General features: G+C 37.0%; 1 protein-coding gene across 7 annotated transcripts; it reads left to right on the top strand.

Moving 5' to 3' along the window:
* The first annotated feature begins 8,143 nt into the window (after window positions 1-8,143).
* On the top strand, window positions 8,144-47,701 carry opa1 (OPA1 mitochondrial dynamin like GTPase). Of its 7 annotated transcripts, none has more exons than XM_051896993.1 (31): window positions 8,144-8,359; window positions 9,158-9,476; window positions 10,033-10,129; window positions 11,410-11,517; window positions 12,570-12,617; window positions 13,907-13,995; window positions 16,327-16,479; window positions 18,586-18,639; window positions 18,752-18,856; window positions 18,948-19,034; window positions 19,286-19,399; window positions 19,754-19,834; window positions 19,927-20,001; window positions 20,103-20,174; window positions 20,314-20,413; window positions 20,502-20,632; window positions 20,849-20,921; window positions 21,006-21,078; window positions 21,166-21,281; window positions 23,765-23,829; window positions 24,112-24,188; window positions 26,224-26,389; window positions 27,058-27,210; window positions 27,344-27,452; window positions 27,528-27,607; window positions 27,753-27,893; window positions 28,011-28,127; window positions 28,693-28,786; window positions 28,971-29,081; window positions 43,233-43,301; window positions 46,146-47,701. In XM_051896993.1, the coding sequence occupies exons 1-30, from the start codon at window positions 8,331-8,333 to the stop codon at window positions 43,295-43,297; spliced, it is 3,102 nt and encodes a 1,033-aa protein (XP_051752953.1). In that variant the 5' UTR covers window positions 8,144-8,330; the 3' UTR covers window positions 43,298-43,301; window positions 46,146-47,701. The 7 variants fall into 7 exon arrangements, with proteins under 7 accessions (XP_051752953.1, XP_051752952.1, XP_051752955.1 ...); XM_051896992.1 differs by having other exon boundaries at window positions 16,324-16,479; XM_051896995.1 differs by lacking the exon at window positions 12,570-12,617.
* The last annotated feature ends 18,467 nt before the right edge of the window (window positions 47,702-66,168 follow it).

Below are 66,168 nucleotides of genomic sequence, written 5' to 3'. Positions count from 1 at the left end.
ATGCATTATAAGGAGCATTACATGACATAATACATTAAAAATACTTTTGTAATGCTTTATATAAAAAGACTTCAAGTAGGCTATAAAAATATCTTCAATGTTACCGAAGAGTTTTTGTTTTAGTTTTTGTCTGTGAAATGTCAAAATGAACTATTTTAATACATAGAATACAACTGAATCCTAAATATGCACTATAAAAAAAATAATTGTTGGTTTAACTTAAAAAAGTAAGTTACCTGGTTGCCTTAAAATTTTGAGTTCATTGAAATTAAAAATTTGAGTTAATACAATGAAGGCGATTGATTTAATCAACAGAAACTCAAAATATATTAAGTTATCTGAACTACATTAATTATCTAAGTTGATTTGATAAAAGAAAAATTGTCCTGATAACAAATCATGAAAATATTTTTTTACAGTGTGTTATGAATCATAACCGATTATGTCTGCCTATAGCAAGCTCCACTATATATTTGCAAAAGCACAACATTTAGCCAAATTATTCTCACATTCTAAATGTTGCAGCTGCACGTTCAGTAGCACATGTATTTTCAGCTGACCCCATTTTAGAATATGATAAACCCCCTCCCTTTCAGGAAGGAGCAATCTGGGGCACACAGCAACCAGCCCCAAGCCTCGTCTACTGTCCTGCTCCAGTTGTTCCCACCGCTGGACTCTGGAGCAGCAGAGCGTATACAGTATGAGTGGCCAAAGACCCTGATAACACACAACACCTGTGGCCACGTCTGTTTGATCCTTGCTCTTAATTGCAAGGGTGGTGTTGTGTGAATTCTGGGTCACAATACGCCTATTTATTTATTTTATTCCTTGTGTTCGGCAAAGAAATATTACCTGCATTAGTCATGACAGAAACAGATTTGCACAATACGCATATGGGTGTTATTTCAACTACAGGCGCTTTTCTCACAATGTTCAACTAAATAGGAAAATTATGACTTTTTTTTTTTTTTTTTTTCACAGAAAAAAGGAAATTTCTGTCACAATGAATTTTCTACCAGATTTTCTAATAATGTTGTGTTTAATAGCATTCTGTTGTAGAAACTCTTTTGTCTTATATATATATATCTCATGTGTGTGTGTTTGAAGTCTCATGCTCAAAGCTGCATATTTGATCAAAAATACAGTAAAATACAGTAAAATATTTTGCGATTCACTTCTTGCAAGAGAAGCAGCACGATTCATTTCTCTCTTCTGCAGTATACTGTGAAATTGAAAAATTTCACAATATATATAGCAATGGAGTTTTAGCAAATTCTCTGACAACATACATGTAACAGTTTTGTCAGCAGGCATGGTGTAGGAACACTCACAACAAGGAGATATGCAGGAATGCTGACTTTAATGACGAAACACACAGGAAGCAGGGAATACACAAGAACACACATCCACTATAAACGTAATACAATGACAAGAACCAACAGAGACTGAGGGAGAACACAGGGAATATATACAAGTCAAACGAAGGGGCAAACAAGGCTAATTAATAGGACACACCTGGGACTAATGAACTCAAATCAGGGTAACTAAGTGAACAAACTAGGGGCGGGAAAACTGAACAAAAGAACATGTGACACTGGAAACAAACACAGAGCAAAAGAGCACATTCAGGGCTTTGCAGAGACATTTTTGGAGGTGTAACTCCCTCTCCTTGATCTTTAAAAATGACTGAATGATCAAATTTAGCACTCTTATGGAAAATTATAATATTTTGACTCATTTTCAAATTGTTTGTCAGAAATCAACATCTCAGGAAAATGTTTTAAGGGTTTCAATCAGAATATGACTTTCTGTTATGAAACAGGTCATTGATTTCATACATGATCTCTGTAGAGGACACCAGGAATTACATCATGGCATATCAGGCATTTTGGAGACACAAGTTAATAGGGAAAGAAATTATATATCAATATTCTTATGAAGTATGAGATATTCTAATGAAAATATTCCCAATTACTCTCATTATGTATTTTTTCATTACATGTTGCCCCAAGAATACATTAATATGCAAATTAGATACAGTGTATAGATGTATTGCATAGAATGGGAATCTTTTATACAAAGTTTGGATAAAAAAGACTTGAAACCTAAAAATTGATTGGTGAACGAAAAAAAAAAAAACCCATTGTTTTGCTTATTCATGTCTTTTTTAATGTCTTTTAATTTTCTTAATAAATGGGTCCTGCATGGAGTCATAATAAAGAATAAAATATCTTTTTTCAAAAATGTATATATATATATATATATGTATATATGTATCTTCATATATATATATATATATATATATATATATATATATACACCATATAGGTATTCACATAATTTAGAGTATAACAATAAGGAGTTTAAAGTTGATGAATCATGTTGTTGTGGATAACAAGTAGGGTTGGGTTGAGTGTGACCAAATTCAACTACTTCCTGATAGAAGGAAAATTGAACAAGAATAAAGGTTGACTATATAAAATAAATCAGTACTTTTCTTCCCAGTTTCAGAGCAAACTTTTGTGCCTGCGACAACTGATTTATTTATAGAAAGGCTGCTCTGTTTGTGGTTCTATTTCAGGTGTTTTCTTACACTAAAATAGTCTAGTCCTATATTCTCCCATCTAAAAACAGCAGGGACGAAAATATTTGTTCTTGGTTTCTAAACAGACCTCTGAATACTGAACTTATGGTACAAAAAGGACAGAGTGTTTCTACAATTGGAGCCAATCCTGGTTGTGGACTGCCACATGGAGTATAGGTAATCATCTCAAGAGGTGGTCACATGCACACACCAAGGTCTTGATGAAGACAGCCTTTAAATGTGGCAATAAACTACTATTCACTGTTTGTAGAATACAGGAGCCAACCTGAAACTGCAGTTTACAATACTAGTTTATACTAGTAGTTTAAACTCTGTCTGTACAGAACAGGATTAAGCACATTTAGCTGCAGTGTGTGACCAAAAAATTGTTTATCAGGCCTCAAAAGATCTCACAACACAGTTTACAACACTGAGGAGAAAGTGAGAGTGTCTTTTGAGGAAAACCACTGTCCTTAAGGCATCTAAGATAAAATCAGTGTGGTATGTAATATTAATATATTTTCAGTGTGTTCATCATATTCTGAGTTTTGAATGGCCTTTAACCTAAATTCACTGACAGAATGATGAGTGAAAAGACCCAGGCTGAACGTAGGCTATACAGGGAGACAGCAGCCTTGGTCCTGTCTCATAACTGCGATACTAGCACAAACACAAATTGATCATGTCTCGTGTTCTAGCTAAGAGCTATGATTGATCTAAACTTGCTATGGCAGTGTGCATTCAATTGACATTTTACATCATGTGTCAACCAGAGAACCTAGATACAGTATATAGCAGCCTTTTTAAACCACTGAACATGCACATTGGTTTTGAAATCTGATTTTTGGAAATTTGAAATAAAAATGTTCTTTACAGTAAATCAACGTATCTATAAGGATACGTTGATAATATAATATAATATAATATAATATAATATAATATAATATAATATAATATAATATAATATAACATAATATTTAATAAAGTTTAAATATGTTTTACTGGCCATGAAATTATTTTTGCAAAACAGGCAGTAATACCAGATACCAGTGAAAATTCACAATTCTTCTTATCAATTTCAATACCACAGCTAAAACTACTAGACCAACTAACATAAATCTAAAACATTAAATACAAGTAAACAGTCAGTAATAAAATAAAAACAAATAATCAAATTACAAGCAGCAGCAAAAATAAATACAATAGAACAAAAATACAAATGAAATTAAAGCTGCAAGCAGCGATGAAAGGGCCCTCGCACCCGGGGCCACCACCACCCGGTGGCCTTAGGAAAACAGTGAATAGTGGGTGACATGCATGTAAATGAGTAAATACACTTGAAATATGGCAAAGTCATTTTGACGTGCCAAACTTCCTGCTGCCAACAGGTGGCACTTTGACTATTACTGAATATTGCCATGTAGATGTCTTCAGGCTAAGACTATTATCAATCATGTGAAGTTTGGAGCAGATCGGACATTGTTTGCCTGAGAAACTGTTGTATCACAAACATTAGCACTTAACCAAGTGTTGCATGATTTAACGTGTTTCTAGTATGTTTGGTACTTCATGACATATTTAAATGTGTTTCTGGGAGTGAATTATTGTGCAAAGCATGCCATTTCCTGTTGTCAGCAGGTGGCGTTATGACTAACTGAATATTGGCATAGAGATGTCTTCAGGCCAGGACTCTTATCAAACATGTGAAGTTTGGGGCAGATCGGACATTGTATGACCAAGTTACAACAACTTCCTGTTTCATGGCGAAACATTGAAATTTGTCCGGCCGCCACAGACACGCCCTTCAACGAAAACTCAAGATCTTCACAATTTAATGTCACAAAGGCCTTTAGATTAAACTGAGCAAATATGACCTTGATCTGATTAAAGCTCTAGGAGGAGTTTGTTAAAGGACAACATCTGGAAATGGCAAAAACTGCAAACTTTTGCAGAGAAAATTAAAAATATCCCAATTTCCGTTATATTAACTTTAGAATAACAAACCAAAAACTAAATTTTGGGAACGTTAGATTAACGTTAGGATAATGTTCTGGAAACCAAAAACGAACGTTCTGGGAACGTTAGATTAACGTTAGAATAACATTATGAGAGCATTAGATTAACTTTAGAATAACGTTCTAAGAACATTAGATTATTGTTAGAAAAACGTTATACAAACCAAAAACTAACATTCTGGGAACGTTAGATTAACATAAGAATAATGTTCTGGGAATGTTAGATTAACGTTAGATTAATGTTAGAATAACATTATGAGAACATTAGATTAACGTTAGAATAACGTTCTAAGAACGTTAGATTATTGTTAGAAAAACGTTATACAAACCAAAAACTAACGTTCTGGGAACGTTAGATTAACATAAGAATAATGTTCTGGGAATGTTAGATTAATGTTAGAATAACATTATGAGAACATTAGATTAACTTTAGAATAATGTTATACAAACCAAAAACTAACGTTTTGGGAACGTTAGATTAACGTTAGAATAATGTTCTGGGAACCAAAAACTAACGTTCTGGGAACGTTAGATTAACGTTAGAATAACGTTCTGGAACGTTAGATTAATGTTAGAATAACGTTAGAAAAATGTTATACAAACCAAAAACTAACGTTCTGGGAACGTTAGATTAATGTTAGAATAACGTTTTGAGAACGTTGGATTAATGTTAGAATAACATTATAAAAATCAAAAATGAACGTTCTGGGAACGTTAGATTAACGTTAGAATAACGTTCTGGGAATGTTAGATTAATGTTAGAATAACATTATACAAATCAAAAACTAACGTTTTGGGAACGTTAGATTAACGTTAGAATAACGTTCTGGGAATATTAGATTAATGTTAGAATAACGTTATACAAATCAAAAGACTAACATTCTGGGAACATTAAATTTAACGTTAGAATAACGTTCTAAGAATGTTAGATTATTGTTAGAAAAACGTTATACAAACCAAAAACTAACGTTCTAGGAACGTTAGATTAACATTAGAATAATGTTCTGGGAACGTTAGATTAACGTTAGAATAATGTTCTGGGAACCAAAAACTAACATTCTGGGAACGTTAGATTAAAGTTAGAATAACGTTCTAAGAACGTTAGATTATTGTTAGAAAAACGTTATACAAACCAAAAATTAACGTTAGATTAACGTTAGATTAACGTTCTAAGAACGTTAGATTATTGTTAAAAAAACGTTATACAAACCAAAAACTAATGTTCTGGGAATGTTAGATTAACATTAGAATAATGTTCTGGGAACGTTAGATTAATGTTAGATTACTGTTAGAATAACGTTATGAGAACATTAGATTAATGTTAGAATAACATTATACAAACCAGAAACTAACGTTTTGGGAACGTTAGATTAACGTTAGAATAATGTTCTGGGAACCAAAATCTAACATTCTGGGAACGTTAGATTAATGTTAGAATAACGTTCTAAGAACGTTAGATTATTTGTTAGAAAAACGTTATACAAACCAAAAACTAACGTTTTGGGAATGTTAGATTAACGTTAGAATAATGTTCTGGGAACCAAAAACTAACGTTCTGGGAACGTTAGATTAACATTAAAATAACGTTCTGGAACGTTAGATTAATGTTAGAATAACGTTATACAAATCAAAAACTAACGTTCTGGGAAAAACACGCCCTTCAGTGAAAACTCAAGATCTTCGCAATTTAACATCGCCAAGGCCTTTAGATTAGACTGACCAAATATGACAGTTTTCTGATTAAAGCTCTAGGAGGAGTTTGTTAAAGTACAACGTATGGAAATGGCAAAAACTGCAAAAACTTTTAGCCTAGTTTTCAGATAGGCCAACAGAAATTCAATCAAATGTAAAATAACAATGCATAGTCTTCACATATAGCCTAATTTAAATATTGATTCATCCTTAAAGTTACAAAAGTTATTTAGACAAGAGCAGAGACTGATTTTCCCTTTGTCTTTTGTTGTTGGATTAACATTAATGACACAGACAGCAGCAGGAATATTAGGCTGCTGTCACTTTAAGACCTGCACGGATCCAATATACTGATACACATGCGTTTTCTTTCTCAACTGTTCATATTCAGTTAAGACATAACCAATTATGTTTACTAGGATACTCACAGAGACAGGCATTTTTTGACATAACTTTGTGTGAATTTGTCCATTCAAGCACAAGAAGAGAAAAAGAGCTCAATTCAGTATTAGCGGGCTGTGTGAGCAAGCGCTTTGTGTGTTTGCACACAGAAAACTTCCCACAAAACGTGCGAGTAACAAATTGAGTTTCCTTTCGTGTCTTCTTGCGCTTGAATATTTACGAACTAAACTTTCGTGACAATGCAGCACTGGCCAGTCAAATGTCCCGAGTGTCATTCTTATTTGTTCACGTTCATATTCTCACAACAATGCAATGTTAATGGCCACTGGCGATTGACACTGGCGATTGACACCAGTGATTGACACTGCTTCATATACTTGCCAACACAGATTTTTACTCGCATTTGGCACTTGGCGAGTGTTAATTTTAGGCCCTATTAAAACAGACAAACAAAAAACAAAAACACTTTCACTATAGTCTCATATTTTTTGACCCCACTGTAGCACAAAAGCAAGACACACTAATCTAGTTCTCTTTCAGACATTGTATAAAGAGAAATACTTCACACCCAGTAGGCGGTCTATATCAATATCATGCCATCATCCCAAGCGGCCACACGTCAAACACATGCATTCAGCCCGAACAAATTGTCTATACACTATTCAGAAGCCAGAACAAAGAGCACCACCAGTTTAATAAAATTTGACCTTGCCTACTGAAGACACTCAAAGAGGAAGATTACACACTCAGTACAGTCTTTGTTCACGGGGACAGTCTAACAGGAGACATTCATAAAAATAAATAATACATTCTTTCTTAAGCTTAACTTCATCTGTGAGGATGAAGTTATAGTTCTACAGTCATTTCGGGAAATGTTAAGTTAAAAATGTAAAGGTTAAAAACTAGTCGTTCAATAGCATCTATGCTGAACACTGTCACATATACCCATCTAGTGGAAATTATTTGTATTGCAATCACACGTAGAACCTAAATCTCTGAGGGATTACCTAGAAGTTGGACTTGATTGAGTCTTATAATATCCTACTTTATTTTTGACCTTTATAGTTTTTTTTACAATGAGTTTTTTATAATGAGCAAAGAGATTAATAAATAAAGAATGCTTAATTTAAAAGGCTGCTATGCACAAAATTAAGAAATGTCATGTCTATACACTGTGATGAAATCATATTATAGTCAAAAATCTGACTGTTTTCTACTTCCAGCCACTTTATTTGTGAGAATATAATGTTCTTTAGAAATCTTTGATTTTTGATGGTCTTACCTTAGTGTTTTAAAAAAAGTCGTTAAAGTGGTTTCTTCTCCAGTTATACTGCTCATAAAAGCTCACATCTGTACATCATGTCATTACAAATAAATAAAAAATGGTACCATTACATGTGACCTAGGCCGCGACTTTTATTTTTGCTGACTTTTGTTTTGAAATCATGACGTCACGTAGTGGACCAGGAAGTACTTTCCACTCCTCTAGCAGCAATTGACACTGGTGATCGCCTGCTTGCTATGCCCTTGTTAGCCATGCAGCTAACCTAAGTGCCACATTTGGAAAAATGAATTGAAACTTATAAAGTAAAGAGATCTGATAGACACTTATATATTCCATTACAGCCAATAGCAGGATGTTACGAGCCGGAGGTGTAGTTACCTGGTAAGTGGAGTAGCTCGTTTGCAGCTATAGAATTTAGCGCAAATACAGGTGACTGGAAACCAGGTGATTGGATATATAAATAAAAATGTCTAATCATCTCTGAAATAAATGCACTAATCAATAATTATAACTGTTAACTGTGAGGATTCGCTCTAAGTGTCTACTGTTACTTGGTTTCATTTCCTAAATGACACTGACAGGCTACACTACTGCACTAAATGGACACCACCCGAACACTGACTCACTTTTCACGTTTTTAGATAAATTACATCAATTATCAACAAAATTTCTATGTTGATATCATAATAATATTTGTAACAATATAATAGTACAAATTTGTGTCTAATTTGACATATGTCTTCCCATTTTAAAGCACTAGCCATTGGACAACGGTTACAGGAACCACCAAAGAACTATTTTTGTTTTGCGTTCTAGCTTGAAAATGTGTCTATAATCACTTAAAAGGTAACGTTTTCAGGCTTTTGCTGGTCTGTTAACACAGTTGTCAAATTTGGGACTTTATATCTTATACAGTAATGTGGTTTTGCATGCTGCTTGTGTCTGACAGAAAGCTGGAGACCTGCTAATATTTAGATTAATAGACTTATATTTTCATTAAATGTTTATTTCTACATTTTATTTACAAAAAAAACCCCAATGGTTTTCCATTACAGTAACGTTAGGGGCTATATTCTTCAAATATTCCTGCATATATTGTTATAATCTGAAAAATAAGAGATTCAGAAGAGTATAGGCTAAATGTGTCAGAATGATCACAGTGTCTCTCTGTCTCCACAGCATTGCCTGCAAGAATCTACTTCCCTCCAGAATGGGGGTGAAGTTCAGAGTTCCATTGCAGAAACTGCACCCACTCTCTCGTTCCATCCATCACCGCTACTTTGCTAACAACAATCCACAAAGACCACCTCACTGCTCAGCTGCCCGCCATTACACGTCTCTCTCAAGGCTCCCCATGCGTCCTCCCAAATCCCGGTCAGGAGGACATGGCTATCAACAACACCGGACCTTCTGGGTGGCCCGACTTGCTGCCAGACTGTTGAAACTGAGGTACATCTTGCTGGGCTCAGCAGTTGGAGGTGGATATACAGCAAAAAAGGTATGCATAACTTTGTTTTGTTGAGCCAATTGACATGACTGACCTCAAGGTCATTTTACTTGCACACGCAGTCTGAATTTGAATCAGAATTTGAATGAACACTGGGTGTGCTGTTTGTCCTATTTCAAACAGGATGCAGATATTTGGGTTTCATTGTCATCATGTGTTCTTTTAACAGATTAAGCATGTGATTTATAGATTTACCTCCAGTTTCACAGACAAGGCTTAAGCTTTGTCCCAGACTAAAATGCATGATTGAGCTGTTTTAACTGAAAGCAGCTTGCACTGGCATATCTTAAATATGTCACTGCCATTGTTTTGTCTCAAGATGCACACCAGTAATGTTTTTTTCTAAGGCATGTTTATTAAAGCTACTAAATGTCCTAAATGAACTAATGTCTAATCCTGGCTTAATCTAAGCCCTGTCTGTGAAACCAGGCCTTATAGTATCAGCCATCATATCAGTTATCAACAAAAATACTATTGGTTGTTGGAATCAGACAAAATGTTTATTAGCACACCATTATTCAAATCCTGTCTGTTCTGTTTTTTACAGACTTATGATGAATGGAAAGAAATGCTTCCTGATATGAGCCAATACACATGGATTGTGCCAGACTTCATTTGGGAGCTGAGTGAAAATATCGATTTAGGTAAGTAATTCAGAGAGACATATTTTGATCAAACAATATGCATATGCTAGGGATGTACCGATTTTGACCGATACAGATAACTGATAATTCTTTATATTTGAAAGCCGATAAACCTAAATCCATATTTTTATATAATTTTTTTTTTAGAACCTTACCATTACAAAACATGTCCCAAGCTCTTCAACATAAATCATACATACAGTACAGTAGCATAGTTTGAGATTCCTTAAATTTAAGTGTAAGATTCCATAACTTTTAAAATTAATTTTTACTTCAAAAAATATGTATTGCCTTACAATGAAATAATAATAATAAAAAAGCTTAAATAATGCAAACAAGTCATTGGACAACACGTACAAAGAATAAAAATGCATTTGCCATGGATAAAGAACATGGAATAGCCTCGGCATGGACAATAATGAAATGATTTTAATTAAACCATATTGTTGATGAAAATAATATGAGAAAGAAAAAAAGTTCTAGTTATTATTAATAATACATCATGTTTTTGAAAAAGAAACATCTAAAATTAATATTACTGTTTCAAATAACAGCATTGTTGTTTGAGCTGCATGTGCTGAAGCTGAAGAGCTGAATGAACATCGGTTAACTGATTTGTTAGTGGGGTAACTACAACAAAACAATCCTTTATGAGATTAATCAGATATGTATGCAACATAAACATAATATTGCAACTTATATCTGCACAAAATGACGCAAATGCACAAGTTAACGTGAAGTAAGTTATGTAGTCAGAATCTGCATAACTCCTGTTTTGAATGTGATCTTCCCATAACAACGCACTGAAACACGGCAGCTAACCCCAAAGAATTCACAACGTTTTATTACAATAGTGTTCTCTTTATAATGTTATGTATATGACAGTCCCAATCATAGTTCTTAATGTTGTGCATTGCTGTTTGAGTTACATGCACTGAAGCTAAAGATGGTCACCAGTAAACTGGAGCGCTTTACTACCGCGTTAATCAACTTAACCAAATGCATCTTATATGAGATAAATAAAACAATGCGCATCTGAAGTGTCACAGCTGAAGGAAATAATCTATTATTTATCTGCTTTAATATATCTGCCTAATTTTCTTATCGGGTCAATAATGATAACATTAAAAATGAACATATATCGGCCGAAACTGATATGGTGGCCGATATATTGTGCATCCCTAGCATATGCTTTAGTTGTGAATTATTTTGTGTTTTTAGTGCCCTGGATATGTTTGTCTGGGTTGCTAATGATGTAATCTCTTTGCCCCCGAATAAAGACAAGCTTGCCAGGGCTTTGCCTGAACTAGACGAGATAGCCAAACTACTACCTGATATGGAAAAGGTTGGAGAGAACTTCACTTTCCTGAAGAGCCTCCTCTCCAGTGGTAAGCTGTCTTTCACACACACCTCATGATGGACACAAACTGAATACTGTTTTTCAAATAATCCTGAAAAAAAGTATTATGAGCAGAAGCACAACTGTTTTCAAGACTGATAATCTCCCATATATGCTGTTAATATGAATCAAACAACAAAAGAAAAACAGATAATCACTCACTGCTTTTGATTGAATTAACTTTAGTAGCTTTAATAAGAATACATTTCTTATTTGAATGCTGCTGTTAAATGCTCTGGTGAGGAGATAAGCATGGCGGACTGTGTACAGCTCACTTAGGGCGGGGTCTATGCTAATAGGGCAGAGCCCGTCAGCAGTCATGTGATGTCATAAAAGCTAGAATCTGAAAACGGCTGGTTCTGAGACACTGCTTATGATTTATGGGGATTAAAAAAAAGAGGATAAGGCTCTTTCAAAAACATTTACAAAATTTTACCAACCCCAAACGTTTGATTGGTTGTGCAAATCTTACAGTATTCTGTGAAAATTTTAGTAAGCATATAACACAACTTTCTATTTAAAAAAATTATTAAGTTTAACATAGTGAAGGTTGAGGCATATATTCTATGCTTTTGATCTTCTGAAAAAATTCTAAAAAAATCATAGTTTACTGCAATTTTTGTGAATGTCATTTTATGTGAATGTGTGTGTGTGAATGTTAAGATTTTTAAAGCTTCAAGGTACTAAATCTAACCATGGGCTCCATGTAGTTTGCCACTGTGATTTCTGCCAACTAAACATATCATTATATTCTTAGGCACTTCATTGCTTACAATCATTTTCATATATACATAGTCAGCATTTTCCTAATGGTAATGTGACATTAAGGCATTTTAAGAATTTTCACATAAGTCTGGTTATTTGTGTGCATTAACATATTTTCTAGTATACAGTGCTGACACTGCTTGTCCGCTAGAATCCCAATCCAATGTTCAATGAAATGAGCGCTCCACGCTTTTTCTACAGCCTTTATTTTATTTTCATTTCATTTGTTCCTCTTGTTCCTCCCTTCTCCTCTCCCTCCCTCCACGTTCTTCACAGGTTTGGGTAGTGAAGTCAATGGAGCTTCTGGTCTGCGTCTGTTATTAGGTGTGTAAATGCCTCACTTAGCGTTCCTCGATTTCTCCTGCGCTGCTGCACTGACGTAAAATGGATTTAAGTTGATGGGATGTGGGCCTCTAAGGATGGACCAGCAAAACCCATCATTATCAAAGGAAATAATCTTTAAAATATTATAATAATGTTGTTAGGCAGAAATCACTTTATTGTCTGTACGGAGCTACAGCTTCTTTATGTGACAGAAGCTTAATTTGAAACATAGAGTAAGCTTCCTGCTGCAGTTGCGTTGGTATTTACACTACATTTCAAAAGTCTGGGGTTGGTAATATTTTTCAAAATGTTTTTGAAATAACTGTTTTCTATTTTAATATACTTTAAAATGTAATTTATTCCTGTGATGCAAAGCTGATAAAATTCAAATAAACAGTCACTTTTTCCTCAATTTATTGCATCTTTGATGAACAAATGTATTAAGTTCTTACATAAAAAAACATACGGACCCCAAACTTTTTAACGCTAGTGTATATTTAGTCTAAACCGGATCACAAACACTCGAGTGTTATTTTGTTTGACTTTTTATAATAGACACTAAGCTGAGCTCTTTTAACTGGATGCTACAGCATTCAGTTCAGATGCATTTGCAGTTACAGTACAGATGCAGTTAATGACACTAACAGTATCTGTGAATGTGTGATTTCTCCAATATTAATTGTCTTGCCACTTGGTCCCTTGACTTCACCTTCTCCTCTCTAAAGATTTTGTGGGCTCTTCCCTGTGTTTGTCTCTTTCTCGCTTTCCATCAATATTAATAATTTATTCTATATGTGTAGAGTTCTTACAGCTCAAGTGTTTTGAAAAGTACACTGATTGAATTTCTAATCTGAATTCTTTCTAATTATCTTAGAAAGAGAACTATTGTTTAGAACTGCATTTTATGATGTTAATTTTTTTTTTTTTTTTTTTTTTTAATATATATAGCAGATTGCACATATTTTCTTATACAGTATATATTCTCATCACTACACTCACTACAATCCTAAAATTATATGCTCTATTATATGCTCCTAAAATGTGCCTTGTTAAAAACTATTTCTCAAGCACTTTTGCAGCATTTACTTTTCAAACCTTGGAGTTTCTTTGGGATATGGTGACTTAATGTAATTGCTTAAAAAAACAAGCAAATATATGCTTTCGCATGCTTATTTTTATTGTCACCTGACACAAAGTTCTTTTTTCTAAATGTGTAATGTCTAAATGCTAAATGTGTGTATTAAAAAAGGGAAAAATAATTTGTATATGTTGTATTTATTTTTTTCTAGAAACCACAGGTGATTCATCCCTGAGAGCACCAGATATCCCACCAACGTCTGCAGCCATGTCTGACAGCAGTGATAAACAGTTCAAGAAGGTAAATGTCACTCTTTTCACTGCATTAATGATGTTTCAGATGGCTTTTCTGAATGCTAAAGCTTGACCGTGGTATTATGATGGCTCGGTCTTTTCATCATTTACTATATCCAGCAATTATAATAATTAAAGCAGCTTAAGTTTCTTTTTTTAAGTTTCATTTTTCTGCCTAGCTGTGTTGCTTCTTGGGCTTTTTTCAGTATTAACTGAGTTGCCAGTTGCTGTGCATTTGTTTTGACTATTTACTGTTAGGGGCAACCACCATTGGTTGATGGCTATCTTGCACTTTTGCAGTCCTGCTAAATATGGACACTGTTTCAGTAGCTTGTGGCAATTTGCTAATGCTGAAGTTAAGCTTCTTCGTTTTTTTTTTTTTTTTTTTTTTTAAATAAAAAAGCTGCCTCCTTACTCAACAAATTTAAATACATTACATGGTTAAAAAGTATATGGACTGTCATGCTGGAACAGAAAAGGCCCCATTCTGCTATGCATGGCTTTGTGCTTGTTTTTATGCTCCTGCTAGTAATGGGTGTAACTGAATTAGCTAAAACCAGCTGATTAGAGGAGTAAAAAGTAGAAAAGTAGTTTTTTTGGGGGGAATTGTTTGTCAGCAGTCTGGACTTTGCTGTTGACATTTTTCCTCTTTTGGACATCTTCACATTATTTGAATGAAACTTCTCTCTCAGTTCTCAGTGTGTGCAGATGACATGCTGAAACGTTTACAGATGATCATCAAGGATCATCTTTTTGAGATATTTTTGTAACAATTTTAGCTTCATGCAAGTCAACAATACTTAATTTTAGATGTTCTAAAATCCTTTTCCAAGGTGTAAAGGTCAGATCCAGTTTTATAACCTATATATGCAAATCCAAAGGGTTCACATATCATTTGTCTTGAAACTGTATGTAATCTCTTATTGCAGGAGATTGGTGATTCATTTCTGCCTTTTTCAGCTCATTGTCTGTGTAAAAGCTTCCCCCTCCATAACTCCTACATGTTTGTCTGCCATGGTCATTTTATGCTCTCTGAGAAAGCTTACTTCTCTGAGAGCAAAATATTCACTACTTGATATGCTAATGTTTAATGTTCTGTTTGTTTCATCACTCATGAATCACTCTTTGTCTGCAGTGGAAAACTTTATACTTTTTAGTTTAGCTTAGATTAACACTGAAATTTTTCATATTAGCATACCTAAAAGAGGATATAGCCCATAAAATGTCTTAACAGACAAGGTTGTGACAGTTATTTTGGAAGTCTAAGCATATACACTATCATTCAGTTTGGGGTCAGTACATTTTTTTTATTTTTTTATAATACTTTATAAATTTTACTTTTATTCATCAAGGATGCATTAAATTGATCAAAAGTGAGTTATAATGTTACAAAAGTTTCCATTTCAAATAAATGTTGTTCTTTTCAAATTTCTCTTCATCAAAGTAAAAATGTTTCATGGTTTCCACAAAAATATTTAACCGCGCAACTGTTTTCAACATTGATAATAATAAGAAATTATTCTTTAGAACTAAATCATCATATTAGAATGATTTCCTAAGGATCGTGTGACACTGAAGACTAAAGTAATGGCTGCTGAAAATTCAGCCTTGCCTTCACGAGAATGAATTATATTTTAAAATGTTCAAGTATAAAACAGTTATTTGGAATTGTAATAATATTTCACAATATTACTGTTTAATTGTATTTTTGAACAAATAAACAGAGCCTTGGTGAACAAAGAAGACTTCTTTCAAAAACATTTAAAAAATCGTACCTACCCCAAAATTTTGAATGGTAGTATGTGTGTGTGTAAGACAAAATCATAAAATTGGATTAATACCTGTGTTCGGAAGCATCAGTTTTTGAAAGATGTAGTAATATTTGCTCTCTCCAGCTTCAGGCTTTGCACTGCTCTCCAACTCAATCACTTATTGTGCCTCAAATGCTTGCTTTGCCTTGTAGCACTAGTTTTATATGATATTAGTTCATCTGTTAAAACTATTAGATGTGGCCTTACTGCATTATAGCAGCTTAACAATATTGACTGTGAGTGCAGGTCTTGAATGTGACTCAACATTATTAGTGCGAATAAATGTTCTCTTTTTAATTTCCTCTGGTGTTCGCAGTTCAGCTCTTCCCCTCCCGTTTGCTGAGAGACCTTTATGGTTGCTTCTAGTGCTCTTTTAGATTTTAGGTTCGCCATAACCGAGTTTATTATCAAGAGCAGTACATTAAAATGAGGCGGACCATTTCCCAAAAGCTCTGCCATGTCCTCCTATTGGTTGGTAAGCAGGTTGATTGACTGCCCCTCTCTGTCACTGTGCCGTCCCTCAGCAGGGGCTGCTCAGCGAGCTCATTCTCATTCAGCAGCAGATCCAGCAGCACGAGGAGGAGATGCGGCGGGCGGCAGCCAATAATGCTCCGCCTCCGCCGCTTGAACCCAGTCCCAGCCCGGCCCCGAACCCCAGCCCCTCGCAGTCCAAACGCAAGGTGAAGGTCCACTCCCCCACCACCCCTATGATGCTGTGGCTCTCATGCCAGTCTTTGACTGCCCCACGCCATTTTTTTTTTAGTTACTTAGTGATTAGCTTTTGAAGGATATATTGAATTTCTGACACTCAGAAATATATATTTCCCAAATTCTTCGTAGATGACTATAATGAAGATGTTTATATTTATAATATAGCTAGCAGAATGGTGGAGGTATTAACGACTGGTGTGAGAGAACTACAGCTTTAATATTCTCTAGTTATAAGCCAAATAAGTAGCTCCACCCATCCAGGCGCCTGTAGGAAATGACATGTCCTAAATGAGAACTGGACTTAATCCGTATTTTAATTTGAAATCTGAGCATCTGTATGGCTACATGCTCTTCCCTCCAAAATGCTGATTTCTCTGTGATCTTATTCCATCTCATAGCTGATATAGTGGGGTCCAAAGTCTAAGACCACCAGATAAAACCATTTTTTTATTTAATAATTTTATTCCAAAATATAGGGGATACTGAAGCTAGTTGGGTGAAGTTGTCACAAAGGCTGTCTGTATTTAAACATAAAATTAAAAACTGCCTTTAATTTGAGTAACTTTTTTTGAATTCTGTCCTCTAAAAATAAAATTACAAAATCATACTTTTGTTCTCAGTCAGGGATATTTTTCAGAAATGTCAGGTCAGGGCAAGCTAAAGTGTGTTTTAGATGTTATAAATGTTTTAATTACAACATTTGTTGGACAAAAAAACAATGTACAAAACAAGGTACAAAACATTTTTGTACCTTTTCTTACTTTGTATTTTCACTGTTTCATGAATTGTTATGAATGAATTTTCTTCATTATTTTACTATTTAGATTAAGCTGAAAAGCCTATCATTTTTTTAAAATGGATTTTTATATTGTGACAACTTACCCCGTACAGTGTGGTAAAATGCCCCTCTATTTGAGAACGCTCCAAAGAGCATTTTGTGAGCTTCAATGGAAAAAATCTGACCTTTTGTATAAATGTTTTGTACATGATCAAAGTCACAAATTTGCTAATTTTATTAGTGACCTAGAAATAGAACAGAATCTTTATGTACAAAATATTTATTATTCAATTTATGCTGCAGTGTTTCTTGGTTTATAATTTTAGCTACAACTTAAAAAAAAAAAAAAAAAGGTTATTTACAAGATTAAATAATCTTTAGATTTGGAATCTCAGATTTTCAGTGTGGTCCCAGACTTTTGAACCCCACGGTTTGCGACATAGACATTGATTTCTAAGTCAATCTCTGAGTGAATTCGAAAACATAACAAACGACCCCTAAACAAATTGTTATTGGGAAAGTAAAAAAAAACAAAACAAATATGACATTTGCCATCCATCTATCACTAGCAGTATAAAGTCAGTCTGGTATATTTGCATAATTAGTGCGATAAACCCAAACTTGATCCATTCTGCCTCGCTCATGCAAACCCATTTATTTACACAGTCCCTCGTGTACAGTTAATATTCACTGCATGGAGTGGTGTGCCATCCTGCCACATTGAGTGCAATTTGCTCCAGCTGTTGGCCAGCAAAACTAACCTGCCTAACACCAGAACCAGTTACATAGGCAAAAGACATGTTATTTAGCAGCAAACAAAAAACATTTTATATTACACACCCTTGTTTTTTACGTAGACATGTGTTTGTGTATGTTTGATGTTTTCCTTTGTGTCCTTTCCTTTGTGTCCAATCATTCACTGCTTTTCTGTGATTTGCCCGGTAGTTTGAGGTGTGTGTGCTCAACAGTTGCATTGCAGGTGTGGGCCAATAAATGATTCAAGAAGCACTTTTGATGCATTGATTTATAATCCAAGCATCCTTTACCAAATCGTTTTTTGTGTGGTGATTTGTGTAAAGAATAAATGATTAATTAAATGCTTGAAAAATCTGGAGGTGTAATTTCTTCTCTTTGCATTAACTTGCCTTTCCTCTGCTGGGATGCCCGCTGGAGTTGAATGCATGAGATGTGGATGTCTGTGCAATGACTCTTACAGGGGAATTTAAGGAAGATGATCAGCTGTCATGAAAAGAAATAGCATGGTCATAGTCTGCTACATTGTTTCTTGTGCTTACAGTCATCTGATAAAGAAAGAATTGACCAGCTTCAGGAAGAACTTCTTCGAACTCAGGTATTAACTATTAAGTGTCATTGATTTCAAGCCTGGATTTTTATTTTTTTTCCATACTAATGCTTGTAGCTTTTTAAGTTGTTCATACTCCATTTCTCTTATGCTTGTGTAGATGAAGTACCAACGGATGCTGGAGCGTCTGGAAAAGGAGAATAAGGAACTGAGGAAAGTCGTTTTACAGAAAGACGACAAGGGGATTCACCAAAGAAAAGTCAAGGTCAGATTTCAACAGTCTTTTTATCGGTGAACACAAAGAACAAATCACTGAGTTTTGTTAATGCATTTGTCCTGTTCTTGATCCTGTGCAGAAGTCTTTGATTGATATGTACTCTGAGGTCCTGGACATTCTCTCAGATTATGACTCCAACTACAATACTCAAGATCACCTGCCAAGGGTAAGTGTTATTCTGATTTATTCTTTTTGAGTGAAAAATGGTTTAAAATTTAAAGATAATAATATAAAGTGAAAAGTTAACAAACCACAAACTACTTTTTACAGGTAAAATTTAGAATGCTCTGTAGGAAAACTCACATTCCCTCTTTTGAACATAACATTACTGCAATCTGATTATTTCCCTGTAATGTGGTGGCATAAAATAACTCTTAATGGGTCAGACATAACCGGGTTCTGTCTTCTCTTCTCTAGGTGGTGGTGGTTGGAGACCAGAGTGCAGGAAAGACTAGTGTGTTGGAGATGATAGCTCAAGCTAGAATCTTCCCCAGAGGCTCTGGAGAAATGATGACCAGGTCTCCTGTCAAGGTGAATTAAACTGATTTGTGGATTTGTGAAGGTGATTTGTGTCCTCATAAACCATGTATACAAGAACACACACACACACACACACACACACACACACACACACACACACACACACACACTACTGTTCAAAAGTTTTGATTAATATTTTTAAAATATTTTTGAAAAAAGACTCACCAAGGCTGTTTAATTGATTAAAATACAGTAAAACAGTAACATTGTGAAATATTATTACAATTTCAAATAACTGTTTTCAATTTGAATATATTTAATATATTATAAAATGTAATCAATATTGAAAACAATTGTGCTGTTTCATATTTGTGATGCGTTTACCTGACTTGTTTTATTATGAAGGTGACACTGAGTGAAGGCCCTCACCATGTAGCGATGTTCAAAGACAGCACTCGTGAGTTTGACCTTGGGAAAGAGGAGGATGTAAGTATCTTAAATCAAATTATGTAGTACAAGTTTGTAAATCTCTATATTTGACTGTCAGGTCACTGAGGTGAGGTTGATTTCTTTTCTAGCTTGCAGCATTGAGGCATGAGATTGAACTCCGGATGAGGAAGAGTGTGAAGGAAGGTCAGACAGTCAGCCCTGAGGTGAGACCCTTGTTCCTTCAGTGCTTTGTGAAAACATTTACACTTGAATCTGCCTGAATGATTAGATATTCATCATTCATATGTTTTATATTTTGTGTTAGACCATTTCTTTAAGTGTAAAGGGCCCAGGAATCCAGAGAATGGTGCTCGTTGACTTGCCGGGGGTTATCAGTGTAAGTTTTGTGTACATTTTCATACAGTTTTTTTCATTGCACATAATATAAGCTTATACATATATGCAGAACATGTTACAATGATTCTTGACTTGACAAAAAGTAGTTTGATGTCACTGACTGTTTCATTTGTGTACAGACTGTGACGGCCGGCATGGCTGCTGACACAAAGGAAACCATTTTCAGCATTAGTAAAGCCTACATGCAGAATCCAAATGCCATCATCCTCTGCATTCAGGGTGAGTTTTCACTCTTTCGTTAAAATATTTGTCTTTAAGCCAACACTATTAATATTTCTCTGCATCTTGTATTATTTCTGTCTTTCAGATGGCTCAGTAGATGCAGAGCGTAGTATAGTCACTGATCTTGTCAGTCAGATGGACCCTCAGGGCAAAAGGACCATCTTTGTTCTTACTAAGGTTGACATGGCAGAAAAGAACCTAGCTAGTCCAAGCAGAGTAAGACCTTTAGATATTTCACTACATGAACTTACAATGCTAATTGTTAACTACTGTATTAGCCACTAGAGGGAGCACCTTTGTATCCTCTGACACTAAGAAGGAAATATTACATGCTATTATGTGCAGGTGATTCTTGGGAATGTTTTACACTTAATATACAGTATTAAAATATTTTGTTATTTGCCTCAAATTATTTATTTTCTCTATTTGTAGATCCAGCAAATAGTTGAAGGCAAATTATTCCCAATGAAGGCTTTGGGCTACTTTGCAGTAGTAACTGGCAAAGGTAAACAATGAGATCTTTCGTTTGCATTTGCAATTTGCATTTTGCTGGACTTAGATGTCATTCAAAACCATGATTGTTTTGTAGGCAGTACTAATGAGAGCATAGACTCCATCAAAGACTACGAAGAGGACTTCTTCCAAACCTCAAGACTGCTGAGGTAGGACTCAAATGCATAGTTCTACCTTACCTTTTTTATAATCTGTTACATATTTTGATTGGACAGTATTTTCCCAAACTGTTATAGGGATGGCATGTTGAAAGCTCATCAGGTGACCACAAAGAACCTGAGTCTTGCTGTGTCAGACTGCTTCTGGAAGATGGTGAGAGAGTCAGTAGAACAACAAGCAGATGCCTTCAAAGGTGAGATAGAAAAGAGATACAAGATGTGCAGATTGGTGGGTCCCCAGGACCAGGATTGAAAACCACTGTTCTAAAGCCATATTATATCATTCTTATGCAAAGAACAGACTTAATAATGTTTGCTTTTAGTCTAGAAACATTTTCTATTCACCCTCTCTCTCAGATATGTAATTTTTGTCTACAGTATCCTTTTAGGACAGTGGTTCGCAACCAGGGAGCTAAGGCCCATTAGTTGGTCCTTATCGAACTTAAGCCCGGGACACACCAAGCCGACGATCGGCCGTCGGCCAACGTCGGACCTTTTTTAAGCGTCGGCCGATTAAGTTTTCCCAGTGTGTTCTGCACTGTTGGCTCTAGTCGGACGCTGTCTGTTTGTTTTTTTTGGGCTGATTCAGCATATAGAATCGGCAAAGGAAGGTTGGGTGAGAGAGAGAACTCTGGTTGGCTGTTCGGTTTAGTGAACGAGTCGAAGCGTGAGAATAATAGCAAAACAGGTGAGCAAACAAGTCAAGGCGGTACAGGCAGAAGGCAGTTCTAATTTTACGTCATGTACCTGAGTGTTCCTGGGCAAATGTTTAATATTAACGTGAGCAGAGTGGAATATAGAAAGTGAACGTATGTGACGCGAGGCGACAACAGAGTCGGCTTTTATCAGTGCTAGTTCTTTTGCGTCGGTTTGGTGTGTCTCTACCCTTAACATGAGGCCTCAAGATGACTTGAAATTATTTAAAATAAGACTAAACAAACATTAAAATAATCTGAAATTATAAATAATAACAATAAATATGTGATTTCTAGACTTGAAAAAGTCAATTAAATTAATAAAATCTTTTAAACTCTATGTACATTTTTATAATTAATAAACATTTTCTTGTTATGCAATCAGGTAGAAATTGTGAGTAATAAATAAATTAATATAATTTAATTAATAAATAAAATATATAATGAAAATATAAAATAGAATTGCTAGATTTACAATATTAATATTTGGAAACTTGTCACAGTCTATGAAAAAGACCCATCCTTTTTCTGTAAATCACAAATAACTAAAAAAGTCGTGGGTCCTTTGATTATTCTTATGGACAGTGGGGAGCTTCGAAGTCAGAAAGGTTGTAAACCACAGCTTTAGGACATGTCTGGAAACCATGAAAATTAAAAAAAAAGCACATGGACTGTGCTTTTCAGTCTTTAGTTTGATTATTGCTATTTTTATTCTATAATAAGATGCTGATTTTCAAGGGCATTTTGAGAAGAGTACACATCAGCTCTCAGGAGACCCAGTAAATAAACCTTAATAGAATCCAAACCAACACCTTGACAGCCACTTAACTCTGAAGCCCACCTCAGCAGAGCTGTTTCCCAGTCCTGTGCGTGCTGATTCCCGTCACACCTCACCTCAGCTCAGACGTTCTGCACAGGGCACGCTGTAGACCTCCACGCTGCCAATTAACAGGCCACTTCTGCTAACGCTCTGCCTCTAGATTTATTACCTGACCCGGGACGCTCCTCAAACCTTTGTGTGGGCTATCGATCTCCACAGCTGCACCAGGGCCGGCCCGATAACCAGAGCAATTAGCGTCATCTCCATTGTGTGAGCGAGACGGCCGGCCCGTGTGTATGCTAGGGACGCGGGGCCCCAGGGGGACGTGAGGTTGCTGATACAGTGCACGCCTGGCTCCAGGTGCATTGATCAGGGCCACAGCGCAGGCTATCTGGTGTCCCTGTTCGGGGAACGAGACAGAGGGAGATGGGAAGTGTCTAAGGAATAGGGCTGTCGTCATTGAAAAGTTTTAGTCAAAGTTCACTCTATTATTTTAGGTGGCTAAGTGAACTTTGAACGCATTGTTTTATAGAAAATCTATTTTTTTTTAGTATGACATCAATAGCCAAGTTGCTAATGATCATGTTTTAACCTACTGTTAATCTGACCTACTTGCTACAGTCATATGAACTGAAATTGATATGTTATGAATTTTCTAACACTTTTTACTATGTGTTAGAGGTGCTGAGATTTCACCGTTGTGACCTTGTGTAAGACTCACTGTGCATAAAATTATATAAAGGGATAGTCCACCCAAAATTGAAAATTGTCTTTATTTACTCACCTTCAAAATGTTCCAAACCTGTTTGAATTCCTTTCTTCTATGTAACACAGAAGAAGATGTTTTGAAGAGTGTTGGTAACAAAACAGTTTTGGTTTACATTGACTTCCATTGTATGGACAACAAAAATACAATGGAAGCCAATGGGAACCAATGGGAATCTTCTTTCGTGTTTCGCAGAAGGAAGTCAGATTTGGAACGTCATAAGAGTGAATAAATAATGAAAGAATTTTAATTTTAGAGTGGACTATCCCTAGTTTAAAAAACATTCTAAATGGCATTATACTTATAACCCCCCAGATAAAAAAAAAAGTTTCCTTTAAAAATCTATGGATATTAATGAAAATAACCTAAATTGAACTTTCCTTCCTTGTTGACCAGCATCTCGATTTAACCTGGAGACTGAGTGGAAGAACAACTATCCTCGCTTACGAGAGCTGGACAGGGTAAGAATCAGCTCCTCTTTGATCTATACTATACCTTTATGTCTAGGACACCTTGTTAAGTGTCAAAACAATATTCTAATTTACATATGCCAAATCATTAAATTAACACAACATTAGTGAATATTAGTAACATAAAAATGTTACTGTAAATGCAAAAAGAAAGTGGGAAAAAAAGAAAAGAACTACTTAAAATTCTGTAATGTACTATAAAAGCTTTGACATCCTTAATAATTATATGTGATATGTGATTAATATGTTTTATACTGTGTATGTCATTCATAGAATGAGCTCTATGAGAAGGCCAAAAATGAGATCTTGGATGAGGTGATCAGCTTGAGTCAAGTTACACCAAAACACTGGTGAGCACTTCTCTTTTCATTAACTACAAAATTAATTGCAGGACTGTCAATCGATTTAAAATTTTACAGCAAGTTAATTATCTGTTCTGTGTGGATGGCTTCTTACTAATTTTGTTCTGCCTACTCCGTAATTGACTTCAGATTTACAATAACATGAAGTTAGTAATTTCAACTGAAATTTCTTCTCTAGTAGTGTGTTTGTTTGTTCTTTCCTTCATTAGGTGTGTTCGACTTGAAGTGGCGCTGAGCAGATTGATAGGTGTATGACATCGAAGTACCTCGAGCGAATCGAAAGCATGCAGAGCCGTCTTCTCTCACTGTACTTTGATGTCATACACCGATCAGACTGTGCAGTGCCACTTCAAGTCGAACACACCTATTCATTCATTGATTCATTAGTTCATTCATTTGGTCATTTATTCGTTCATTTATTCATTTATTTATTCATTCGTTCATTTATTTATTCATTCATTTCTTTAGGGGTTCAAGCATGTAGCGCTGAACCCCTATTGTAATTGTTAAAATTTCCAAGGATCAGCATCAGGATCAGTGGGCGGAGCCACTTTGACTAAAATGGCTGTAACTCGTGACCGGAATGAGATATTTTCACCAAACTCAGCACACCTATGTAAGAGTTCGTTCTGTGGTTGCGTGAAAAATGAGGCAGCGACTGGCCACTTGGTGGTGCTATAACAGGAAAAAAACATGGAAATGGCTATAACTACTTCACCGTTAATGCGATTGATTTGAAAAATGGCATGCAATGTCTTTGTCCAAGGTGCCATGATTGTCTCTGAGGACATCGATGTATCTCAAAAAACAGTCCGCCATCGGCCAATTAATTTTGAGCAGCTATCAGACAAGCTTAATGGAGGCCGATTGGAATGAAACTAGCTGGGCCAGTTTGACTCATGGCCCTAGAGGCCTGTGAGAAATTCGAAAGAAATCAGCCAGCGGGGGGCGCCATCGTTTGAATATGGATATTTTTCTTATAAAAACCTATCGCTTCACTTCAGAAGGCCTTTATTAACCCCCTGGAGCCTTAAGGATTATATTTATGAAGAATGGGTGCACGCCCAAAACACGCGCCCGTTCACTACCATTATAAAGCTTGGTAGAGCCAGGATATTTTTAAATATATCTCCAGTTGTGTTCGTCTGGGAAAAAAAAAGTCATATACACCTAGGATGGCTTGAGGGTGAGTAAGTCATGGGATAATTTTCATTTTTGGGTGAACTATCCCTTTAAAGTGCTTGAACCCCGATAATTGCTGCTCGCAGCTGTATTTTTATTCATTATTATTTTATTTAATGATATTCATACTTTGCTAAATATACCTTTTGATATCACACATCCAAAGTAAAAAACCATGGATAATATTGAACATATTGTATTATGTTAGTAGCATATTTATGTATATCCTGTCCATCAGCAAAACCACAACAAATGAGGAATTCTCACTCATCGACTCATTGTTGGCTGGCTGACATTAAACTCTGCATTTCCATCTCATGGCTTCAGGGCTGACTCTACCATCAGAATGCAAGGCTGCAAGCTGCACCTGGAGTTATGAACCCAAAACCCAGAGGAGCAAGCTAAATTAAATAGATCAGATGTTTGTAGGCAGCCCAGTGTGCTCCATCAGCCTCTCAAATCAATGGCATGATGAATAGCTGGAGGGTGGCTTCTCTGGGCAGCGCTAGTTTGGTGTTATTGGAGATGTGTGTATATTGATGTGCCACAAAAGAACAAAGCAAACAGGAAGCTATGAAATATGGTGCCTTTTATGATAAATGAGCTTGACCGTCACACTCAGAATATTCTCATCTTTGTCTTAATGTCAAGTCCTATACTTCCACACGACTGTTTAGAATTATGAAGTAAATTTTTGATGTTATTTGTATTTGTTATTTGATGGTTGAAGGGACTGAAAACAACAAAATTAACATTGTTTATTTTGCTCTTGGTCTCCATTTGATAGTAGTTTGGTCATGTGTATTTTCAGAATGAACAAACATAAATTTTGTCATTGTAGGGAGTCCATCTTACAGAAGAAGCTTTGGGAAAGGGTCTCGACACACGTTATTGAGAACATCTACCTGCCTGCCGCCCAAACCATGAACTCGGGCACTTTCAACACCACTGTAGACATCAAACTCAAGCAGTGGACTGATAAACAACTTCCTCATAAAGCGCTAGAGGTAATCATCGCTGGTCAAACACTGGTATTTCTTTTGTGCTGAATGCTGATATTTAGTAGTTAAATTTCCCAAATCGTCAGGTAAAAAAGACTGTTCATGTGAAATGTGAAAATTTTGTTTTAGTTACAAAAATGGTTTTTGACATCCCCTTTGTATTTGGGATCTGTAAGATCTTTTTAAATGTTTTTGAAAGAAGTCTCTTATGCTTAAAAAGTCTGCATTTATTTGATCAAAATTACAGTAAAACAGTAATATTGTCAAATATTATTAGTTAAAAAGAACTGTTTTCTATTTTATGTTAAAATGTTATTTATTTCTTCGGTGGCAAAGCTGAATTTTCAGTATCCATTACTCTAGTCTTCAGAAATAATTCTAATATACTGATTTGGTGCTCAAGAAACTGTATTATTATTATTATTATTATTATTATTATCAATGTTGAAAACAGTTAAGAACTGCATTTGCTTAAAATAGTATTTTTTGCAGAAATGTAAAAATATTTACTGTCACTTTTGATCAGTTTAATGCTGAATAAAAGTATTAATTTAAAAAAAAAAAAAAACAGCAAAAAAATTACTGACCCTAAACTATACAGTGATGTATAACACCATGTGAAATAACATTTCTCTCATCCTGTTTTTAAATATATCCTCTTCTTTCCTACTCAGGTTGCTTGGGAGACGTTGCAGGAGGAGTTTGCCCGTTTCATGGCAGAATACAAAGGGAAAGACCAGGATGACATCTTTGATAAGCTTAAGGAAGCTGTCAAAGATGAGAGCATCAAACGACACAAGTGGAATGAAACAGCCATGGACAGCTTGGTAAATATTATGTACAATACCAGAAATTCAATATAGAATTTATTACCAAAGATAATATGTTATTTTGCTAATGCAGCACACAAGGGTTTCTTGAGTGCTGTTGGTAAATGTTACTCATGTATGTTCGGTACAGAGAGTGATTCAACACAATGCTTTGGAGGATCGTTCTATCACAGACAAGCCCCAGTGGGACGCTGCTATTCAGTTCATGGAGGAAACGCTACAGTCTCGCCTTAAAGACAGTACGTCTACCCCTCATAAACCCCTTTCATGTCTCTCTGTGTATGGAGTGTGTGACTCATCTTCCTGTGTTGCAGCTGACTCAGTAATAGCAGATATGGTGGGGCCAGACTGGAAGCAGAGGTGGTTGAGCTGGAAAAATCGAACACCAGAGCAGGTTGGACAGACAACACTACATATTTGTCCACACATTTTTTTTTGGATTGTTTTTACAATCATGGAGCCATAATTAAGTGTCACTGTTTGTGGTATTAGTATGTACTAGTGAAAAGAGTCAACATAATTTTGTTTCCTAATTGTAGCACATCCGTAATGAAACTAAAAACGAGCTAGAGCGTCTGTTGAAGCTGCATGAAGATCACACAGCTTACCTAGCCAATGATGAGGTCACTACAGTACGCAAAAACCTGGAGGGCCGAGGAGTGGAGGTGGACCCTGTACTGGTCAGTGAGACCCTGAGAGAAAATATCTAGCATTGTTGTCTGCACATCTGATTTTATGCCTTTTTTTTTATTTTTTTTTTTATAACTAATGTATGTATAAATGATTTCTCTCTGTAGATCAAGGACACGTGGCACCAGCTCTATCGACGCCACTTCCTGCAAAAGGCATTATCACATTGTAACCTCTGCCGGCGAGGTTTCTACTATTACCAGAGACACTTTGTAGACTCTGAGGTAGAGAAGATGTCTGTTTTTTAGTACAATTTCGTTAAAAAAATAGGTCTGGAAAGTGTTAATTAAAGAGAATTAAAAGGTTTATTAGATTAAATGTATGTAACTATGCTTATTTTTGTTTTGTGAGAGAAAATAAATGGATAAAACATAATTAAGCTTTTTTAAAGTGCGAAAGTTAAACAAGTAAAAATTAGTAAAAATAAATATGTAAAAAAAAAAAGTAATGCCATTTAACATTTAATTAATCTCAGTTGTATAATAATCATCCTTGTTGTCTGTATTCAGTACTAAAAAAATATGAAAGTTATTAACAGGAATTTATTTAAAAAGGAAAACCAGATTATTAATTTTCCATAACAAAACTGAAGTCATTTCAACTCTTTGTATAACTGAGCTGAATTATCATCATTGCATTTTTTTTTTTTCTCTCTCTTTCAACCAAAGATTGAAAATTTTTGGTGTATCCCTACTTTATACACACAGTTTCTGTAAAATTAGCTTTGTGTTGGTTCATGTTAAAAGGTTATATTTAGCTAATAGTTTCTTATATTTCTCTGTGTTCCAGCTTGAGTGCAATGATGTGGTTTTGTTCTGGAGGATCCAGAGAATGTTGGCCATCACAGGCAATACTCTTCGACAACAGCTCACTAACACCGAAGGTAAGCTTTCCTGCAAAGTCGTCAGTTTTGGTTGCTAATCGGTACAAAACGTCTCTCATTACTAACTAAAAAGGCTTCAGTGGGAGGGAACAGTGACAGACTATTTATTTATTTATTTTTTTTCATTTTACGTTCCATGTTCAAACAACACAAATAAGCATTTTTTTTTTTTTTTTTTGTGCAGTGCGGCGCTTGGAGAAGAATGTTAAAGAAGTATTAGAGGACTTTGGAGAGGACAATGAGAAGAAAGTCCAACTGATCACAGGCAGGAGGGTTCAGTTGGCAGAAGACCTCAGTAAGTTCATTCTCAAACTTTCTCGTCATTTAGCCTGTAAAACATCAGCAAGATAGGTCGACCACCAGAGGGCAGTATTGTTTTGCACTTAAGAGTTCATTTATTTGGTCTATATGGGTAATTTTATCCATTTATCAAATTTCACTGCAGCGTTAAATTTCCATTTTTCTTGTTGCATTTACAAAATTCATGAATATTTGATTTTTTTTCATGAATACTTGTTTATCATGTTTATCAATCCTCTTTTTTTCAATGCAACAACAGTTCAATAGATTTTTTTTATTTTTTATTTTTTTATTTTATTGTAGTGCAATGAGTCAGAAAGGTTAATCAAATCTGCTTTTTTTTTTCATAAAATGCCCCCCCATCATTTTCTAAGCATTTCCTCTCACAGTTTTATTTAAAGGGCCAAAACCATTTGTACTTCAGTGTCAAGTCTCTATGGTTGGAATTTCACTGTTTTCAGTCCTTTTTCCACTGTACCTTCTAACTCATTTTAAGTGATATTGGTTCAGAATAGGGTACGGATAGCTTCCCACACACTCTTCTCTCTCACACTCCCTCTCATTTTTTTCCTGTTCCTTCCTCTGTTGAGGCTTGAACCCTTAATTGCCCTTCACAGTGTGGGAGACAGTGTGAGAGAGCTCCTGGCTGCACACTGCCTGCTGTCTGTCATATCTTCAGCCCTGGTTACTGTTAAACACTCTGTTGATTAAAGCAGCAATTTGTGGAGGCACGACTGACATGCTCAGACTTGATCTCGCACAGACACACGACTCGCACACACGTAAATCCCAGTGCTGTCATTACCGTGATAACAGAGAGTGAGGTAATGGCACTGCTGCCCGGGTTAGTGTGTGCTTAGACACAATGGTCAAACTGCCCATACAGTGTCTTGAGTCATAAAGAGCCTCTCTGCCTTTTCTATGAAGAATTTCTTTGTGTATCTAAGAGGCCTCTCTAAATGTTTAGTGGGCACTGTCTCTTTTGATCAGGTTGACTAGCTTAAGTATCTTTGCAGTGGACAGGAAAAAACATGATGGCAGTGATTTTATCCCATAACTCAACAAATCTCAAAAAATAATGTTTTTATCAGTCAAAAAATCTTTGCAAAGGTGCATATGTTTTGATATGCAGTTTTATATATTCTGCCTTTTTTTTTAAGAGACTAAGCCTTTAGGACACTGTCTTTCAGGACAGAGATGGACCATTTTAACCAGTAAGAGTGCTCAATCTATTTTATACCATGCCTGAATATAAAGACCAGGATGTTGGGGTTTTTTGGTTCCGTGAGCATGTCCACTTGTCCTAGTAGATGTCCGACCCTCCACTGTTTAAGCCCGATGCTTGGCGTTGGGTAACCCTTAGAGTGGATTCCTGTGCTGTAAAGCATGACGTTGCCTGGTGGATAACCAGCACTTAGGGAAAACACAAGCATGACCTCCCAAGAAGTGGCTGTTATGCTAATAAAAGCAAGTCTGGGCATGCATGCATGCATCAGTGCCCTAGCTGTTGCCACTGCACAAAACACATGGTCACTCTATTAAGGTGCAGTCAGTCTTTATGAGGGAGAGAGAGATAGCTGTAGTGACAGGTCTTGGATTGTTAATAATGGTTGCCATGATATGAAAAACAATGGCTGAGTTTAGGCTGCTAAAGTGATCACTTTTGAGATTAATGAACTTTTTAATGGTGTAAATGCCATTAGCACATTAACATAGCTTTTTCGCTTTAAAAATGCTTCATTTTGTTTTGAGACGTAGGAGCCGATAGCCTCGTGGGCAGCGCTCTGACATGTAGCGTAATTGCGCCTCGGGTTCAAATCCCGTCTTGTGGTCCTTTCCTGATCTCCCCTCCACTTCGCTTCCTGCCCTCTCTCCAACTGTACTATCTTAATGAAGGCAAAAATGCCAAAAATAAATCTTGGGAAAAAAAAATTGAGGCAAAAAATGAATAAAACGAAATTAATCATTTTAAAGTTAAAAAACAAATTCAGCATTTTTATAGTCAAAACATGTAATAAAATAAATGTAATGCCATTTAACATTTAATTACCATTGTTTAGTAGTCATTAATTTCAAAAGACCTTATTAACAGGGAGTTCATTTACAGTCAAACCAACATTTATTCAGACACCTTTAACATTCTTTCATTAATACAGTTTATTCACTATAGTTTAAAAAAAAAAGAGTTAAACTGTGTCAAAAAAAAAAAAAATCTTAATTATGTCAGATAACACTTAAGCAAAACATGGTCAGGTCAAAGTGTCTGAATAATTTTTGGTTCCAAATTTTTATCAATTTTACTGGTAGTCCACTGTATGAAGACTTTTTGGGTATAATATGTCAGTTTACTTTATTTTGCTATCCTCACTTAACTAAATGAACTATAGTGTCCTGCACCCACTAGTAAAAATATATCAAAAGTATCAAAAATGTCTGAATAATTTTTGGTTTGACTGTATAAAGGCAATCCAGATATTATTACCCATTATAAAGTTCATTAGAATTGAATTATCGTCATAGCGTTCAAAGTTTGGTGTCAGTAAGAACATTTTTTTTAAAAATAAATTAATACCTTTTAGCAAGTACACATTAAACTGATCTAAAGTTACAGTAAAGAATTTTACATAGTTACATAACATTTCAATATCAAATAAATGCTGTTCTTTTGAACTTTCTATTTAGTAACAAATTCTGGAAAAATTTGTATCATGGTTTCTACAAAAAATATAAGGCAGCACAACTGTTATTGTGAAATTGTGAAAAATATTTCACGATATTCAATAAATGTAGCCTTGGGTGAGCATAAGAGACTTTAAAAATAAACGTATATGTTAAACAGCATTAAATGGATTACATCTACACATTTTAAAACAGAATAATTGGCAAATTATTGGCGAATTATGATAAAAAAAAAAACTCATGATTTATATTTTAATCTATTGACAGACCTAGTAACAATACATTGAATATTGCTGATTAATAGACACTTTAAGCATTGATCTGACTTCATTAATAAACAACATGTTTTGAATTGAAGCAGAAACTGTTTCTCATTATAAATTAAGTAATTTCAGACCCAGCTGTTTTCATCCTGTCGTCATTGTGGTGCGCATTGTTTTAAGTTTGAAGTGGAAAAAGGCTTTTCTATTTGGCATTAGTTTACAGGAATCATAATGGCTTGATCATGTGCAGTATCATATTATATTCAATTTTTCCATTTTCTTTCACAGTATATTGTCATTTTTTGTGTACATGGGTTAAATCAAAAGCATATTTGTATAGTTTTCAGACCAGAGGTTTGCCAGTGTGTTTAGTGTAAGCATACTACATTGTCTGTTCTGTATACACAATTTACGCAGCATGGTGTTGTACAAGAGGTGGTGTTTTTGTAAGTGCATTAGTTTTGCCAGCCTTTTTCAGCCACTTTTGTGGTTTCTGCCACATCCTGAAGGGATATGCAAAGAACATGAGTTTGGACAGAATCCTGGCTATTTCCAATTTCTTTTCAAATAGCAGGGAGGAATTTGTGGGCCTGTCTGGCCTTGCCGCCTTTCCTGCGTGAGGTGGCATCATGTTCCCAGGGTTCCTGGAGCTTTTGATGTATTTTGATGTGCTGTCTCTGCTTCCTCTCTGAGAGAACAAATGATCTTATTTTGACCGCACTCACCTCCTAAATTCTTAAAACATTTAAACAACAGCAAGCTTTTCAAACTGGCCTGGTTTCAAGCACCAGTTTGCTACTCTCAGATGATCCCAAATTAATATGAAAACAGCTGATAAAATTTTTAAAGTGATTTTTTTTTTTTCTTGCAATCTGAATCAAACTCTCTATAAAAAAGGTTTTTCAGTGCCATCTATGGTTGCACGAAGAACCCTTAACAATAACCCTTAACCTTTCCATTGCACAAAAGGTTCTTTATCAGTGGAAAATAGTTCTTTAGATATTAGAATCTTCCTCACACTAAGAAAAAAACATTTATTTTAAAGAACTGTTCACTGAAAGGTTCTTTGGGTATTCCCAAAAAATGGATCTTCTATGACTTTGCTGTGAAAACCACCTTTTGGAAACTTGGGCAGTTTTAGCTGATCTAAAGCCTAAAGTGAGCTTTTATTTCTTACCTTCCCAGATTTGTTGACATTGTTGGATTAAAAAAAAAAAAATCCAAAAATTTCCATAAGTTTAATAACCCTAGCATACTTTCACAGTTGGCTCTTGCTAAAGTTCCATCCACTTTGAAGTATCACTTTCTGACCAGCAGTTTTGACAAGAGTCTCTTAGATGTTTGACTTCTGGAGAGCTTTTTGAGATTTTACAAATCAGTGAAGCCCATTACTCATTACGAAGCACTCTGAGCGTTGTGCTTCAGTTAACTTTGATGACGCTTTGGTAGATCCAATCTTAGACTGCATTGAATTCATAAAATTGGACTTTTGATGTCATTGATATATTTCTGGATGGTGATTTTTTGAAGGTGGAAAGTGGGCGATTTATTTTGGGAATATGTCTTCAAGCCACATCTATTCCACGTCGCCCACCTTACAAGACCCAACAGGAAAAGATTCCAGAATCCAGTAGCGGACGGGAGGGGTTAGGAAGCAGGGGGATTTCAAGCTCCATGCTCTTTAAATCACCTATGAGCTGTTGTTACATGCTCCCCGTCTTGCTCCCTGTTTGCCTTCTTTTTTTCTTTTTTTTCTTTTTTAGACAGATTGGAAAAACTGACAGCCCCCTTCATAAAGCGAGAGATGTATTGATGGGCTCATGGAACCTGGGGCTGGGCCAGGGGTTGAGTCCGGCTCACACGAGGCCATGAGGGGCTATTACTCCCACAGGTGCAGGGAGCTGAGCCGCTGACCCTGGTCTCACCTGTCTGCCTGTTTGAAGATGAGGAGCTGGGGGAGGACAGGGGCACTTCCCTTAACAAAGAGAAAAAAATTTAGCCCCTGGGGCAAAGTCTGGTGTTAAGAGCGATTTGCCCTTACTTGCAGGCAGGCAGGCAGTGAGCTGCTCTGGTTTCACACTTGGGGATTGTGCATGTGTGAGTGAGAGAGTGGGAATGCGTGGGATTAGATGTGCAAGATGGCTGCATTCAGGCTTGTTACTGTGGCTGCTGCCTGTGGGTGATGTGTCGTGTGTGCGCGCAGTGCCAGGGCAGCTGTATGGCACTGTGCCTTCGCTGGAGTTCTGCCCATATCGCTAATATGCAACTGCAGGCACGTCAGGAGACGGCTTTATGAGTCTTTGATTTACCTAATAGACTCAATTCAATTACAGCAATCCAGGACGTGCTGGGCTCCCTGTCTTGTCAGCCCGTATGACAGTCATAGACTTGGCTCTTAGTTTCCGTTTCATTTTTTTGAATGATGGAAAATTGATGTATAAACAGCGAGAGTAATTATTTTTTTTTTAGGTACTTCTTTTTTAGGCTTTTTAAGGGCCCTCTAGCACTTAAAAATTAGTCTTTGAGACATGGCAGCTGAAGTGTGAATGTTTTTTTCCACATTTTGAGCATTACTCTCACTTTTTATGGGGTGACAGGACGTTATTGTAGAGAGGAGGGGGGATCAAGACAAAAATAGTCTGGGCTCAAACATGCAACCCTGCAGCAGCACTACAAGTCTATAGTCGTGTATAAGTAAAAGCGGTTGAAATAATTGTTACGTTTTAGAAAATTTTATATGAGCTAGAATTTTTATTTTATTGTGTTATTTTTGGAATCCATTACTTTATTTTATTTTTATTTTTGGTATCCTTTTTTTTTTACATAATGTACATAAGATGATTATATTATGTATATTATGTATTTTAACAGTGTAGTTCAATAAAACCATATGATTACTTGCTTTTGATACTGTCTTTGAACCAAATATTATTGCCTTATTGTTATTATAGTTTGATTGGGATACTTTTTATCACTGAGTTGTCTGGAAAAAAATATCCCAATCAACCTGAATTCACCCTATATGTATTTTAAGTCATTTTAAAGGCTTACGTCTTTGCTTAGGTCTATTTTTATTACCACAAAAATATCAGATTACTCGATTAAATAATCAGCTGATTACTCGATTACCAAAATAATCGTTAGTGACAGCCCTACAATATTGTCAGTCCAGCCCAAATTGGAGGTTACAGCTTCTCCACAGTTTCATGTCCTGCAAGGATTATACAGAAGTTAAACCAGCTCAGTGTTGTGCAGGTCCTTGAGAAATGCTGTTATGTTCGGTCTCACACTCCCCCTCATCACCTTTACATCATTTTGTCTCTGAAAGGATGACATGGAAACCAGTTTTAGTGCTCAATGAAAACCGCTCCTCCATTTCCTCCTTGTGTAGTGATGTACTGTTGCTGCCCCTGAGCTCTGTATACACAGGGTTTTAACTGTGTTTGCATGAGGCGTTAGGTCACCACAGAAGCTGGTGTACCACTTCTTTACAGTGTCTTTCTCTCTCACTCTCTTTGTCCTCTATCCTTGACGTTCTTGCCTTTTATTGGTTTATCTAGAGCCGGGAATATGAAACTTATGCCGCATATGGTACAACTCAGGTGTGAACTGTTGATCCTGAGTGTTATCATCTGTTCGTGATGTTGCCCTGGTAGCTAGATTATAGAGCTTTTCTTCAAAGAGATGAACTAAAGAAATAATCTTCTATGATTGTTGAGAATTATAAGAACCAGTGTTATTTTAGTCTCATTGAAGAGAGCATGTAGAGAACGCTGCTTTTGTTATTGCTCTGGCCTAAGCCATTCACTGTAATCCTGAATAAAAGTTTCAGTGAGCGACATCTTTAGTTTTGTCATCAGTCAGACATTACAACACATTTCTTTTTATTTAAAACATGACACTGCAAATGACAATGTATAGGTTTATCACTTTATTGAAAAGGATGAACTATAAATAGCCTATAAGAACAACAGTGTGACAAACAATGGTACATTCATTCATAACTCTGTTTACCGTAAGTCATCCTTTGTCAGTTATAACTGTGGTAACTCCAAGTGCTTAAACTTTATTTGCCACAACCTAGACTTATAAAACATATTTAATATGCATAAATGTTCCACATTGTTGGCAAATGTTTCAACTATGTAATGAAATGTTTTTAACATCGGAAGTAGGGCTGTATGATATTGGAAAAAACTGACATTACGTGTATGTTCAAACTCAAAAAGAAGAGAAAGAGACCTGAATTCAGTGTTCACATGCTGTCTAGGTGGCTCTGTGTGCTTGCACGGAAAACAGTGCATGAGTTACAGTCTTCTTGCGCTTGATGTTTGAACTGACAGGGCACATGCAAATGATCAACTTTCACTCTATGGTGGTTAAACTTTGCATTTAATCTGCCAATCACATGCGTTCCGCTGGGCAGCTGTCCCGTACATATCATGGTTCAACTACGATCCCTACTTGACATCGCGCATCCTGCGATGTGACTATCGCGGATGCGCACATCGTGATATCGATGCTAAAATGATATATCGTGCAGCCCTAATCGGAAGTTTTCAGAACAATTCCACATGTAATGTTGGGGACGTTGAAAATTATTTTAATATGCAAAACTGTTACCCAGTCATAGCAGTGGCCGTTTACTTCCAAGTTCTTCCAAATTCCAAGGCACGCCTATCAAAATGGACTGTTCGAAAGAGAGGGTCAAAAACAGGATAGAAATTTTCTTATTTCATCTAAATGAGCATATCTTGATAACATTATAAGTGGACCTCAGTGATCATTTTAAAATAAAAAAAATGCAGTTCATGACCCTTTTAATTATTTTTTAAATATGTAATTTATTATATTTATTTAATTTCATGATACTTTACATTTTACATATTGTATTTTAATATAATGTTTAATAAATAATTTTAAAGTTTTTTAAAGTAAAATAATTAAGTCATACAGCTATAAGTAACTCCATACAGGACACTTGATGTTCTTTTCCAAGCCGGATTGGGCATGTGGTGGTCTCTTCAACTGGCAACTACTGAGTCATTCTTACTGTTGAGCCCTGTATTGACCTGAGAACTTGTTTTTATTGATTTATGCAAATGATTGTTCAGTTCACTATAGAAACTGATTCAACCAATGAAAACAAAACCGCACGCTTTAGGATGTCACCCATCAATTTATGGAGAACTACATGCACTTGTCTTTCATCTGTGGCCAGCTTCTATGTTTTTCCTCCTCTCACTCTCGCCTCTTCTTTCTCACACGCTCCCACCATATTCCCTGCACCCCGCCGCTCTGATTTGAAAAGCATATTTTTGGCCTGCCCCTCTAGTGACAGAAAGACGATTATGCCTTTCTTTCAGGCTGAGAGGAAACCGCTCCCATCTCTAAAACAGCTGGAGCGAGCCCCCCTTCCCCCTGAAGCTGGCTTGTGGCCCCAGTCTTCCCATGCAACCTGATAATGGGTCGCCCACTCCCACTAACGTATCCCCGCCACCCCACCCAAGTGCTCTCAGAGGTCCTGCTCTCCACATATAAATCTCTCAACACTTGTCGTCCCAGTGAAGGAAGTATTTTCCCTCTTCTCTCTTTTACCGTCACCCTGCCTCCGAACCTGGGGAAGCGGAAGTTAAATGAGTGGGAAATGGACCGACGATCTTGCATTTCCATTTCACCATTCGTCCCTTCACAAAAAGTGCCTCTGGGGTTGGCAGGACCAAGTCCTGTTGTCAGTAGGTCTCCTGCAAGGCTGTTCTCAAAGCCTCTGCACACCACACTATACATCTATCTGTCAGATAGTATGTTATGAGGTAATAGGAAAACCATACACTTCCTTCCTCGCTCAGTAAAAATAGAGCACTTGTTGCAATGCCTTACCTTCTGGACCATTCGAGATGACACTACATGACATAGTGCTGCTCCTTTATCATGTCTTTGTTCAATTCATAGTTAAAAAAACGGATTTACTGAAGCTATAATTTTAGTCCCCGGCATCACTTTAATAAATTCTACAAACCGTGGCAAAAAAGTGTGTTTTTCTCTTTTAAAAACAGAGTCCTAATGTTGAACCCTTAACCCAGTGCACAGCATCCATCAGTAAATACGTTGTCCCACCTAATGATCCATTAAATCCAGACCTAATGAAAGGCCTCAGTGGATTTCTGCACACACATTAGCCAGTTAAAATGGAACAGATCGGGTTCCACACAAGAGGGGTTAAAGGGATAGTTCACCAAAAATTAAAATCATTTACTCACCTTCTTTGGAACACAAAATAAGATATTTTGATTATTTTTGGCTTTATAATGAAAGTCACTGGGGTCCAAAATCACATTGAACTAAACTGCATGGACAAAAAAAACACAGAGAAGTTTTGTAGAATGTCTTCTTTTGTGTTCCAAAGAAGAAAAGTGAACTATCCCTTTTAGATGCCCATCATTGGTGCAAGGAATTAGAGGTTGGATGGAAACCCACCGTGACCACCTGCAGTTGTGAGTGCAGGGTCAAAGTTGGAACTTTATGCTGACTGACATGCAGCTATGAGATTGTTCTTTCCAGCGAGGGTAACTTTTGGTCTCAAATACTCATAGAGGGATGGCCGTCTATTGTCCGGTTGACTGTTTTCTGGCTGTTCCACGTCTTGACTTGCCCCTGTCTTACCTGTGCCAAAGCCCTGTAATTAAATGCTTATTGGAGGCCAGGCTGGAGAGAGGCTGTGAAGGGGAGGTGAGGAGTTCAGCGTACACCTGGGTTGACACAAGGCTGTCTGCACAGCCCTCATAAGCAGGAGTCTCTCACGCAGCCTAGGGGGAAAGTGAAGTGAAAATTCCCATTAGATGCACCATCAGATGTTGTTCAAAATTTCTGACTTTTGGGTGTATTGAAATTAATGCTACAAAAGTTATTTGTGGTCTGTAGTAGTCCATTTCCTTTAAAGTCATCATGAAACAACATACGTAATACATTTTACTTCAATATAGGGATTGGAAATGTTATTTAATGTTATGGCCAAAAACTAATAAAATTGCCATTGTTTGGAATGATGTGGGTGTGGAAATGATTACAGAATTTTCATTTTTGGGTGAACTATCCCTTTAATATATCCAATATCACCCAATTCTGATGAATTGATATTTTATTTGATATTTATCTTGCATGTAATGTGATGTATTTTCCATTGTAGTCACGGTATCACATTGTGATAATTAACATAGCTCTATGGTATATGGCCTAAAATGTGATTCTAATAAGTTGATCTAGAGGTAGAAAGTCCGGAAAGATGACATTGTCATATTTGGACAAAAGGAATATATGTGAGATTTGTTTGTCAAGAATGTAATTTTTGGCTAGTCATATCAATGAAAGTTATTTCTGGGAAATCAGCCTACTAGTGAGTTTATAGTTGTCTCTGCACTTTATACTGTTATGGGGAAAGTGTTTTAACTTCAAGAAATTACGTACTTTATCTAACTGGCTGTGCATAAGATTTCGCGCACTCAAGTAAGCCAGTTATCTGAGGTAAGCTGGAAGCTACCCTCAAGTTGAACCCTGAGGTTCTCCACAGCAGAGCTCCGGCAGCGGTTTCTCTCCTCCTTGCAGCCATATCATATGTTTTAGAGATAACTTGGATAGCTGATTTGTGGGACTGCCATTTTCCATGGAGTTGTGACACCATCATGTTCTTCAAAATATATTATTTTGTGTTCTGCAAAGGAAAGTCATGCAGGTTTGGAACATTTTTGGGTGATCTATCATTTTAAGGACCTCTCTGGTTTTCTGTTTGCTGCTTGAGAAGCTTTATCTTAGATGTTAACATTTCAAACGTTTTTTCTTGTCACACGGGTTCACACCTGACAATAATTTCCCATAGAGCGTCTTCAGCAGTTTTGTTTCCGGGAAGGCATGGTGGGAAACGTGAGCTGCTGAAAAGGCTGTTGCCACATTTTAATTTCTTTGCCATTTTCCCCATTAATGGTCGTGCTACTTGATGGCAAATACCGAAGGCCACCATTTATATCAAAAGGGATTGAGTTTCTCTTCAGCTCCATCTCCTTGGCGGTATCCCGTGCCCTGACTCTCGCTTTTTTCCTCGTCCTTCTGTTCTCCACGGCCACACTGTTTCACAGTCTAATTACAGGTCAATTAAGGGCTTTCTCCAGCCTTCTGCCGCTCCGGCCCAGGAGGCTTAGAGGCCCGCAAGAGTGGGAGTGAAAGAGATATCATTTCATGTGGAGATCAGGCGAGAGCCCCTTTCAAAGAAGGGATTGAGGAGGAATCCTGAAAGAGAGAAAGCCACCACACACCTCCCCAAAAAGGAGGCTGCTGGGACAGGGGCCAAAGGATTATGGGAATATTCATGACCAGATAAAGAGAGAAGACCTATGAATGGATGTGTCCAAAAGCTCATCTCTTAGGTAAACAGGGGTCTAAATGGAGTTTGGACCCTGTTCTCGGACTCACAGAAGCAGGGGAAGGAGCAGTTCTCTCTCCTGCGTCACATTTCCGAGGCACTGAAAAGAACGGTCTTGTTTTGGCCTTTTCTTAGCCGTCATTCTGCGTTCCTCCATGTGGAACAAACAGATGGTGACCAGAAATAAATATCTGTTTCTCACAGTCTTTTCAGACACTTTAAGCTCATATACACACAAATTCACATCATCTTTAGCTGTCCATTCTTCTTTAAAACTTCACTGGCTGTAAACATACTCATTTTCAATTTGACAGTTTCCATGGACTTGCTGTTGCCCCGTGCATCACGTCTTCTTGATTCATACCATGCCCAGTCTTTTAGAGTTTCTATTTGTGTGTTACAAAGTAGTCTTGGTGTATTATAAACAATAAAGCCACAAATTCCATTAACAAATAAACAAAAACTTTTAATATTCAACATTATATAAATCCTTAATCGTATTTAATTGTTAACTTATTATAAGATTTAGATTATTTTTTCCTTTAAAGGGTTAGTTCACCCAAAAACGAAAATTCTGTCATTAATTACTCACCTTCATTGTCATTCCAAACCCGTAAGACCTTCGTTCATCTTCGGAACACAAATTAAGATATCTTGATGAAATCCGTGAGCTTTCTGGCATCAGATAGACTTCAATGTTATTACCACTTTCAAGGCCCAGAAAGGTAGTAAAGACATCATTAAAATAGTCCATGTGACTACAGTGGTTCAACCTTATTGTTGAATAAAGTTATTTTTGTTTGTTTTTTGCGCACAAAAAGTATTCTTGTCGCTTCATAACATTTAAGGTTGAACCGCTGTAGTCACATGGACTATTTTAATGATGTCTTTACTACCTTTCTGGGCCTTGAAAGTGGTAATAACCTTGCAGTCTATCGGAGGTCAGAAAGCTCTCGGATTTCATCAAAAATATTTTAATTTGTTCCGAAGTTGATTAAAGGTCTTACGGGTTTGGAATGAAATGAGGGTGAGTAATTAATGACAGAATTTACATTTTTGGGTGAACTAACACTTTAAGCCCTGTAAGAGTAAATCTTTGCTGTAATCTCTTGAGGAGCACTGTCCCTTTAAGAGCACATGTTGCTGGGAGATGCTCTACACGATTACAGAGCTATGCACATTTGTGCATATATTTTTTAAATAATTTTCTGTACTTTTTTTTTTATAATGTGAAGTTCATTTGTAGTATGCAAACTATTTATTTTAGTTTTTGTTTTTCATTTATATTCATTTTTTATTTACTTGTACAAGTACAAATTTATAATATTTTTTTTAATTTATAATTAATCCATAACATGAAAATAATTATCAGCTTATCAGTAAATATCAGTGCATCTATAATAAATGCACAGATCTCTATTATCCAGTGACATGCAATTAGATCTGGTATCCTCAAAATTGTTCACATACATTTTATGCTGCTGTCCTGCATTCTTCAGAAAAGACCACAGGGTGGCTTGAGTTTCATCACCACACCTGCTGTGTCACAAGGCCCTTTCCAAAACTTAATGCCTGTTAAAGTCGCTAACCTTCACCATTACTCTTTATGTCCCTAGGCACAAAAAAGATACTCAAAGTCTAAGCCATGAGATTGCGTATGTGTGTTCAGAAGGTGCTGAAGGGTCATGTTTCCAGGCTTCAGGATATTTGTGAAAGTTTGTGTGTTTGTACGTGTGAGCACGTGTGCGGTTGTGTGTGGGTCTTAGTATTGTATTTCAGACCTTAGAGATGTCAGATGTCCACAAAGCCTGTCTTATTTCTTTCATCCTACACCTCTGAGGAGAATGGGGAATCCCCACACCGCAAATACACCTAAAACGGCTGCACGAGCCTCAGATGACCGTATTTAGTTACGGCCACAAACTTGTAGGCCAGTGTCCACTTGAAAAGCCCAGTTAACCTGTTGTCATATGAGACCTTAGATTGTTTGTTCTCACACTATTAGGCCACGAATGGTCTTTCATGAATACAGAACATACATAATAGCTCTGCTCCAAAACCTAGTGAGCTGCCTCGCTGCCAACTGGTCATTGAGCCTCATAAATGACTGATTTTAAAGTTAGACTGTAAAAAAAATTCCGCTTAATTTACAGTAAAAAAACGGCAGGTGTGGTTGCCAGAATTTTACCTTAAAAAATATGATAATATGATAGATATCAATTTACCATTTGGGGTAAATTGTAAGTCCTTGACACCTTGATCCAAATTCTAAATGAGAATGAAATTGAATTTCATATTTTAAAGGACATCATCTTGCAACATTTTCATTACCTTTGCCCCTCTCTTTCACATAGTTAAAAGTTGTCACCTATTACCACTCCTCCTCCATGACTCCCTGAAGGGGACAGGCTTTGAAGTAGCATGTGGAGGTGAGGAGGTGCAATAGAACACCACCTCTTCATCATCTGCTCCTCAACCGCACGCACCTTTGAGTGCTGAACTGTCATTGGCCACCATCTGCTGTTTGGGTGACAGAGAATATACCCACAGTGGCACTTGACACGACTTGATACTTTATCTGCAAGAAAACCTACAAATATTTTTATGCATACGAGTCCACTTGAAAGTGCGTCTCTGCAGTGATGTGGCCAGGTTAGGGTTTTTCCCAGTAGAAGCTTGAACTTGAGAAGACAAGTGATTATCATCCAGTTCAACGAATGGTAATTCTGTGCCATTGAAATGGCAGCATTATTAGTGTGTGGTTTGCTCACATTTGCATTTCTCTTTACAGAAAAAGTACGTGAAATTCAGGAGAAACTTGAAGCCTTCATAGAAGCTCTTCACAAAGAGAAATAGAGCAGTAGGTGGTTTTTATTTCTACTGCATGGATAAAGAAAACAGTATAGAAATAGTTTATGTTGACGTTTATAATTAATTTAATTTATGCTTTAATAATTAGTGTAAATATTAATATAATTTGAATGATTTTTGTATGGTATTTTATCATTTTAATATAAAAATATAACACAAGAAATGCAATAAAAAAACTAAGAAATGAACTATGCCTTCTGACTTGTATGTAAAAAGACTTTAAGTCACTTTTCATCTCTTCAGTACCTATTCATCTTTTTGTATAAAGTAATGAGGTATTTTCATTTGGGGATTTTGATATACTGCATGAGATGAAATTATGCAACATATGTAAGTAATAGAGGGTGTGCGCGTAACGTCACCGTTGGCCGTTATGACAGCGGTTACGCCCACTGAGTGGAAGCATTGGTTTTCAGTGTGAATGCCGCGAAAAACACACAAAACACATCCAAAACGGGAAAGAGCTTTGCGATTGACTGTACAAATAGCTTTGACACAAAATCTGAGGTATATTTTTACAGACTGCCGAACACTACAGAAAAAAGAAGCAAATGGATTGCTGAAATTCACAGAATCAATTGGACTCCAGGCAGAGAAATGTGAATTTGCAGTTCATTTTGTATCAAAATGTTGGATTTTGGGGCAAAATCATACCCTATTTATTGTATTGTTATATATTGTGTGGACAACTCATCAATTAAGTATTTACCATCTTATATTCTGCATAATTGGGTGTTTTTAAATAAACGCTGACAAAAACTATACAAGTTTTAGGGCTAGACGATATGACGAGATATATATACAGGTGCTGGTCATATAATTAGAATATCATCAAAAAGTTCATTTTTTTATTATAAATTATTTTTAAAAATGAAACTTTCATATATTCTAGATTCCCTATATGTAAAGTAAAACATTTCAAAAGTTTTTTTTTTTAAATTTTGATGATTAGAGCGTACAGCTCATGAAAGTCCAAAATCCAGTATTTCAAAATATTAGAATATTTCCTAAGATCAATCAAAAAATGGATTTGCAAAACAGAAAAGTTCAAGTTCTTTAAAGTATGTTCTTTTGTGCACTCAATACTTGATCGGCAGGACATATTACAGCAAATGACTTGCTCCTAGCACAAATTACTGCATCAGTGAAGTGTGGCATGGAAGTGATCAGCCTGTGGCACTGCTGAGGCACTATTGAGCCTTCAGATCATCTGTATATTGTTGGATCAACTGTTTCTCATCTTTCTCTTGAAAATATCCCATAGATTCAGGTCAGGCATATTGGCTGGCCAATAAAGCACAGTAATATCATGGTCAGCAAACCACTTGGAAGTGGTTTTTGCACTGTGGGCAGGTGCTAAAGTCCTGCTGGAAAAGGAAATCAGCATCTCCATAAAGCTTGTCAGCAGATGGAAGCATAAAGTGCTCCAAAATCTCCTGGAAGATGGCTGCATTGACTTTGCACTTGATAAAACACAATGGACCAACACCAGCAGACGTCACGGCCCCCCCAAATCATTATTGACTTAAGAAACTTCACACTAGACTTCAAGCAGCTTGGATTCTGTGCCTCTCCAGTCTTCCTTCAGACTCTGGGACCATGATTTCAACATGAAATGCAAAATTTTCTTTTATCTGAAAAGAGGACTTTCGGCCACTGTTCACTGTCCAGTTCTTTTTCTCCTTAGCCCAGGTAAGATGCTTCTGATGTTGTCTCTGGTTCAGAAGTGGCTTGGTAGTCCTTTTCCTGAAGATGTCTGAGTGTGGTGACTCTTGATGCGCTGACTCCGGCTTCATTCTACTCATTGTGAAGCTCTCCCAAGTGTTTGAATCGGCTTTACTTGACAGTATTCTCAAGCTTGCGGTCATCCCTGTTGCTTGTGCACCTTTGCCTACCCAATTTCTTCCTTCCAGTCAACTTTGCATTTAATATGCTTTGATACATCACTCTGTAAACAGCCACCCCATTCAGTAATGACCTTCTGTGACTTACTCTCTTTGTGGAGGGTGTCAATGATTGTCTCCTGGACCATTGCCAAGTCAGCAGTCTTCCCCATTAGTGTGGTTTCAAAGAACAAAAGATACCCGGAATTTATACTGTAGGGATGGTCATTTAATGAAACTCAAATGTAAATATTCTAATATTTTGAGATACTGGATTTTGGACTTTCATTAGCTGTACGCTCTAATCAACAAATTAAAAAAAAAAACCTTTTGAAATGTTTTACTTTACATGTAGGGAATCTAGAATATATAAAAGTTTAATTTTTTAAAATAATTTACAATAAAAAAATGAACTTTTTTACAATATTCTAATTATATGACCAGCACCTGTATATATATAACATTGATGACTCCGATTTAGACCTACCTATATTGTAGTTATATAAAGTATTCACAGGCAGATTTGCTTTATGTATTTCCCCGGCGTCGAAATCAGGCACATATAAATGTCAGGAAACACGATTCCTGGCTGCATGTCAATATCCATAAATTAGGTTTCTTTTACATGTTATAAGGAACACTTTCGAGCCCAACCTTTAGTGTAATCATTTGTTTTACTCAGCTTTTCGCAGTTTCCCTTATTAAATCCAGTCATGCAGCAGGTTCTCTTACCACTCAGTCCGGCTGAGGTAGCGTGTTCCGGCGGGAAAGTGACGTTGATGCATACCCTCTATACATTCAAAATGTTAAACAAATCAATGGACAGCCATAATTAAAAAGCATGAGTGTTCATAGTAGTATTAAAGTCTATTATTATTATAAATTTACTTATGCTTTTTGTTGGATTTCATGTTCTGAGAACTAAATCTTAATCTTTTGTCTTCTTGCAGGATCATCTTGTTTCTGGACAGTCATGCCCTTAGAGAAGAAAATGCACTGATTAAAAACAACATCTTTTTTGCTCTTTGCCCTTCTTAAATGACTTTCTTCCTAGCTTCTCGTCTTCTCTGTTTTTAGCGTATCTCCTCACACACACATGCATACACTCACTGTTCCCCCTTAACAACAGTTAAAGTTAGTGAAGTGTGCTGGAGTCCCTTTACATTTGCTGCATTGTTGGAGAAAAAGCACTTACTTGGCTAATGATGGTACGTGTCAGAGTGCCATGCTTTATTCGTACTTCCTCCAGTGCTTAAAAGCCACCAATGTGTTCACCAGACATGTTCTCGGAGAAACCAGTCAGACAGACATGCACATACATCTTCTCCCATCCCTCCTTCCCAATAAATGGCTTTGTCCGGGTCTCTCTTTCCCCTGACTTTCTTTATTAATTAAGGTGATGCTTATGGATAATCCACATGGTAAAGTGTATCTATTATTGATTGGCCTTGCTGTGAATAGAGAAAATGTTCAAAAATGTCTTATCACCAATTTCCGCCTTTGTTCATCATTTGGAGCTGGAATTTTACAACATTTAGACAAAATCTCTCTTATGACATTCACAGTTAGGGAGGGCACAGTTAAAATTATACGCCAATAGACCATCATATAAATCCATTGTAGTTCTTTGTAGAATCTGATATTAATAGTACAGTAGATCTCATCTGCACCTCATTGTTACCATTTGTTTGCAGTCACAATTAGCTTATTTTAATATATTCTAGAAACCCTATGAGACTTGGTCTTGAAGATGCAAAACATGGAGACATTACATGATTTGCTCTCACAAATGAATGAAAATGCAATGGCATATCCGTATCGTTACTTTGGCTCTACATGCCATTTCCTCTCACTTTGTTTTTCTTTCTTTCAAAATCAAATCTTTCAAAGATTTTCATCAGTCATCTTCAGCTTTAGTGCACTTTTTTATTTTTTGCTTGCACATTTTATATCTCGCATCCTGGAATTTTTGTTGTCTGATTGGGTTTTTACATAAAATCCACTTTCATGTCCTGATAATTTTGAGTGTAAGGGACACAACACCTTCGTTCCTGGTTGCTCAAAAAATGTAAATGGGTAAATATATATGTACTTGTAAAGTATCCTTAGAGTAAGTTCATTGAAGTCATGGGTCTGTTGTCACAACAGGAAAATATATGAGTGCAACAAAATATCTGTCAGTTGATTTGAGAATGTTTCCCCCCTTTTGTTGTAGATTGTAATGTTTGCATGTTGTATCCAAACATATGTGGTTTATTTATTAAATTGGTGTTTAAAAAAAGTAATAATAAAAGTGACAAAGTATGTTAAACAGATCTCTATTTAAGATGACTTGTGATGGGCGATATCCAACATGTGCAGAAATTTCCAGCTTTATGAAAATTTTGCTTGCTGCAACTTTGACGATTGCTGTTAAACTTTTTGTCCGGTATCACAGTGTATGTTTTAACACTTTTTTTTTTAATTTTTTTTTTTTTTTTATATAAACTGGTTAAATTATAACTCATTTGATGCACTTTGGAGAATATTTATTGAAAGAGCCACAGTTTGGCCGTGTCCTGGCCTCATCTTTCTCTCTGTCCAGTTTTTGTGCTTAAATGCACATAACCAGAATAAACTCTAAATTTCTCACTCATCCCAATATTGTAATTAAGAAAAAGACTAGATCAAAAGTCCTTAGTAGTTCTCAATTGGTGGGTTGCCCAACTTGGAATTTCAGCATTCCTGCAGCTCAAAAAGTAGAACATGGTGCAAGCTATGCCAATGTTGTGGGTTCGATTTCGCAGGAAATGCATGAACGGATCAAATGTATACCATGAATGTAATGTAAGTCAATTTGGATATACCAATGCATCAGTGTTAAACAATGCAAATTCATTTAAAGAGACATTTAGAAACTAAATTTGTCAATTTTTTATTTAACCTGTGAAATGTCAATAATTGTGCAAATAGTTGACCTTATGCAATTTCATTTTAAAGGGAAAATTCTGTTACCTCATGTCATTTTTTTTTTCTTCTGCGGAACACAAAAGATATTTTGAAGAATGTTGAACCAAAGAATTTTTGTTACTATTAGGGAAAAAAAAACAAAAACAAAACAAAAAGACATTTTTCAAAGTATCTTCTTTTATTTTCCAAAGAAGCCATATAGGTTTGTAATAACATGAGGGTGAGTAATGACAGAATCTAGTTGAATCTAGTTTATTCAAACCGATAATCAAAGGTTTAGTTTACCCAAAAATTTAAATTCTGTCATCATTTACTCACCTTCATGTTGTTCCAAACCTGCAAGACTTTGATTCATTTTCAGAACACAAATAAAGGCATTTTTAATGAAATCAGAAGAGATTTCTGTCCTTCCATTGACAGTCTACGCAACTACCACTTTGATTCTTCAAAAAGTTCATAAAGAAATTATAAAATGAATCCATACGAATCGAGTGGTTTAGTCCAAAGTTTCTGAAGAGACTGGATCACTTTATATGATAAACAGATTTAATTTAGGCTTTTATTTACATATAAACCTTGATCAGCGCACACATAAGGAAGCGGAAGCTCAAGCATGTTTGCTTGACGTGCGAGAACCAATGAGGTTCATTCTAGTGTATTATGCAGCAGCGTTTGAGCTTCCACAAGAACCAATGAGGTTTGTTCTTGTGCGTTAAAGCAAGTATGGTTGAGCTTCTGTTTATGTTCGGTGATCAATGTTTATATGCGAATAAAAGCCTAAATTCAGTCTGTTCATCACATAAAGTGTTCAAGTCTCTTCAGAAAATTTGGACTAAACCGCTCAATTCATATGTTTCATTCATTTTACAGTCTCTTTATATACATTTTGAAGCAACAAAGTGGTAGTTGCGTAGACTGTCAATGGGACAGAAATCTCATATTTCTTCAAAAATATCTTCATTTGTGATTCGAAGATGAATGAAAGTCTTACAGGTTTGGAACAACATGAGGGTGAATAAATGATGACAGAATTTTCATTTTTTGGTGAACTAACCCTTTAATTTGAATTATCCCTTCAATGGCATTTCTGAACAATATATTTGGGGAGTTAGTTTGGTTTTCGCTTAATGTCCAATGTAACATTACCAGTTGAGAGCCACTGCCCTAGATTAGTTTACAAAAAAGAATTTTCTTCATATTACGTTTACTGTAAATCAAAGACCAATTTTAAGTTCTTGTACGTCAGTGTGCATTTCCTGCAACTAATGAAGCTGGAAAATGATGAATGTTAGGTATGAGTGGCCCTTGCTCTGAGGTATGACTCTGTGCTCTGTGGCCTGTGCTCATCAGTGCAGGGTTGTCGAGCTGGACCTCTGGGCTATGTGTGGAAGCGTGGGGCCCTTGAGCTCTCGGCTCCAGCCCACACTGATGAATAACACAGTGGGCAAGAGGTCTTTAACTCCTGGGCATCCTCTCCCATTTCACAAGGCCTTGATTGTTACTGGCATCGTTACCTCGCCGGAGGGGTACGGAGGGAATTGCGGGGTGTCTGTTTTTTAGAGAGCTCTCTATTTCTTTTCCAGCACCTGAGGGGTCGCACGCATACATATGCTTCGGCCTCTCTCACGTCTCGGAGAATGGTTATATTCCCCGTTTGTTAAAAGGATAGTCTGAGAAGGAGGAGTGTTTGGAGGGGGAAAAAAAGAGAAAGACTTTAACCTAATGACTCTGTAGCGTTTCAATAGGGGCGAAGGAGAAGTCAACCTCCAGCGAAATGCCTTTGTGCTATCAGATAACCAGCTTCTGAAGACGGGGGAGGACACACTATATGGCCATTAGCATCTCCAAAGGCCGTCACGTTGACTAATAGCCAGGGCCACAACGCCACAGTGGCTCAGTTTGTGTTTTTCTCCATTATGTGAGTGACACAAAGGAGCTGAAGACTGGTAAAGACCTGTCAAATGTGCCACCACTGCCGATGCTCACAAAGCTTTATTTTTCCCTCAAAAGACACTGACTTGTTCTGTCTATGCCCCTTCTGTCATCGGCCCCCAGTCTACCTCACCGCCCGCCTTTTTTGGGGAGGGTGGCCACGCAGAGTCACTTTGTGAATAAAGCTTGGGAAAAGGAAATAAATTCAGCAGTTCAGCTCTTGGGCTGTTTTGGCCATGTAACCATTTGTTCACAGGCTTGTCTTTTGGGACGGGCCAGCCCCTCTGGGCTTTGTGCTGTCCCTGTCCTATACAGATCGCAGTTGATAAAGGGCTGTAAGACAGGGTGGGATTTTAATTTTTTACTGCACTAATAATGGCCGAAAGCCAATGACAATTGGAGTGAAGCAGTCTGTGTTATGCATGTTGGTGTACTCTTAATGCTTTTTGGGTTCTTTGACTTTTAATTGTTTGATTAGGAATCATTTAATATGATTTTCTTATGATTTATTCTAAATATTTTAAACAAGCTTCTGTGGAAATAGAGCAGCAGCTTTACTTGGACTCCAGACAAAAAAAAAAGTCACTAAAATGGAACATTTTCCTGCCAAATGACTGTAGTTGGTAAATTAAAGAATTGCTTGATAAAGATGGTTGTTCAGAGGCGCTTCAGATCATTGAATGCATAGCTTCTTACTTAGCTTTTAACATCAAATTCAACTTACACATGGACGTCATTTGCTAAACATAAACAATATTTTTTGTCAAATATTTGAATGTTTTTAGAATACCTTTTAGTAGGGGTGTAACAATATATTGTGTCAAAATATATCGCAATACAAAAATGCAACAATATGTTTAGTGGATAGTGACAATATGTTCACCCGAAATGAAAATTACTGTGCGAGAAAAAAATTCAAGTTTACAGAGATTTAGTGTCAATACTACATTAAACTACTATATATAATACTGAATATAATGTATAATAATGCAATGGGGGAATATCTGTGGGTCCTGAAAATGACAAATGTCTTATGTTACCAGTAAAAAGTGGCCTAAATTATTTTAAATATATCTAGTAAGTGACAGAGTGCAAGCACATTCGTCTAAAATAATTGTGTTTTCAGCTATAGAATCATGTATATTTTTATTTTGGTGCACTGTTGTCCTGTGCATTGGGTTACCAGCACCAAGTCCAAGCCTATTCATTTCTGCCCCCAATGTAATACCAAATTTAGCATTTTAATCAACAGTGCATTTTTTTTGTTAACCTTTTACCATATGTATTGGAGTATCGCAATAATATCGTATCGTGATTTCAATATTGTGATACGTATCTAATCGTAACATGAGGGTATCATTACACCCCTACTTTAGTAATTGATTGTGATAGCAAAACTATTTTGTGAATATTAATGTTTAATGACACATTGTCACATGAACAGTGAGTCAGTTGTAAACAGACTGACGCAAGTCTCACAAACCTAAAATATACATCACAGTTCCTGGTTCATTTAAAATCTGACATACATGACTCGCGTTTAAGTAACGTATGAGAAAAATTCAATGAATGAGTCTGATTCAAACATATAACTTACAAACATGTTTGAGGTGGTTTCATGAATCATTTTTATTGAGGTGCAAAAGAGTTTGTGAATCGCACATCATGACTTCATGGTTGCTGTACAGAAAACAGTGGCACGCACTCAAATCACATCTGGACACACGTATTGATTTTTAATTGCAGAATTGTTGCCTTCAATCTAAAAAATAGCAATTATCGCCCCCCTCAAACTTTTGAGAACGTTACTTTTATTACTGTAAACGTGTTGAACAGCTTTAGTGTTTATCCTAAATTCATGGGTTTGTATATCTCACAATGAGATACTCTTGATTGCTGAGTCGACACCCCTTCATCACCGAGTGCCATCATGCCTGAGAAAAGCAACAGGCTTCATTCACCCTTTACTGTCCCCTGGGCTCTTTGCTTTATGTTAAGGAGAGAAACCACTGCACAATTGGCTATTGTGTGCATTATGTTTGAGGCATCTTCCCATTGCTGCTGTGGGGTCCATTCCCCCAGCTGAATTAGGCCCATGGGGATTTTGGCCAAAGCACAAAGGTCACTTATTTTCTTCCCCATCCCCCTGACCTATACGACTCAGGATGAGCCATAAATTACTATAACTATTTAGCATAGATATTAGCCACTGGTTGTGACGCACTTATCCCTAATGCTTATAGGAGAAGCTGAATAGATCCACGGTTCAGTTTCTCAAGCACTGGATGTGTCTTTTTTTTTTTTTTTTTCTTTCTTTGCTTCACTTCACTATTCATCTGAATAGTAAAAGTGGGAAAAATCAATAAGATGACCTCACTGTCTCATGGCCTGGAATGTCATAAATGAATTAGCTCCTTTGTTAGGGGAACGAGGGCATTTAATGGATTCCCAATGGCAAATCTATATTTCGGCTCCCTAATCCCTCCGTGGCTCTTTTCCACTCACAAGACAAAACAAGCCAGGCTCTTTCTTTCACTCATAAAGGGACACGAATGCTTACTGTTAGAGGTTTAATTTAACACGCCGAGCGCTGGGAGTAAACACGCGGCATCCTGTGAAAGGTTCGGAGACGGCGGGAGGCGGTGAAGGCAGCGAATGAGGTCCGCATCATGACAGGCTCCCACTTTCATGTGGAGATAAGGGCTGCTGCCATGGCAAACTGATCAACAACAGAGCGCCGCCTCTGCTGTGAATTTGCATGGACTTAGAGGGATTATTGGGGTATTCATGGCAACCTCGGGGCCAGCAGGTGAGGTCCTAGCTCAGCTCCCTCATCCTTTAGGTAAACACTGTTGTTTGGTATGGAGAAGGGACCAAGGGGGGATCGGTTGCCAGGATGAAAGTGTATCCACAGGCAGGCTGATCCCTCCTAGCGGAGTGGCTCTTGTCGGGCCTTGCCACTACAGCGTAGGAGACTCTAAGGGCCGCATTCACTGTGTAAGTGGTATAGTGTGTCTGCACCAAACGGAGTCTGGTGACATTACTTCATTGGCAAGAATGGTATCTTAGCAGATGCTAAAGCCTTTGGCAAACAAGTGTAGAGCCTTTGCATTGAAGCAGAGATTCTTTACAAGACTGAATGCTGGTTGCATTTCCTCTGTAGCTTAGCAGCACCAACAACTAGATGAGACCAAATTGAATCTAGTTGAAAATTGTCTTTATCTACCATTACATAATGTTACATGTAACATAACTATGTTACATACAGTTAAATGAAAACACTTAAGATTATCCCTAATCTTAACCTATATGTATAAATATATTTGTCTGTTTCTATTGTTTTTGAAAAAAGTCTCCTATGCTCATCAAGCCTGCAATTATTTTATCAAAAATACGGTTACAATATTAATATTATCAGAAATAATATTAATATTGTAACCGTAATATAGTGAAAAATATTTTCTATTTTAATATTTAAAAATGTAATTTACTTCTGTGATGGCAAAACTGAATTTTCAGCTTTCATGATCCTTAGAAAATCATTGTAAAATATATATATATATATATATATATAATTATTGGCACTATTTCTCACACTATCCCATTAAGGTCATTAATCAAATAAATACAAATATCAAGTAAATTAAAAAATTTACGTTTTCAATTTTAGCTAAGAAAAGTTGTGTGTGTACTGAAGATGTGTATAGGGAAAACGTGTATACGGAAAAGTGTATGATATTATTGGATGCCAACACCAGTCATACAGCATTTTTGCTCAGAATCTACAGAGTTTTAAATGTTAAATTCCTGCATATATTTGTAACTCATTTAGGTACAACATAGTAGCATAGTGTTTCCATTAGGGAATTAGAAATGAAGTGTCACATGACACAATGTCCTAGTCCAGGGCGCGTGTGGCGGGTGAGCCTACACAAGATTACTCGTTTGTCCTCGTGAGACACAAAATGTCTCATGCATGCAGAAATGGAGCCTAGTACCTGTTACGAGCCCCAGAGTTCCCAGAGTACCCAACCGATAAACATTACTGGTGTTACTATGGACACCATGTTTATTCACCTGCTTGTTAGGGAGGGAACATCCCCCAGTTTGGTCTGGAAGTATACTTGTCCAGCAATGAGGATGCTTTTTCTGTGGTCAACACACCCACGGGCCTGCTCAAATATTGGGTTGGGACCTTGGGGATGGTTGATGCACACCCTACAGCCTTTGACAGTTGCTGCCTAATGGCCATTGTGTTCATTGTCCAGGATGACTGCTGTGCTCCTCACCAGACCAGGACCTGCCCTTTGCAGCCAGGGGACAAGAATGCCTGTGTGTAAATATGTGTGTGTGTGGGTGTGTGCCAAGACTGTTGGTTTGTGTGTACGGGGGGTGGCGATTGCGAGTTTGTGTACCCATTGCTGTGATCCTGTGCTCGGGAATGTTTGCTCTGACAATAGACAGCAACTGTAGTCTGTCTAGTCCAAGCCCTCTCCAGCTTCAACTCAAACAGCACTTGCAAAGCAAGAGGCTCTTCTTTATCTGAGAGACGTTGCCCTTCTTTAGGATGGGGAAGGTAAATAATTACAAGGCTTTAATAGGTGGATAATGTGCTCCCAGGGTGCTGGGACTCACCCTGAGCAAACAGGGCGATCCACTGGCTCTCTTGCACAGCACGTTCCAGTACATCACACACTTTTATAGGCACTAACAGGACGTGCCATCTGCAATCTATAAGAGGCAAATCCTAGTCATCTTCAGCAGTGACAATGTTCAAAATGAAATGGCTTACTGTGTGCTGGATACTGCACAGTATGCACAAATATACTGTATTCTTCCTAGTTTTAAAGGGTTAGTTCACCCCAAAATGAAAATTCTGTCATTAATTACTCACCCTCATGTTGTTACAAACTCGTAAGACTTTCGTTCATCTTCAGAACACAAATGGAGATCTTTTTGATGAAATCTGAGTGCTTTCTGTTCCTTTGCAACTGACATTTTGACGCTTCAAAAAGTTCATAAAGAGATCATAAAACTAATCCATATGAATCGAGCGGTTTAGTCCAGATTTTCTGAAGAGACTCGACCGCTTTATATTACGAACAGATTTAATTTAGGCTTTTACTCACATATAAACATTGATCAGCGAACATAAACAGAAGCTCAACCTAACCTGAATGACGTACAAGAACAAACCTCATCCGGAACCTCAAACGTACTGCTTAACCAATGAGTTTCATTGTCGTGTGTTAAGCAGTACGTCTGAGCTTCCGTTCGTCATCCATCCATCTATAATTGATGAAAATATCTTAGGCAAGGGTCAAGCTAGCCTAGAGGTCATATGACCATACTTCCATACAATGCTGTAAAATACTTCTAGACCAGGGGTGTCCAAACTCAGTCTTGGAGGGCCACCGTCCTGCAGAGTTTAGCTCCAACCATCTCCAAAACACCTGCCTGGAAGTTTCTTGATTAACTGGTTCAGGTGTGTTTAATTGAGGTTTGAGCTAAACTCTGCAGGACGGTGGCCCACCAGGACCGAGTTTAGACACCCCTGTTCTAGACCATTCAGGATGAGCAAGGTTTTATTTGTCATGAGTCAAGCTGACACATGCACACACTCCTTGGCCTAAAGATAGAAATTCATTGTGACCAAGCCCTAGCCCTCATGCACTGCTTCCTAAGCCCTGGGACGTGATGGTTAATGAGCTGAGAAAGGCCTGCTCTTATTTTGCAATCAGCACATTATAGAAAAGCTCAGATATATGACAGCATTTATTACCCTCTCATACCATTGCCTCTGCACAGCTGCGTTTGCTGCCTTTCACACACTCTTTCTCTTCAGTCGGACACATTCCTGTCATTCACTGGAGACAAACAAGAGATGTGACCCCCACCTCTTCCTCACACTCACTACATCTCTCCGTATCCTCTTGCCAGCTGCAGGCCCTCTCTTGTTAATGAAATTACCCAGCACTCTGTGATGCTTCTTAGTTGAGGTAATGGCAGAGTTATGTCAACAAATTGGCCAGGACAAATACGAAAACTTTGAGTGGAGATGAGGGAGTGAACTTTGATGAGAGGGTCAGAAGTTTTGAAGAATAGAGCTTCTTGTTAGTGTTAAGTGTGATTACAGTTAGTTTGGCTAAAGATCGGGAGAGATCACTGGCAATAGAGAGCCCATGATACCACAGGTGTGCACTATTCAAACTTTGAGAATGCTTTATAAAATTCCAAAATTCAATTCCTGAAGGATTTATCTGCCTGCATCATTCCACAGGAAGTATATACAAATACTCTCATAGGCTTTTCCCTGTAATCTTCACCCTATTACAGTTCTCTTTCCTCCAGTCATTATCATTAATGCTCCAAGTTCATCGCAGACTGACTCCCCGACAGGCACAGAAAATCTTCCCTTATCCCCAAGGACCAATTAAGACCCTACCTGCCTGAGGCCTGAGCACTCCCTCCACACCTCCAGATCTGGCCTTTCACCCCTGACACACGACCCCTGTGTTGAATGAGAACACACAGGAGCGTCAGAGTGAGACTCAAGCCCCCCCACCACACACACACACACACATACACATACAGCCTCTGGCTTTGCATTCACGACAGGAAATGACCAAGCGGACCACCAGGGGTAAGAGATTGGACCCAGTCACCAGGTCATTATGGAAACTTTGCTCAATTATGGTACACTTTGGTTTCCCATTATCCCATTACTTTACACACACACACACACACACACACACACACACACATATTAAATTTAAGCCACTACATAATTTCCCCATTACAAAAAATCACATTCCTCAAATTATATTGATATTAAAGTTTGTCAATAACTATAAACCAACATGCAGTCCCAAAATAGTATGGTCCTATATAGACTGCTGGAAAGATAACGTATTTTGGCCAACCTGAATCCTGCATCAACTTGGTTCCCTCGACAAAAACCCAATTGGATTTTTAGCCTAAATACAATTTAACTACACCATGGTCGCATGATTTCAACGTGAAGTGACCATAAAACGTGACAATATATTGAGCTTATGTTAATCACGAATCTTATTTCAGGCATTTCATCAAAAACCCATTGACTTTGAAGATGGAAGTGCTAAAATGCTAAATCGTTTCTAAGTTATTATTATTTAAATTATAATTTTTATTTAATGTTTTAAAATAAAACTGGGCAAACTTGGTCAGCTGCTGTTTGTGGGGGGAGGGGCTCCATTAAGGATGGTGCAGAGTTACTATGGGTCCAAGGGTCAAACAAGGAAGTTTTGGCATGCATACAAACATCTTTTGCATTTTGTGCATTCTCAGAACTGCAGGATTGTTGTTCATTAATCTTAAATTTTAGTGCAATATCACTGTCACATCATGTGTCATATTTATAAAAATTATCTCCAAAAAGAACAGTTTGCATAATTTTATTTATTTTAATTTAATAGCAATCCTTGGCAGCAATGTTTCTCAATTTAATATGCACACAAATGTTCTGCAGTCATTGCATATTTCACAATATTTAGCTATTTTCATGATTCAGAGAAAAAAAGGGTTCAAGGCACAGCATGACTAAGCACAATCACTGAATTCATCTTAAACCTGAGACACAATTGAAAGATCATGCTGAATACAGCCTTAGGATGATTCCTTATATAATACATCCCCACAAATCCATCTTTAAAAAGAGCAGAAGATGAGACTGTGTTTATCGTCTTACAATTTGTCCATCTCCATGCCAACACTCTCTTTTCTGTCCCTGCATTCACCGTGGTGGGTGCACAGGTCCGTAGCCTTATGCCCTCTTTTATCCTCCCCGTATGCTAATCTGCTGGATTAGGACCTGTGCAGCATTGTGCTCGCATGTGTCCAAACATGACAGGGGTCCGAAAGGGTCACAGTGGACGCTGACCTTGGCCCCCGAGGCCTCGGTGGCCAGTGGAGGGTCCCAGGAGGGCACTGGAGCAGAGCGTTGCTGGGTCCACTTCTCTAATCAGCTCAACAGCTAGACTGAGACCTCCTGCGCTTTGTCCAGTGGTCCGACAAAGGCCACTATCTGAATGGGCCAGGACTCAAAGGTCAGACTGGCCACAGATGACGGCAGCTTTGAAATGCAATCCACAATGCGCTTCCAGCCTTCATCCTCTGCTTTCTTTTCACAGGGATGAGAAAAGGCAGTCTGTGTTAACTGTATAGCTTTACTTTGTTTATACACAGATGTGTAGATTAGATCCTGATAGGGTTTGATCTTCTGTTTTCATTTACTACTTTAATCCAGCAACATGGGATTAAATATTAGTCAACCCTAAATAATACTTTCTTATTATAGATTTAGACTTTCAATTGTGCTTTATCTAGGTTTTAATATAAAGATTCTTGTTCTGTAGGGTGTGTATGGATGATTATGTTCACGTGTTAAGGTGAAGCATTCAGTTAACTGGGATGCCAGTCAGGTGAAGCAGATCCATATCCATTAGGAGGACTTTAGCTGTTGACACAGTCCTCAATTAAGGCCAATAAATGTCTGGGTCGAGTGTGTTAACCAGTGCTGCTAATGCTGTTAGTCCTTTATAGTAGCCGCAAACCGGTAATTCCATTTGAGCCGCCTGCTTTGTACTGTTTGTAATTTCATCAAGTGTTCAGCATGAGTTTACACACGGTAATCATAATTTGGGAAAGCTACATTAGTCAAGAGGCTATACTAATACATATGAAGATTGTTCTATAAATTCACTCAGCTCTTGTCAGTTGCCACATAATAAATAATGCCAAAGAAAGCAATATTTACATGACTGAACTTATATACTGAACTACAGGAATAATTCTGAATATATAAATAAATATGATTTTTGTTGAAATAGAAAATTCTCTTTTGAAAAGGAGGGTAACTCTAAAATGACATATGTATTTTTTGCTTCCGCTATGCTCAATAAAAGTAAACACAATATAATGGAGTAGAAACAATGATGAACTGTAGCATTAATATTATGTATTAATATTAGTATTATGTTGTATAACAAAGACTTCACCCAAAAATGAAAATTATCCCATGATTTACTCACCCTCAAGCTATCCTAAGTGTATATGACTATCTTCTTTCAGACGAACACAATCGGAGATATATTTAAAAATATATCTCCGATTGTGAAAATAAAGCTTGCTCCTCACAGCTTTATAATGGTTGTGAATGGGGGCCACATTTTGAAGCAAAAACAAAATGCATCCATCCATAATAAAAGTAATCCATACGTCTCCAGTGGGTTAATAAAGGCCTTTTGAAGTGAAGTGAAAATGAAAATTCAGTAATTATTTACTCAAAGACTTTCATTAGTCTTCAAAACACAAATTAACATATTTTTAATGTAACCTAAAGATTTCTATCCCTCCATTGAAAGTCCATTACAGCGAAACTTTGAAGTGTTTTAATCTAAGTCTTCTGAAGAGACATGATCACTAGGCCTTATGTGGCAGAGAAACAAACGTGCAGCCATCTTTAGAAAATTGTGTTTGAACTTCCGTTTTAGCGGTAGCTCTGTATATTTCTATGGCAGAGTAATTAGCTAGTGAAGTGGATTTACTTATAATAGAGTTAACGAAAGTTATAATGGGCATTGTAATGTCTGAAGCAGATGTCATAACAAATGTCAGTAGACCTGGAAGATTAAATGAGCAGTTCATTCATAAATCCGTAAGAGCTTACCTTCATGTGGTGGAAATACAAACTGGAAGACAGAACACAGCGAGTGCAGTGCTGAAAAGGGACAGGCTACATAAGGTCCGATTAGGTGATTTAATTTAGACTTTTATTCACATATAAACATTGATAAATACACAGAGATCAAATATGTTATAGGGAAACTCAAATGTGAATGAAAGTCTTATGGGTTTGGAATGACATAAGAGAAATTTATGACAAAAGTTTCATTTTTGGGATGAACTCACTGTTGAAAAAAACAGCATATGCTGGTAAGGTATGTTTTGAAGCATGGCAGCTGGTTTGAGCTGGTTTATGCTGGTTCTTAGTTGGTCATGAGCTGGTTTAAGATGGTCCTGAGCTGAAGCTAGTTGAGACACTTGACAAGCTTAAATCAGCTCATCATGACCAGCTAAGGACCAGCGTAAACCAGCTCAAACCAGTTGCCATGCTTCAAAACATACCTAACCAGTTGGACTTCCCAGTGCTACTTGAGAGAGGACAATTTAGGTGTGTGCTATAAAGCTATGTACGCAATACAATGCAACAGTTACAATGCAAAATGTAACAATGCAAAAAAGCTACATTTTGTCATACTACATAACTGCAAGTTGAAAAAAGTAGCTTCTGTGAAAAGCTAATTTGTGTTAAAAACTCCTGTGCAACTGTCATACTGCTGAAAAATGTATTTTAGTTACCATGTTCCCAATGCCGAGCATAACAATAGATGCTTTAACTGTACAGAAAAGCACCCTAAAACCATTCATAACTCTGGTCTAGCAAAAGCTATGAACATAGTTGCTGCGAAATCTTGCCAATAGGGCTTTTTCAGGTCACAAACCAAAACGAGCAATTAAATCAAATTGGAGTCTTTGGTGAGTGCAGGGCCCCTGTGGACTTGACCAAATGCATGATGTAGAAGTGACCTACTTGTGCAGCCTGATGAATGGCCACTGGGAGTGAAACCAGTGACCAGTCATTAATCTGGAACAGATCAGGATCCAAGTATGTCTCTATTTGGTGTTAATTGGCCAGTTGTTTTATTGCAAATTGCGAGGGTGGGAGAGAGCTAGATAGTGGAAGTCACATAGATCTATGAGTCTCACAGTGAGGAAAAAGCCATTGACTCTCAAGAGATGAAGTGTTGGGTACAAAAACACTTCTGGTCCTTAGGAAAAACCTTTACTCCAATCCATAAAATATAGAGCCAAAGATAAGATTTACAGTAGCTCCTTTAATAGCATTATTTATCTTTCACTAAATTACTTTTGCATTTGATTTGTTTTTAATCTCTCTATCATCTTACTGTTCTTTGTAGTTGCAGCATTATGTCAGATCAGTGAGCGGTGAGATGTGATTCCAGGCTGCCGAGCAGCTGATAGATGGATGGATGCAGAATGGCAATTTGGCTTGGTCCTGATAAGGCCTATCTCCAGCAGGGCTTCCTCAAACGTTTGGGAACAGTCAAACACTGTCAGCTCAGACGCATGGGGGCTGGATTGATGAGGGGCTAAAGGCAATCGGCTGCTTTCCTCACTCTTATCATGTGGCCATTTTGGCTGTAGCAGCAGGCCTCGCTATAATGGAGAGGCACAGTTTTCTCATGTCATTCAACTTATCAGCCCTGTGCAAAGGAGATGAGAAAAGCCAGCTCAGATAAACAGGAAGGATGTCACACATTTTAGAAAGACACATGTTTGACTGATGGTGCTAATGGAGGTATTGGGTAACAGAATCCTTTTTCGTGTCATTACACCAGGGACATTATAAGTCAGCTCATATAAAAATAAATGGGAAAAATAGTAACACTTTTTGACGACCACAGTTAAAAGAAGCATAACATTTTTAATGCCACTCACATTTGAGGCATCGCCTATTTTTGTTTACTTTTGAATGTCCATATACTTTAGCCAGACAGTAAATACAGTTGTTTTGTATAAATTGAGCAAAATATTTTAAGATTTTATTGCCATTTGATGCAAGTTAACGTTTTGAGAGATTTCGGTACTTTGGAAATAGCTGCTTATGGATGCAGCCAAGATAGTCGATCACCAAGTGGACTGACTTGGTTTAAAAAGGACTTGAATCTCTTTAGAGCTCCTTACACTTCTTCTTCTTCTTCTTCTTCTTCTTCTTCTTCCTCTTCTTCTACATTTGTGTAAGACAAATATCTATATTTAACAAGTTATAAAGTAAAATATCTAGCTTCCGCCAGACCAAGGCGTAGGATGTAGCATAACCGTTTTTGAACTGCGAGAGGCATTACACTTTCTTCGTAAGTTAAATACGGAAGGCTTTCTGGTGGAAGCTAGATATTTTACTTTATAACTTGTTAAATATGGATATTTTTCTTACACAGATGCAGAAGGCCTTTATTAACCCCCCGGAGCCATGTGGAGTACGTTTATGATGGTTGGATGCACTTTCTTGAGCTTCATACTCGTTGGTCCCGTTCACTGCCATTATAAAGCTTGGATGCTTCAGGATATTTATTAATATAACTCCGGTTGTGTTCATCAGAAAGAAGAAAGTCACATACACCTAGGATGGCTTGAGAGTGAGTAAATCTTGAGGTAATTTTTGAGGTCAAAGTGAACACATTGGACTATGAAACCATAGATTGTTTAGCTGTTGTCTCATCTGTTCTGATTTGAACAACCAACTGTCTCAGAGCTTTTATTTAATATTCATGTTAGTTTGTTTTCAGCACATAATAATGTTAACAAATTTACATTGTTGCATTTTGACAGACACTTTTATATTTATTCATTTAGCAGTTGCTTTTCTCTGAAGTGACTAACACTTTTTAATCTATTATTAAAATAACTGTTTTCTATTTTATTATATTTTTTAAATGTAATTTATTCCTGTGTTTCCAAAGCTGTATTTTCATTAGCCATTACTACAGCCTTCAGTCAAATGATTTTTCAGAAATCATTCTAATATGCTGATTTGGTCCTCAAGGAACATTTGCGCTGCTTAATATTTTTGTGGAAACTGTGATCAATTTTTTCTGGACACTCTGATGAATAGAAAGTTCAAAAGAACAGCATAAATAGATTTGTTGTTGTTGTTGTTGTTATTTTAGCAGTTAAAAAGTTTTCACTATCACTTTTGTCCAAGTTAATGCATCCTTGCTGAATTAAAGTATTTATTGATTAAAAAAAATCTTACTGACCCCAAATTTTTGAACATTGTGACATATATAAGAATGTTAACTCAGGGTTTACCTCAAAACCTGACATGATAAGAAACAGTATGATGTAAGAAACACGATACAGATTATTTTTAGGTTAACAATTTCAAGTGTGAAAAGCCCATTAAAGTCCATACAACTGCAACTGTTAGTGCTTACAACTTGGAGTAAGTTTCTGCATTGAAATGAGCAGAAATTCCACAGGTCTCTGTGCTTGATGACCTGTGCTTCTTTGGGTGGTCAGAGCTCAGACGTCTTTCTTTTCTGTCCTCCCTGGCCAGACCAGTGCCGACCCACTGAGCTCCAGGCCAGGGTTGACCTGGTGTCAACAACCTACTGAGAGCTTTCAGTTCCTGGGTCCATCGCTAGGATTGGCCCCCTGTGGGATGGGGGATCTGGGTCCCCAGGTGGGTATTGTGCACGTTGCTGACCACTGACAAAAAGCTCTTTGGGGGCCAGTGGTCAAGATGAGAAGCTGGAGAGGTGAAAGAAGAGAGAACGCACTCCCTGCTGTTCTGGTCTAATTTGGCAGGATGCCGACCGACTGCCCTCCGGAGCAAGTGCAGGCATGGAAAAGCAACTCTGCACAATGCTGTTTGTGTAAAGCTTTTCTGCAGTCAATTCAAGTCTCACTAACCACCATCTGCCCAAGATAAGCACTCACATTCTATAGACATTTGCTTTCAACTCCTGTCAAAACACTCTTTGTTCCTACTATCTGTATCTCTACAATATGTTGTGAATACACACGTTATCATACACTACCATTCAAATGTTTGGGGTTCTGTAATATTTATGAAAGAATTCTCTTAAAGGGATAGTTCACCCAAAAATGAAAATTCTGTCATCATTTACCAACCCTCAGGTTGTTCCAAACCTGTATAAATTTCTTTGTTCTGTTGAGCACAAAGGAATATATTTTGAAGAATGTGGGAAACTGAACAATTCTGGGACACCATTGACTTCCATAGTATTTTTTTTCCTACTATGGAAGTCAATGGTGCCCCAAAGCAGCCTGGTTACAAACTTCCTTCAAAATATCTTCCTTTGTGTTCAGCAGAACAAAGAAATGTATACAGATTTGGAACAACTTGAGGGCGAGTTAATGATGACATTTTCATTTTTTGGTGAACTACCCCTTTAAGTTCAGCAAGACTTTAGGGCCTGAGCACCGATGGTGTGAGGACCCTATTGTAATTGCTCAGTCAATTCTTCTTTTTCTCTGAAATGAATCGCATTTTTGAGGGCCTAAACATGCTCAAAAACTCATGAAACTTTGCACATGCGTCAGAAGTGGTGAAAATTTACATCTGATATGAGTTTCAGAATTAGGTGTGGCAAAATGGCTCGATAGCCCCACCTACAAAATTTTAATTAAGCGCCATTCGCGCTACGTTTCACGGACAAGTATGAAATTCTGTAGACACATGTAACAGCCCAATACCTACAAAACAGTCCCTGGGTGCAAAATCTGAAAACCCAACAGGAAGTGAAATATTTTGAATTTTCTCTGCAAAATTTTTGCAGTTTTTGCCATTTTCAGACGTTGTACTTTAACAAACTCCTCCTAGAGATTTTATCAGATCAAGGTCATATTTGGTCAGTCTAATCTAAAGGACTTTGTGACATTAAATTGAGAAGATCTTGAGTTTTCACTGAAGGGCGTGTCCGTGGCTGCCTGACAAAGTTCGATGTTTCGCGGTGAAACAGGAAGTTGTTGTAACTTGGGCATACAATGTCCGATCTGCCCCAAACTTCACATGATTCATTAGAGTCCTGACCTGAAGACATCTACAATGCAATATTCAGTTACAGTCATAGCGCCACCTGCGGGCAACAGGAAATGACATGTTTTACACCTGTGATGAACTCCTCCTAGAGATTTAATCAGATCAACATAATATTTGGTCAGTCTAATCTTAAGGACTTAGCGATGTTACATTGCAAAGATCTTGAGTTTTCACTGAAGGGCGTGTCTGTGGCGGCCTGACAAAGTCGGAAGTTTCGCCATGAAGGAGGAAGCTTTTGTAACTCAGGCATAAAGTGTCCGATCTGCCCCAAACTTCACATGTTTGATAAGAGTCCTCGGCCTGAAGACATCTCTATGCCAATATTCAGTTAGTCGTAGCGCCACCTGCTGACAACAGGAAATGGCATGCTTTGCACAATAATTCACTCCCAGAAACACATTTAAATATGCCATGAAGTACCAAACATACTAGAAACACGTTAAATCATGCAACACTTGGCTAAGTGCTAATGTATGCGATTAACACCACAAAACAGGAAGTTGTTGTAACAATGTTTGATCTGCTCCAAACTTCACATTAGTTTTTGGTTTGTATAACGATATTCTAAAGTTAATCTAATGTTCTCATAACGTTATTCTAATGTTAATCTAACGTTCCCGGAATGTTATTCTAATGTTAATCTAACGTTCCCAGAATGTTAGTTTTTGGTTTGTATAATGTTATTCTAACATTAATCTAATGTTCCCAGAATGTTATTCTAATGTTAATCTAACATTCCCAGAACGTTAGTTTATGGTTTGTGTAACGTTATTCTAACATTAATCTAAGGTTCCCAGAACTTTATTCTAACCTTAATCTAACGTTCCCAAAACGTTAGTTTTTGGTTTGTATAACGTTATTCTAAAGTTAATCTAAAGTTCTCACAACGTTATTCCAACGTTAATCTAATGTTCCCCGAACGTTAGTTTTTGGTTTGTATAATGTTATTCTAACGTTATTTTAACGTTCTCATAAAGTTATTCTAACGTTAATCTAATGTTCCCAGAACATTATTCTAACGTTAATCTAATGTTCCCAAAATGTTAGTTTTTGGTTTGTATAACGTTAGAATAACGTTATGAGAACGTTCCCAGAATGTTAGTTTTTGGTTTGTATAACATTATTCTAAAGTTAATCTAACGTTCTCATAATGTTATTATAACGTTAATCTAACATATGTTTAGCCAGGAAAGTTTTCTTAATATTCCCAAAACGTTATTCTAATGTTAGTCTAATGTTATTCTAACGTTAATCTAACGTTCCCAGAATGTTAGTTTTTGGTTTGTATAACGTTATTCTAACGTTAATCTAATGTTCTTATAATGTTATTATAACATTTCCAGAACGTTAGTTTTTGGTTCCCAGAAGGTTATTTTTAGGGCCCGAGCACCGATGGTGTGAGG

Source organism: Ctenopharyngodon idella, chromosome 6, assembly GCF_019924925.1.
Source record: "Ctenopharyngodon idella isolate HZGC_01 chromosome 6, HZGC01, whole genome shotgun sequence".
Classification (NCBI taxonomy): Eukaryota; Metazoa; Chordata; class Actinopteri; order Cypriniformes; family Xenocyprididae; genus Ctenopharyngodon; species Ctenopharyngodon idella.
This window is presented reverse-complemented; position numbering and strand designations above follow the sequence as displayed.

Excerpts from the sequence above, each read along its gene's own strand:
- opa1 (XM_051896992.1), top strand. The coding sequence starts at position 8,331 with ATGTTACGAGCCGGAGGTGTAGTTACCTG. Across the intron at positions 19,035-19,285 it reads CTCAAGATCACCTGCCAAGG|GTGGTGGTGGTTGGAGACCA; the intron begins GTAAGTGTTATT and ends TCTCTTCTCTAG. Across the intron at positions 19,835-19,926 it reads ACCTTGGGAAAGAGGAGGAT|CTTGCAGCATTGAGGCATGA; the intron begins GTAAGTATCTTA and ends TTTCTTTTCTAG.